Consider the following 56,904-nt stretch of genomic DNA (forward strand, 5'->3'; position numbering starts at 1 on the left):
CTCTGTCAGCTGGGCTAGTCTTAAACCTCCTGATGGAGGAGGTCCCACCCGTCTTCCCCAGGAGGCAGGGATGGGACGGTGAGCCATGGCTGGTGAGATTCTGGGAGCTGCCATGGCCAGGATGAGAGAGAGGCCCATGGTAGTGGGACAGGGTTGCAGCTGTGACTGTTCACTACCCCCAAAAATGCCAACCCATTCTCCCTTCCCTCCATCCTCTCACTGCCTTAGCCAAAGGCCCTCACCCCGACTGGCGCGGTAATCTCCTGGGATGAGACCAGAACAGGCGGTGTCATTTCATCTGCTGGGAAAGGAATTCCTCCAATACAGAGACCCATATTTGTGGGCAGGGGCATGGCTTCGAGTATTAACAAACTTGCTACACTTGGTGTCTTCTAGACCTGGGGTACCGTGGTGAGTAAGACAGATGCACAGTTTCTGTCCACAGACAATTCATAGTCCTGGGGGTGGCAGCGGGCAGGGGGGAAGGCAGATAACAAACTATTTTAATCTGCTCTGTGTGGGTCTGAAGGAAGTAGACAGAGTTATGTGACAGGCCGAAGGGGTCAAGGGCTTCCCTGGTGGCTCAGATGGTATAGAATCTGCCTGCAATGCAGGAGATGTGGGTTTGATCCCTGGTTTGGGAATATTCCCTGGATGAAGGGAATGGCAACCCACTCCAGTATTCCTACCTGGAGAATTCCATGGACAGAGGAGCCTGGTGGGCTACAGTCATGGGGTCGCAAAGAGTCAGATATGACTGAGTGACTAACACTTTCAACTGAGGGGGTCCAGGAGGCCTCTCTGAGACTCAGAGGAGAAGAGCAGTGGCTGTACATACAGGTCGGGGAAGGGCTTACCAGGCAGTGGGAATAGCATGTGCAAAGGCCCTGGGGCAGCAGGACGTGGGGCTGGTTCACTGAGGACCAGCAGGGACTAGTCGGTCTGGAGTGGAGACACTGAGGTGGAGGGTGGCCCCTGGGGTTCCTCTGGGGGCATTGTCAGGATCGGGGGTTTTATCTTGGGTGCAGTCCTGAGTTTTACCCAGAGCCCCAGCTGCTGGAGGACTAAAGCTGTGAGTGGAGCAGCAGGCAGGGGACCAACAGGACTTCTTATTGGCTTGGTCCAGAGGAACCCAGGAGGTCCCCCTGGTAGTGGTGGTGGTGGTAGCCTGGGCAGCTGGGTGAACAGCAGGGCTGTGGATGGAGATGCAGAGGGGGAGGGGTGTGTGGGCAAGGCTGCCCTGCGTGAATGGATGGTGTCCTCTGTGCCTGATCTGTGACCACGGCCAAGACCTGCTGAGGGGCTGCTCTGTCTCCTGGCCTTGTTGGGATGCCACTCCCCCAGGAAGGGCCTGGAAGCGGAGGCGAGCAGCCTACCCTCCTGGGGAGGTCGAATGGTCAGGCACCAGCTGGCCACTTCCTGTTTCTGGTAGATATCGCTCCAGCTAGAACCAGACTCAGCTCTGTTCACACCAGAGGGCTGATGCTCCCTTGGCCCAGCTCTGAGCAGGAAGTACTGGCTGTCTCCCTGCCCGGGTCTGTGCCCACGGGCATGTGCTACTGCCACCAGGGGCCATGCAACCTTGCCCACCTCCTACCCCCTTGAAGCTGTCAGGGGCTCAGCTGTAACGGGTCTCCTTATCTGGACCCCCTCCTGCTGCCCCCTGAGGTTTGCAATGAGGACTTGGGGAAACAGCAGGGGAGCTCTTGGTAGGGGGCCTGTAGGCAGGGAGCCACCCCTCCCAACTCAGCTTGGTTGCCCCCTCTTGCAGGAAGCCTTCTGGGTCCCACCTCCCGCTGACAGCCTGCTGATAAGAGTATCTCCTGGACCAGGCCAGGCTGGCTTCCTGGAGTGGCTGTGGATGTGTGTGAGATGAGTGCTGTGGGTGTTGGATCCCTGGTGTTGGGGTGGGGGTCTGCAGAGCCTTGGGGAGATGTCCTGGCGGCTCAGGGTCCTGCCTGGAGCCCAGCAGGGTCACTGCGTCCTGAGGAAGGACTGTGTGGGCCACACCAAGACACAAGCACACCTCGTTTACTCCCCACCTGCCAAGCTTCCAGGCGGTTCTACGAAGACACTAGATGTGAAGCTGCACACAGGCTGTCCCTCAAACACAGAGGTGAACTGGAAACAGTCGGGTGAGCAGGAGAGATGGTGTCCGCCCAAAGACGGACATGTCCCCTTCAGCACCACTGGGCAGCCAGGCGAGAGGAGAAGTAGCAAAGAGGGAAGTGTGGACAGATGGGGGCAGGGACTGGGTGGGGGTGCTTCCAGGCCCACCTGCCCGGGTCGGGGGGCGCCTGGTCCTATGCCCCACCCCAGGCAGAGCCCCCAGACCCTGCCTCCGAGGGGCAGGCCCCGGACCCATGTTGGCTGCACCTATGCGAGGAGGACGGGAGAAAGACAGAGGCAAACCAGCCCTGAATGAGGCGCACAGAGCGGCTCCCCACAGTGCAGAAGGCACGCAGCGGCACAGCATGCGGAACAGGGGGGTCACTCATGTTCCCGGGGTCAGGGGCCCGCCCAGCCTGCACCCTCACCACCCAGGGGCTCTGTGGCCCCCTCCATGGCGGGCCAGGGCGAGCCCAGCTCAGACCCTGCAAACCTCTGGCCAAGCCTCCAGGCTGGGCAGCTGTCACAGGTGGTGTGTTTGGAACCAGCTGGGCTTGGGCACGGGGGACCCCAGCCTGGGCACACTCCCAGGCTTGGCCAACACCCCCTTCCAACCTGCTTCCAGGGCAGGCTTCCTGATGTGGGGCCCTCAGTGGGCTTGCCCATGTTATGTCAAATCCACGTGTGCTGGGCGCAGCCACACGAAGTCATTAAAAACCCACAGGCCACAGGGTGACTTTAAAGCTAGCAAGAAATGCCAGGGTTTACGGTTGTGCTGCCCCTTCTTGCCCCAGGGTGAAGGCAGGCCTTGGGTCCTGCTCCCAAACCCCACAGCTCAAATTGCCAGATGAAGAGAGTTCACTAATGGTTTAAGCACAGGTGTGTTTAAAGAAATCTACAGAACGTTACTGCAAAGGGAAACGTGGACTGTCGGTGTCAGGGGTGAAGTGGCCACTCAGCGGCAGTGTGTCAGGTCCCATTGGGGAGGCGAGGCCGCTTCCTCTGGTCGCTGCCCCCCTTGGCCTCCAGCTCGCTTGCCTCCCGTGGCCTCTTCCGGAAGCGTGCCCCCAGCCTGATTCTGGGGGGAGGCAGCGGGTCGATGCCCAGGATCTTGTGGATCTGCCGGAACGCCAACATGCGCAGGGCGTGCTGGGGGCAGACCAGCTGTCAGGACCGGCCTGCCCGCGCCCGCTGGCCCACCTCACACAGCCTGTGTGAACTCAGGCATTCTCACACCCTCCCAGCAATGGCAAAGCTCAAAGCACCTCTGGGCATGAGGAACTGTGCTGGGAGCTGTTCACACCCGCTGGTGCCGAGGACGCTGCCTGGAAGCCCGGGAACCTCAGCTCCTCCTCATCTGCTAAGGGGACCCTGGATCCTGCTTCTCCCAGTTGGGCTCTGATTAACAGCAATTTGACTCTTTCCACTTAAGACCCTTCATGATGTCAAGCCCAATGTGAAGTCTGCTGAAGAGACTTCCTCATTAATAGAATTTGCAAATGAAAGGGAAGCCAGAGACGGGGCGGTGGGGGTGGGGGTGGGGGTGGGCAATGCTTTGGTTCTTGAAGCTGTTGAGGCGCAGCAGGAGGCCTGGCTGGGTGTGTGCAGACCTGGGGCCTTGGGGTACCCCCAGGACGATGAGGCCCCAAGTTTGCACCTCATCATGGCCTCGGTTCTGGGCTGGGCTGGCCCTGCCCCTGGAAGCAGTCCTGTCACCCACAGGCCACCTGATTCTGCAGGGAAGAGGATGGGAAGCGGGCCCAGACCGCTTCCTGGGATGCAGCAGAGATGTGCACAGGGGCTGGGAGCCCGGCTGCCTGCAGCCGGCTCACGTGGGCCCAAGTCGGGCTGGCCTCCTACCTGGGCGCTGGCCGTGATGTCTTCTCGTTCCTGGAGGGTCATGGAGCCAAGGGCATCCATCTGGTCTCTCTCACAGGGATCCTGGAGCCCGGGCCCATCTGGATGAGGGGGGGTCAGTGGGAGCGGCAGAGAAGCAGATGCACCCTTGTGAAGGCTGCCACCACGGCTCTGCCATGTTGGAAGTCTGCGCCTGGATCCCCAGGGGCCCACGGACCACAACTGGGCCTCTCCCCGCCAGTCCCCCTCCGGCCCCACACGCATTCAGCAGAGCTCCTCGCAGCCTGTGTGTGTGTGTGGCACGTGTGCACACGCGTGGGCGAGTGTGCAGTTACATAAAAGGCTCACACCACAGGCCCATGTATCACACTCTTCTTCCATGAAACACGCTATCATCCAAGTCACCAAAACAACTGGAGAACACCGACTGCATCTACCACGTCACGTGGGCTGCCCGCCTGGTCTCTTCCTGCCGCTACCGCTCAGGACACCGTGAACACTTCCGTGCCCGGACCACCATGGACCTCCTGTCGTTTCCTTCGGAAGCAGCCCCCGGGCTATCCCTGGCTCCCCAGGAAGGATGGATGTGGCATCAGAGGATCCGGTGGAACCCCCTCCAGCCTGTACCCGCCTCTCCTTCCACCCGTCCACGCCTCCTCAGGGCTCCCTTGGGTGAGTGACACGCACATGCGTGTCTGTGTCCGCTGTCCTGCCTAGGCTGGATGGGGTGCTCGAGTGTTCCTAAGAGGCTCCTCTGTCCACCTGCCCCGCTCCCCCATGGCCCTTGGTGTCTGCCAAGTGCTCTAGGGTCTGAGCTGTTGGCCAACGGGGACTGACCTGTGAGGAGTGTCCCCGAGGCCACGCACTCCAGGACTCGGCGCACAGCATCCCCGGGGCTCAGGGGCCCCTTGGTGCTGCTCAGGGCCTTCTCCACCAGCAGCTCCATGGCCTGGGCCGGGACAGAAAAGGAGACCCGGGCCTTTGAGGGGACAGTGGTTGTGCGGGCAGCCAGGTCTCCAGGGGATACGGGACCGGAGGCTCCCGCCCAGTGCCCCCTCAGGCCCACCCAGCCACCTACCCAGGGGGTCACCGGATCTCACTGCCCTGGCGTGGCCATGGGCGGGTTTCATCACCCTCCCTTTTCAGCTTCCTCATTAGCAAAAGCTCATCAATGGTAATGTGGCAAAGTAGTGTCACGTGGGTTCAGAGATTCGTTCTCTGTGACCTGAGGGCCTCTGAGGGTCACAGGATCCTGGGGCCTAGTTCAGGCAGTTTCTTCCTCCAGGAGCCACCTGCCTGGAGGGCCCTGGGACAGGGTTGGGGGTGTGAGCTGTCGTGGGGGCGTGTCTACACTTAAAGGGAAACCGGCTCCAAGAAATGCACGACCCGCTCTCCCCGCCCCCCTCCGCAAACATCTGAGTGAACCTCTCTGGTCACTCAGCACGGGACAGCTGCTGTGCCACCCACCTGGGGTGGAGCTGAGAGTGGACGTCTCCTCAGACCACAGGCAGGAAGCCAAGGTCTGGGGGGCACCAGAGCCCCTGGTTTTGGAGATGGCCCCCCTGAGTAAGGCCAAGGGCAGCCTGTGTTGGGGTGTGGGGAATGTCCAGGAGCCTGCCTATGGGCATGGGAGCTGATGGACTGGCTACAGATGGCTGCAAAGAAGAGGCATGCGTTCCTCCAAGTTCAGGGCCAAACTCCCAGGGATAAGGTCAAAGGTGAAAACCTTAAAAACCTACAAGTTGTCTCGGTCACTGGGGAGGTCAGTGGGCGTGTGATGGGAGAGGGACACTCAGAGATGAGACTCTGAAAGTCGAGGCGGGGGGGCCCCAGTGGGGGGTCTGCGGGGGTCTCACGCGGCAACTTTGGGGGTTTGAGGTACCCAGGGTCCCTTGCATCCTCTCTCCTCTCCCCCTGGAAGGGCTCCAGGGCCAGCTGAAGGGCCATGTCAGGACCACTGGATTCTCTCCTTCAGAGGAGGTAGGTCTGCCCCAGGCCTAGAGGTCAAAGTGGAGCCAGGACAGGCACCGGATTCTTGCCCTCACCAGGGCCTCTGCACCAGTGCCTGCAGGTCTAGGCAAACAGCCCAGCTTTTGCTGGGGTGCCCTTGAATTTACATGCTTCCTGGTTCTGCCTGCAAGGTTGTGGGTATAAGATAATACAGTTAAATGAGGCCGTGTCCTGTGGCAAGCCTCCCCCTGGGACTCAGACCAACACCAGCCTTTTCTCAGAAAGCTGGACACTGGACAAGGATACAAGGCTCAGCCTAACAGGGCTGTGGCCTGGCAGGGTTTGGGGGCTTCCTAAAGCAAGGCTGGCCCCTTGGTGCTGTCTTACCCAGTCCGGCAGGGCCCCCCAGGTGGGCACGCGCTGGCAGAGGTCCCGGAAGACCCTGATGACGATCACACAGGGCTGCAGGCCGCTGGCTCTTGCCTTTGGGTGAAGAAGCACATGGGAAGCCCCAGGAAGCTCTGAGCACATGGCTTGGGTGGGACAGGGAGCTATGCATGGGGCTAAGGGAGTGAGACTGAGCCATGGCAGTGAGCCTGGCTGGCGGTCCCATGCTGGCAGTGGAGGCATTGAGGGACCCCAGTGGGATCAGGCCAGCCTCCTGGGCTGTGGGAGGCAACCGGAAGCAGATTCCACTCCCAAATGGCCCAGTCTAAGCCCTAGTGCCAGCCAACGGAGCCAGAGCGGTGGTCACCCCTCTCAAGCTCCCAACCCAGTTGGCCAAGAAGTGACCTCCATTATGATGGTGAGCGTGGTGCGAGGACACAGAGCCACCCCACCCATGTCAGCCCCTGGCCTCTCCTGGGAGCCAGCCTGCTGCTAACCTGGAACCACTTGGCGTGGCGGAGAGCAGCCAGTGCCTGCAGGCACTTCTCTGGGCTCAGGACATCTCCTGGGTCCTGCGGAGGTACCTCGGTTCCTTCTGGAAGAGAAGGGCAGGTAGGCCGGCCACCCCTTCCTGGGCCCTCAGGTCCCTGGGCCTCACTGCGTTCATCCGTTCATCATGAAGACGTGCAGCTCAGCTCGCTGGCCCTGCCTCCAGACACTGCCACTGGGACACAGAGCTCCCCTCTTGAAATCCCATCCCTCTCCGAGGCTCTGTGGTCCCTTTCCCCCAAGAGGTCCACGTTCAGGTGGAAAACTAGGAATGAAGCTGGATTTCCAGAAACTTCCATGTGCGTGTGTGATTAGGGTCAAGTTTGAGCACATGCCATCACAGATGACCAGGGCCCCATGTTGGGGGAAATATCCATTTTTTCTTCCTTCTGCTTGCTTTAGGAAGATTCTCCTCCCCTCATCCCATGAGGCCCTGGTGTTCAGGTCTCAGGAGGGAGCACTGCTCTCCCCCCAGCCCCCCAGGCCTGGATCAGATCCTGGGGGCTGAGAGCCAGCACAGAAACAGCTGAACGCCAGCCCCTCCCACCCAGCAGCAGCTGGCAGGGTGCGGACCCCAGTGAGGAGCAGCTTTGGGGGTCCAGGGTGCCTGCAGAGGGGCTTCCTGCTCTCTGGACCCCTCCAGCCCGCCCCTCCCCAACATTCCCAGTCCCCCCTTGTTGGCAGGGGAGCGAGCTGAAGCAGGCCTGAAGCTGGGGTCGACGGGCAGGCATCACTGTTTCTTCCCACTGCGTCTACTTTCAGATGACACGTGGCACTCCCCTTATGACAACTGATAATGGCTTTCCACTCACAGTTCAAAGGCTCTCTTCTTTAAAAATGGAAGAGCCAAAAAGGAGTTGAATCAGAGAAAGCAGCAGTGGTTCGTGGCCCTTAGTCAAGGCGACGATCAGGAAGGGGGTCTGAGAAAAGCTGGAGTTTGGGAAAGGGTCCCAGGGGCTGTCCCAGGGGCTGTCCCAGGGGCTGTCCCAGGGGCTGTCCCAGGGGTTCCCCACGCCTGGGCATGAGACTCGGGGTGCCCTCCGGCCTGGCCCACGCCCTCCGTGTTGGCTGCCCTCTGGCCTTGGCCTGCACTCCTCCCACTTGCCCAGGCAGCAGTGCCCGTGTGTCTCAGGTCCCCAGGGCCCCTGCTTGGCTGGGGGACCCGGCACACTGGGTCTCCTTGGGGCGGGGAACAGGTGCCCACATAGCCTGAAGGCTCAGGGGGAAGGGCCCCGAGCACGCCTGCCACAGCCAGTTCTGAGCCACTTGATACTTGTCCCAGCTCTCCTCCTGCCTTCCTCCGCTACCCCAAAGCCTGGCCCTTATCTGACCAGGGCATCGAGGCTTGACAGAAGCACGGGAAGGCGGTGGTGGCGCCCCTTCCCCTAAACCAGAGCAGAAGTGGGTGCTGCCCTAGGCTGCCAGGTATGTGGGAAGAGGGGGCTGAATGAACAGAAGGGCCCGGCCGACCTCGGTCTGCGGAGGGGTCCTCCCGCATTAGGGGCGAGGTGATGGACACAGCGACCTGTATCCGGGGCTCCTCGCAGGAGGAGATGACAATGCTGGCGTCTGGGTCAGAAGAGACCTCGTACTTGTCGTCTGTTACCACCTGCAAGGCGCACATACAACACGAGGCCTCAGGACTCCACCTGAGAGGTGGGACACGGCTGCGTGCCCAGCCCCACGCCTTTTGGAACCTCCTAGGGACCGAGACACGGCCTTGCCCTCCAGAAGTGCAGATGTAGAAATACCAAGGTGCCTTCATATGTAAAAAACACCTGGAGCTCAGTAACAACCAGATCAGCAACCCAACAACAAAACTGGCAGTGATGTTTGCAGAGAAAGAAACCAAAGTGACCCTTTTCACACAATGACAAAAAAAAGAGCCCCACGGTAAGGAAGACTCACATTAAAACTAGAATGGCATGCCATGGCCACCTGTAAGAAGGGCAAAATTTGAGGAGTCTGAGGAGCAGCTGGGCTGGCGTGTGCGTGCTTAGTCACTTCAGTCGTGTCCAACTCTTTGTAACCCCACGGACTGTAGCTCGCCAGGCTCCACTGTCCATGGGATTCCCCAGGCAAGAATACTGGAGTGGGTTGCCATGTCCTTCTCCAGGGGATCTTCTGGACCCAGGGATCGAACCTGAGTCTCCTGCATTGCAGGCAGATTCTTTACCACCTGAGCCACCAGGGAAGCCCCCGGCCGGCAGATCCGTGCATCTCTAAACTGCTGGTGGAGGCTGACCTGGCGACACTCACCAGGAGCATCCAGGCTCGTGCCTTGGACCCAGAGACTCTGCCCCAGGAGGTGCTCCCACGCGTGTGGAGCAGTGTGTGTACAAGCTTATTCACTCTCTGCAGCTTCGCTGGTGACCCGGAACCCTGGACAAAACCTAAATGTCCAACTACACGGGAGGACCCAGCCAGCTATGGACATGTGGCAACAGGACGCCCTCCAGCCACAAGAAAGAGCGAGGCTCCCTACACTTGAGTGTGGGGTGCGGCCTGACAGATCCACAATTATTCCGTGAGAACCACACAGTCCTTCAGCTGGCCTACCAGGCCGCCCTTGGGAGGATGAGGGCAGACGATGGTCTCTCGGAATGCAGGACGGGGGGTGCCTCCAGGCAAGGTCTGAGGCCCCTCGGCTCTGGTCCCTACCCCACACCTGCCGCGGGGCCCAGGGTTTAGTCTCGCCCCAACACAGGCACCCTTATGACCCCGCCAGCCCCAGCCCCCTCACCCGGGGCTGCCCAGAGGGTCAGTCCTCTGCAAGCAGAGGCTCTAGGCAGCCCCGCCCTCTCAGCTGGCCCCCTCCTTTCCAGACCTCGTTCCAGTCAGTCTCTCACAGGGGGAGCTTCGGGAGCAGGGACCCTCGCTCATGGCCGTTAGAACTCCGACTGCTGCCCCCAGGGAGACGGCACAATGAAGGTGGGTTTGGTGCAGTGACCCGGTGCCTGGAGACAGTTTACTGTGTCCCTCATGTTGCTCTGGAGTTCCTGAGTCACTTGGCCAGGTGACAGCTAAGAGGTCTGTCTACATCTCTGGGGGCCAGGCACCACCAGCTCTCCCATGGCCTCTGCTATCTTCCCTCCGGCCTCATCCATTTTCATGGCCCTGGGCTGCCAGATTCTGGAGGACAGGGCCTGCATCTGAGCCATCTTTGTATTTAGCAAAAAACTGCTATGTCGTGGGGTGTTCAGGAAAAATGAGTGATTAAACTGGTGAAGTTGGAATATGTTACTCCCCTGCTTAAAGTCCTCCAGTCTCCACATTTCCCTGAGGAGGCAGTCATACTTCCCCACACGGCCTTCCCAGGTGGCACTAGTGGTAAAGAATCTGCCTGCCAGCGCAGGAGACAAGAGACACGGATTTGATCCCTGGGTCAGGAAGATCTTCTGGAGGAGGGCGTGGCAACCCACTCCAGTATTCTTGCTTGGAGAATTCCATGGACAGAGGAGCCTGGTGGGCTATATAGTTGATAGGGTTGCACAGAGTCGGAGACAACTAGTAACTTAGCACTCACATGGCCTTCAGGCCTGGCTTGATCTAGGCCCTCATCCACTCAGGCTCTCCTCTCCGTGGGCCTCCTGCCTCTTGGCCTCTGCAGGTTCCCGTTCCTCTATGGGGAACTTTGCCCGCCCCCATCTGTCAAGGCTTCTCCTCATCTCTCAGCTCACCTACTCCGTCTTTTGTTGAGACTCACACCTCCCATGGTCCTGTCTGCAGTGGACCCTGCTCTCCCTGAGTGCTCCCTACCTGGCACCAGGCTTGAATTGCTCTACAGAAGATACATCAGAACTCAGCCTTCTCTGTACCAGACTGGGAGCCCTAGAGAAGGACCTAGGAGGGACGAAGCTGAGTCCCCTTGGGAAGGGTGGCAGACAGGAAGGAGAAAGCACCCTGGGAAGTGATCATTTGAACTGAAGATGATCAATTAACATCATGACGTGCTCTCGCTCTTCTCTAAGTTATTATCTCGGGTGAGAAAAGCTCTATGACAACAATGGGAACCATGCTGGAAGAGAAAGTCCAGCCAAGCCTCCAGTCCTGCGCCTCCCTAGTGCTTTCCCTGCAGATCGTTCTCATGCCAGCTGGCTGGGCTCTGTGTGGGTGTGACAGAAGTGACCGTCCTCATGAGCCAGATCTTAGACTGTTTCAAGCCCTACTGTGAACCCCCCTGATAAAGAAACCCTCAAGTTCCACCAGTGGATCCCTGTGCCTGTTTCTAAAAGCAGACCGGACAGTGTCTCACCCAGGCAGACCCCAGACAGCGCGGCCGGGCACCTCACCGGGAGCTGAAGGGGCAGCTGCTCGGCGACTCTGCGCTGCAGGGCGTGGGTGGGCTTCTGGGAGCAGAGCAGGATCAGCTGTACCGCCCGGTCTCCCCGCAGGAGTAGCCCCTTCGCCAGGAGGCCGACCCGCATCACGCCTTTCAGGATCCGGGCTGAGGGGCTGGGGCGGCTGCTGAGACAAACCCACGGACCAGTGAGCAGGGGGAAGGGAGGAAGGACCCCCACTCCTGACCCAGGGGCATGGGTTTCCTTGCCAGGTGCCTGCGCCTCCATGTCTTCATCTGTGAAGTGGGAGCATGGCCCTTCCCAGAGGCGCCTGATCCAAGAGACACTGGGAGAACTGGGAGAACAGGGAGCGTTCTGGGACCTGAGGATGGGAACCTATGCTGCTCAGCGGGGCTGGCAGCTGGCACCCTCTGCTGGTAAACTGCATGCTGGGGGTGGGGGCAGGGAGGTTGCTTGACCCCAGCCAGCCTCGTCGGCCCCCGGCTTCTGAGCTGTCTCTGTGGCCACGTCACCCCAACCTGGACTCCTTTGAGGAGGCCAGGCCGGCAGCTCCCTGCCTGTCCTCCCCTCCAGCCTGCACATCTAGTCCCACCTCCCCTGCCCCCAAGTCTGCCCTCGCCCGCCCACCACTGTCCTGGCCACTTTCTGCAGGTGACCCCCATGGCCGCAGTGGCCTGGCAGTCACCCTCCTACTGCTGCCCTGCTGCAGGCTGGGGACACCCCAGCTTCTTCCTGGGGCACCCACCCTGACCCCTGGCTGCTACACCACCACCCTGTCCTTCCACTCCCTCCCCACGAGGCTCGCCCACCCGGACCATTGCCTGGGGTGCCCCCACGCCGTGGTGGACCTCTCCACGCTGTCTCTCTCTCTCTCACACACACACACACACGGTCACCTCCTCAGAAGCTGCCACCCGCTCCGACCACTTCCCGACTACCACTTTGCTTTGCGTCATGTCTCAGGACATGCGATAACCTTGCTCTGCGATGCCTGTGGGTGTCGTTGTGATCTGTCTCCAGACCACCAGTGCTGGAGCCTGGGATGGTCTGGGGGGACCCAGCCATGCCTGGAATGTCTACAGGACAAGGAGCAGACCCTTTGGGGGAAGGCAGAGCAGAAAGGTGGGAACCCGCTTGTCAATTAATCGGGACCCTGATTCAACACAAACTGCAAAACAAAAAAACCTCCTAAAAGGCTGAATTATTGTTATCTATGGGACAACTGGACGCTGCAGCACTGACTGGATATTTGGTGTTGCTAAAGAATTATTGTTCATTTTTCTTTGAGGATGATCATGGCATTCTGGTTTTGTTAAATGGAAAAGTCTTGTTTAGAGATGTGCACTGATGCTCTGACATACTCCAGCTGTGGGCTGGTGCCCAGTAGGGTGTCGGACAGGATTTCCTTTAACCACTGTGGGCAAGGCGGGAGATGGGGAGAGAGCAAGTGAGTCACCCTCGGTTTAGGTATGGTCATCTTTTGTGTGTGTTAGAGAATTTCCATAATAAAAGTGAAAAAGAAAAACCAACACTAATGCGCTCTTTATGACAGTTAAGTAAATAATGCAACATCCATAGGACAGTTTACCATGTTCCTATTACAAACACACACACACACATTTCCACAGAGAAAAAAGCCACAAACAAGAGTGAGAAAGGGAATTCCCTGGCAGTCCAGTGGTTAGGACTCCACGCTCTCACTACCGAGGGCTCTGGGTTCAATCCCTGGTCAGGGAACAAACATCCCACAAAGCTCAGTGCGACGAAGGAAAAAAAAAGTTGTGAGGACAAAAAGCCACCAACACTTCTATGTTTTTGAAAAATAATGTAAAAAAAATGAAAAAGACAAAAAATAAAAATAAACAAACAACAAAGAAAGAAAAATAATTTAAGGACAGAACATGTAACATGACATCAATGTTATATGAAGGCTTTAAAAAAGTGCAATCGGTTTCGCTTTCAAGCTGGGTTTGGGGGGTTATGGAAGTGTGGGGGCAGTGGGGCTCCTGTGCTGGTGGAGGCCCCGTGTCCTCACTGCAGTGGGGCATCTACTCAGGGGACAAGTGGTCCAGCACCGGGGAGGCCTGGGCGGGGCCTGGGCCTCCCTGAGGTGCCTGTGTGGACGCCCGGCCTTGACACCTGTGCGTCCACGCTGTGGAAGCTGGGGGAGGGGGGAGGGTCCTCTCCTTACTATGTTTGTGTTGAGTCCATAATCATTTCAAAATGAAAAGTTAGACTATCAAAAACAAAACCTGAGAATGGGGAGAAAACGGGGAGGGAAGCCACGAAGCACTAAGTGAGGGCCCTTCTCCTTCAGGAGACACGGGGGCGGAGGTTGAGGGAAGGCTGCCCTGTCTGGGGCCGTGCCTGCTTCCACTTCCAGGCAGTGAGCTTCCTCACCGGAGTTGGGGGGGAGCGGGCGGTGCCCGTGTTCACACTGAGGGACGAGTGCATTCGGCTATGACACCTGGTGACTCACGCATGGCTCTCATGTTCTTCTTCTCGGAGAGCAAACACTCAGGCACAAAGAAGCTACTGACTGGAATCAGCCTGACACAAATGCTGCACGATTCCATGGACAGGAAATGTCCAGAACAGGCCACGCCATGGACATGGGGCGTGGAAAGGTGGGTGCCGGGAGCTGGGGAATTTTACGGCATGGATTTCTGTTTCAGATGATTAAAAAGTTCTGGAAACAGACAGCGGTGATGGCCGTACAACCTTGCGAATATGCCCGCAATGGCCAATTTCCTGTTACGAGTATTTTACCATCAAAAAAAACATCTTAAAATAGTAAATGAGGGAGGTCCAGTGGTTAGAACTGTGTGTGCTCACTGCTGAAGGTCCAGGTTCAATCCCTGGTCGGGGAACTAAGATTTTGCAAGCCATGTGGCACAACCAGAAAAAAAAAAAAAAAAAAAAAAAAGGTAAATGAAAAGGAAGCCACCCAGAGATGAGGGACCTGGAAAAGCTAAGTCCTCTGGGATTCTCTAAACTGTGCAATGATTCACTACGAGGTGCCGGGACTTTCCGTCTTCTGACAGTCGGGCAGCTGGAAAGATGATTCACACGCATGCTCAGTGCTTGGCGGCACCTCTCGCGCTGGTCTCTGTGTCACAGGTGAGCACACAGAGGCGCTAATCCTCTGCAAACCACATTTCTAGACACACCTTCTACAGGAAGTGTGAGAACAATCACTCTCCTTGGCTGGGGGTACTATAACCCCCTTTGATCTCCCAGCCTCCTGGCTAGCTCCTAGCTCCTAGCCTCCTGGGGAGATATCTGAAGGGGGCTGGAAAGCCCAGGCCCCAAAGACTCCAAGCCTCCTGGCACTGGAGCTGCCACTTCCTGTCCGGACCCTGACCCCTGCCCACCCAGCCAGGGGTCAGCAGCCTCTGGGCCCCTGGACAGGAGGGCGCCGTCCATCACCTGTGGTCCCCGCCCTCGGGCTCCGGGCTGGCAGAGTCCTCCTCAGCCAGCGTGTCAGACACCAGCTTGAGGGCACGCTCTGCATGGGAGACGGCCTTCTGGACGGCCAGGAGCTCCTCCTCTGTCGGGTAGATGGCCGCGTGCTTACACATGACATGCCGGTCGTCGCTGGACTCCGGCCGCCTTGTGGGCTGTGGAGAGAGGTGCGTGTGTCTTGTCACAGGCAGGCTGAGAGGTCCCGGTCACTCGGGAGCCGTGGGGGCCCTTGGAGCCTGGCTGGTGTGACAGGCAAGTGGTGGCTGGAGAGCCAGGCAGAGGAGTGACAGGGCCCAGGGAGAGGTGGAACAAGGAGGACCTCAGCCCCATAGCTGTGGGGAGCTTGGGCCGAGTGGGAGGCCACTGGGCTCCCTGGAGAATACTCTTGAATTTCAGAGCCAGAGGCTCCGGAGGCAGCTGGGGCCGCTCCTTCAGCAGGGCGCCCTCCTTGGTTTCCCCCCAACCCGCCCAATCCCTATGGATGGACAGTCAGACGCCTCAGTGCTTCCAAGGGATGTGACCACTGGGGCCTCAGGAAGCTCTGAGGGACACCTGTGGCTGGCAGTGAGGCCCTCAGGTCCCTTCAGCCTCCCCCACTCCGAGGCATTCGACCACCACCCACCAGAGGCTTGGCTGTGGGTGCCCCTGGACGACTCCTGAGGGCAGGCAGGTGCTGGTCAGGCAGCGGGCGTCCTGAGTGTGCGTCCGGGACGGGTGGCCCCTCTTCCAGCCGCCTCCTGCACAAGTCGTAGCGCCTGTGGGACGAGAGGGACTCGGGGCCCTGAGGGGCGGCTGGACTGTGAGGTGGTCCCCTTGGAGCCCTGGGGAGCCTGTAGGGAGCCCTCCCACCGCGCAGGGCCCTGAGGCTGCACCTCGTCTCGTTGTGCCAGCGCCGCAGCTCCCCCAGCCGCCTCTTGGTCAGCTGCCGCTGCCTCCGCAGTGTCTCCTCCACGAGCTTGCGCACCCGTGTGCTGGGCTTGTCTGCGATCGGGAGGTCGGGGTTCACTTTTTTCTGCAAAGTTCGGGGAACTTCATTCAGATGAGAATGCTGGGAGGGGGGGAACTCAGGGCCCAGGGGACACCCGTCTGACAACACCCTTCCACTGGATTTAGACAACAGTGAGCTTCAGTCCCGAAGTCTCAACACTCCTCGTCCCCCAAAGGCCACGGCAGAAAACCATGAGGACAAAACCATGGCTGACTCAAAGAGCTGCAGACGTGACACTGAGCGAACCATCCGGATGTCTAACGGAGGAGCCAGAGGAAGAAGGTGCTAAGACACCTTGAGGCAACTGCCACCAGTGGTCATGCTGTTCTCAGAGGACTGACCATGCTCGTCCCAAACAGAGTAATTCAGAAAATATCGTTTGTGTGAGATCCAATGTGTACTGTAAATAGAATTGTTAACTCACTCGCTGGGCTTCACTTTTAGCACTTAATTTCCTCACTCAGACAGCGTGGTGTTGTCTAAGGATTAATCACCGGTGGAAACAACACAAGTGTGATTCAGTGGCGAAACACACCCAATGTGGTCCCTCCACACACGGAGCATCGCTCAACCACAGAAAGGAGAGAAGACCTGGCACTCGCTACCACGTGGACGGATCCTGAGAACATGACACTCAGTGAGAGAAGCAAACACAGAAAGACACACAGGGTGTGGTTCCACTGACGGGAAATGTGCGGAGCAGGCCGATCCACAGACACAGAGAGTGGGTTCCTGTTGTCAAGGGCTGGGGAGAGGGTGGGGGAATGACTGACAATAGGGACTGGGGCTCCTGATGGACTGTTCCGGAATCAGATGGAGCTGCTGGCTGAATGTACACATTTGTGAATGCAGTTAAAGCCACTTCACATGTGCCAGCTGCTTGGTGTGTGAGTGATATCTCAACAGGCTGCTTAAAAGAGAAAAATGCCCAGAAGCCACTGTCTCTCATGAGGGTCATAGCCTGTGCTGTGCACACACGCACTCAGGGTCACGTGTGTCTAAACACACTTGTGTGCACGCATGCCCTGGCAAACCAGGGGCAGGGAGGCCTCGTCATGGCAACTGAGGGCCCCTCTGGTTGAGCCCGTGGTGCTGAAGGGCCCAGGGACTCAGGCTCACAGAGGCACAGGGTGAGTTCTGAGACGTGGGCCAGGGTGTCCAGAGCACAGATGCCCCCCTGGCCCTTCAGGGCGCACCTTGTACTGCAGCCGGTGCCGCCGTCCCCGCACGTGCATGTCCCTGGCGTTGGGGTCATTGAAGCTGCACTCACACAGCTTGCAGTGGAAGCGGATCACCCGGCCCTCCTCGTTGCACACCTGAGACACAAGGCTCCGCTGAGCACCACCTGCAACCCCCACGCCCCCCCACGCTGCGGGTCTGGGCTCTAACAGGAGCCTCCTCCCCCAGGGCCTTCCAGGCCAGGCACTGGCTTCCTGTCTGCCCTGTGGTTAATGCTTTCAGAGGAGTGACCTTCAGCAGCGCACCCTGCCAACCTGGCCCTTCTTGCCACCACCTCTGCCACCGTCAACCCATCCTCCTTCCCTGCCCCAACCCCACCCCTTCCTGGGGCTGCCACCAGGAAGCCTGCCTGGTGTGGCTGTTTTTCAGGGCACAAAACTGAAATGCTGAGTGGATTCAACAAGAGCCTGAACTCCAGCACAGAAAAAGTGCCAACATGCACGTGCCGAGAGGCAGGGACTGTGGGCATGGGGGCAGAGGGCTCAGAACCCGAGCTCCACAAGGAACTGGGTGTCCGGGCAAGTACCTGGGGGGCACGTGGGCTCCAGTGCCCAAGGGTCACATGCCTGTGGGTTTCCAGAGCACAGATCCCTCCTGCCACCTTCCTTCCTGTAGGAACTGGGGCTGCCCGGGAGCAGGAGACACCTCCGCCTATCTCAGACCTCCTTCCAGGATCTGAAGCCCCACACCCAGGGCTCCCAGTGAGGTCCCAGTGATGCTAGCTCACGGGGTTATTTGCCCAGGCGGGTGTGCGAGTCTCGAGACATGGCCCCACCAGGCCTGGCCAGGCGCGCGATGGTCGTCCAGGTCTTACCTTCTCCACGTAGCCTGGGCCCACCGGCTGCCCCTCACAGCTGCTTCCAGAAGCTTCTGTAGAGCCTCCACGGGCGGACGGCTCCCCAGGCCGCTCTGATCTGGGGGTTGCTGGTTTCCCGTGGGGGGCTCTGCAGTCAGTTGCTGGCAGCGCAGGAGGCCCTGGAGGGAAGAACTTCATGACTTGTAGCTTGCTCCAGCCAGAAACCATGGCCAGCTCCTGGCCCACCAGCTGGAAGGGTACAACACAAGGCCACCAGGTCCCCCGCCGTCCCTCTCATCCCCTCGTGACGTCAGCCTGTGGGGTCTGTGGTCCTGTGAGAACCTCACCCACCAGCTCGGGTCACAGCTGGAGAGCGGGGCCCTCATGGCGTTTTGTGCCCAGGCGGACGGGTCCACAGGGAGGCCCGGGTTGTAGGCCTCTCACTGAGGACACCCCCCTCAACTGTGCAGTCTGCAGCCCTTAGCCAACAGTGGACACCAGGTGGACCAGGGTCACATTCACTGACCTTGGTTCACTGAGCGCCAGAAGAGAGACTTTTTTTTAATAATGTGTTTTTTAAAATAATTAATTTATTTATGGCTGCACTGGGTCTTTGTTGCTGCCAATGCTTTTCTTTAGTTGCAGAGAGTCGGGGCTACTCTGCTGTGGTGCGTGGGTTTTTCACTGTGGTGTCCTCTCCTGTTGCAGAGTACAGGCTCTGGAGCGCTGGCTCAGTAGTTGTGGCTCACAGGCTTAGTTGTCCTGTGGCAGGTGGGATCTTCCTGGACCAGGGATTGAACCCATGTCTCCAGCATTGTAAAGTGGCAGGTTATTTACCACTGAGCTACTAGGGAAGTCCAGGGAGACATTTCTTTGTCACCAAAACTGCTTTATATCTTCACTATCACATGACTGTTCAAACCTCAGTCCTGCTGAGGCTCAAAATAAAATAGCCCCCCATCCCTCAATGTGGTGGTAGAGAGCAGAGACTGTCCCACACTGGGGTAGAACCCCACCTCCACTGCTCACCAGGCGGCCCGGGGCCAAATGCTTTGCCACACCTCAGTTCTTCCATCTGTAAAGTGGGACTGATGAGAAATCTAAGGCCTCATAGAGGGAGAGTCAGGCCCTGCACATGACGCCATCAGTGGAGCTCCTGACACGGAAGCCTATGTACCCACGCCACACAGGGCCTCGGTCACAGCGACAGATGCGGGGGATGCACACCTGAGGGGAGGTGGGGTTGCGAGGAGCCCGCCTTAACCTCCCGGTGCCCACCTAAGTGATCAGAGCACCTGGGGGGAGGGGGCTGCATCCAGCACATGGACCAGGGCCATCGAGGGGCTGCTCCAGGCCCAGGGCGGGGCTCGCGAGTGTGAGCAGCACTCGCTGGGTCCCAAGCTCCAGGAGAGGAAATGGAAGCTGCCATCTCACTGCCCACACTTCCCCAGGTGGACCAAAGGCGCCAGGAGGCACCGCCCAGCCGGAATCCGGCAGAGAACCATCAGAGGTCCTGCCTCCCCAGAAGCTATGGCACACAGTGAACCGGAAGGCCAGTCTCTGAAGCTCAGGCTCGCCTGGGGTGGCTGTGAGGCGCAGAGCCGTACCCACACGCGAGGCCTTCGAGGTGGCCGGTCTCCTGGGCGGTGGTGGCCTGCTCGGGGCACACACGCTGGGGCTGGCAGGGGCCGCGGGCTTGGCTGAGGCTGCAGGGGCGCTCTCTGCGGTGACGGTGACGGGGATGGAGGCCGGCTGGCTGGTGCTGGGGGCCTGGGCCAAGCCGGGGTCGGCCGGCGCAGGGTCTATGGTGGGGATGGGCTTCCCCAGTTTGGTATGCAGCTTGAAGACCTGGAACAGACCAGCCCCATCAGGGCCCCTCCCGCCCGACCAACCTCCTCAGGGGCGGGCAGAGCAGCTCGCGGTGGTGGGGAGCTGGCAGCCTGTGCAAGTGAGGGGGGTCTATCCTGGTCTCCCTGGGACATCGCCTCCTCCCCAGCACCCCTTAAATGTCCCAGGGAGGGCCTTCCCAAGCTGTCTCCTGCTAGGAGGTACCCACCAGTCATACACAGGTGGGACCTCAACACAACCCCAAACTCCACACTCCACACCTGTGCTGGTTTCTGCACTCCCAGCACCAGCCCAGGGCCAGCCCCACAGCACGTGTGGGTGAATGCGCTGAGGGGGTTGGGTGCTCCGAGGTATGCGTGTGCATGCCCACAGCACAGGTCCACGCTCTGGGGGAACTCATACACACATCCAGAGATACAGATCACCAAGGACACAGTCATAGCCCCTCCTTGGCCTGACCTCCTCCAAGGCATTTAAGTGCTGAAGCTCCACTTGGCAAGGACAATCTGCACTGACGACCGTCTCAGACATATTCACTGGCTCCAAGTCTCTGACGCTCACAGCTCAAACCTGCCTCCCCACCCCCATACCCCGGGGCTTCCTGCAGGGCTTCCTGTCCCCAGAAGCAAGTCCCAGCCTGCAAACCGAGCTGTGACACCCGCAGCCCACCCCACCTGGGCCCCAGCTCTCCCCTTGCACACCTGTGACCATCAGACCAGGGCCCCTTCTCCACACTCCCCTGCTCCTTCCTCTGTGGGGTTTGTGGTTTCACTCAGGCATTTGAGAGCCTGTCCCAGCTGGGCTGGGGGACAAGGCCCATGGTGAGCTGGGGCAGAGGACAGGACGGGCGCTCGGGGTGGCCCGACCTGCAGAGGGGGCTGGGGAAGGGCTGGCAAGGCCGCGGTGTGGGGGGGCGGGTGGTGGTTAGAGGAAAGGCCCTGGGGCAGGAGGGAGCCCGGCAGGTGGGCTGGGGCGACTGGAGGGGATTCTGTGGACAGGGCAGGGGCCTTCCCAACCCTCTCACTCTAAACCACATAGGGAAGCACCAAGCAGGCCTCCTGCCAGGAATCGCCCCCTCCTGCCCTCAACACACACCCGGAAGGCGAGCATCACCTACCAGGTTCATGACACTGTCTGGGGGGATTTGCTGATTTCCAAAAACCACCTCTGGGCCAAAAAAAGAGGGCCCAGGGAGGGGGACCCTACCTCCTCTCAGGTGGGGGACCCTGTTCACTTCCCCATAAGATGACATACTACAAGCATTTCTAAGGCCATAAGAAAACGCTGCTACTAAAATAGTAATAAATACGACAAATGCTGATACTAAATAGCGTCAGTTAAGTCTCGGATGTTCAAATATGAAAACTTACTACTTTAATTTGATTTTTAAATAAATAAGGACCCCCAAATGGACTATACCATTGGATCTTATCAACATACAGACTCTGGTCCGCATAAACACATAAGACACCCCGAGAGCCCAGAGCAGTCTCCTCTTGGGCCGGGCATGGGGTCCAGCTCAATGCCTCTGTCCAGGGGCAGGTGTGACTCTTGTAACTGGGAGGAGGGGCTGCTTTCTGAGGAAGGAGGACACGTGGGCTTGAGGGGAGAGCTGCCTTTCGTGGATTGCTGTCTCCGCGCCCCCCATGTCAGCAGACGCCCCTCTGGGTCCCGAGTGGGCCTGGCTCCATGCAGGGTCCTACCTTCTGGTGCTTGGCCCCCCGGATGTGGGCAGCGTAGGCCTCTGCCCCGGTGCAGGACACGGCACAGAGGTCACAGCGCAGCTGCGCCTGCACCCCCCGTGGGCTGCCGTTGGGCTGGACGCCCATCTTCTGGGCTGCCTCTTTCTTCTTGTGCTTCTGCCCTTCCAGGTGCTCGCGGTACGTCTGCTGGCAGAGAGCGAGGGTGGCCTGATGGGGGTGTGCCCACCCAGCATCATCTCCCCACAGTTCCCAGGGGTCTGATGTCCCCACCCCTCTGTTCATGGGCCTCCCAGAGGTTTGTGTACCACCTTTTAAAGCCCAGTCAGGACTTCCCTGGTGGTCCAGTGGTTAAGAATGTGCCTGCCAATGCAGGGGTCGCAGGTTCAATCGCTGATCCGGGAAGACCCCACATGGGGCAGAGCAACTAAGCCCGTGCGCCACAACTACTGAAGTCCACGTGTCCCAGAGCCTGTGGTCTGCATCAAGAGAAGCCACTGCAATGAGTAGCCCTCACACCGCAACTAGAGGGTAGCCCCCACTTGCCACAACTGGAGGAAAGCCTGCGTAGCAACGAAGCCCCAGCATAGACAAAATAAATAAAATCTTAAAAAAATAATGAAGTCCAGGCAACAGACCTAGAAGCTCAGACTGAAAAACATAAAGTTTCCTTCTTCTAAAAATCACTGAGTTTCTGAAGCAAGCATCCTCAAAGGACGACACATTTAGTTTCAAAGGCTGCTTGAAAAAATATTCCAGCTTTTCAGAATCTGACCTTGGAAGCCAAGCAAGGATGTGTGTTACCAGAAAGACATGGGACACACTTCTTATTAGGGCGCTGCTTCCAAACTGTGAGTCCACACAGGAGGGGACTTTGTGAATCACAGACCCACGGCCCCTGCCCCAGGGCACCTGAGACACCAGACACGTGACCGAGTGTTCACAGGGCAGCCTTGACTCGTCTCCTGGAAGGGGGCCTGCTGACCCGATGTCCTCTATCCACACCAAGAGCCAATAGCCCTCAGAGCAGAAAGGCCTTTGGGAAATACCGAAGGCACTGGTGATCTTGGCTGGTTCTGGGGGTGGATAAGGAGGCAAGGACAGGAGTGGGGCAGTGCTCTCGGAACGTAGGCATCTGTCTTTACCTAAGCCACAGGACACGCATTCACACACACATACATGCACACATATACACGTGCACACAGGCATACACATGCACACACACATACATATAACACATGCACATATACACAGATGCGTGTATGTGCACATACAAACACATACATGACATAAGAGCCTATGGACAGAGAGCAGCCTAGAAAGAGATACACCAAGGTGCCAATGGTAAACCACTTCAGAACACACCTCATAGAAAGAGCATGTGTTCACAGCTTATGCCATCCCGATGCCCGACTTGGTGGTGGTGGTGGTGACGGTGGCAGATGCGTGAGCCTGCCCAAGTGATGAGCTTGCACAGAGCAAACCACATGCACACACACACTCACATGCAAAGGCACACACGGGTGCAACTGAGACTAGTACCAGGGGCATCTGACTAAGCAGACGGGTTCAAGGCCAACAAATGTCAGCACTGGAGGCTCTGGAGAAAGGCTGGTGGGCCTCCCTGCAGTTTTTCTTACAACCACATGTGAACCCACCGCTATCTCAATAAAAATGCCAATGAAAAAGTGCTGTTAACATTAGCAAAAAGCTGGGAATAACAGGAGCTGACATTTCTACGTGCCAGATGCTATGCCGAGTGGTGATGCGCTCGGGCAAACCCAGTCCCATGGGAGACAAGGCTCAGAGAGACCTTGACACTGCTCAGGTGATGCTCACATGCCCACACCACGTCCCATCCCGTATCTGTGGGGAGCGTCCCACACTTGCTCAGTGTGATGCTGTGAAGGGTCTAGAATCACAGAGCAGACCTTGTGTTTGGTGACAATACCTAAGAATCCTTACGATGCAAATTTAAAGTCACGCAGAGAAATAAAGAAGGGAACAGGGAAAGCCAATGTCTCACTAAAGGAGAGTGTCATGCAGTGGAAAGAAGCACAAGGAGTGGGGGTGCCCTGCACTCTGAGGAGGGAAGGACCATGGACAGCTGGGGGTCTTGGCGTCGAGGCCCTGAGTGTGGGGGACCTGGCCCTTGACCCTCAGCCAGGAATTCAGGCTGGAAGAGACAGGCGTGGGTGCCTCCCAAGTCTCTGCAGTCCACAATGGGGAGTCTCTACAGGCCTCCAGGGGCAGGTTGATGAGCCCTAGTTTCTGATGACCTCTGCAGGGAGCAAGCTGGGTTACCTGCGATCGTGGCTTGGGAGGTCCTTTGCTTACAGAGCAGTACAGGCCCACTCACATGCACACACACGTGCTGCTCCTACCTGGCCGCAGGCCTGTCTCCATGGCCCTTCCTACACAACCCTGCCTGTCCGGCCCTGCAGCAAAGTTCCACTGTGACCAGCCACATCCACTGGGCCTCATGTCCAGGAGGGGGCATGAGTGCCTCCCTGCTGCAGACAGCCTCAGAGTGCAAGACTATGCTGCTGTGGCCCACACCCAGAGCTGGGCTGGCTCTCATGTCTTCCACAAGTCATTCATCAGGCAGTTTTAAGGCCATGCTGATGCCCACTTGATGATGCAAATTACTAACAAGCCTCTTCTGGGCAGGTAACAACCCTGCCCTCTGGCCGGCTGCAAGGACAAGGAAGGGCTCCCCTACTATGGGGGCAGGGGGCTCCCCTGGGCCTCCCAACAGGGGCCAGAGTGGGGGCCTGACCTGGGGGCCGGCACAGCTGATCTTGCAGATGTCACAGTAGTGAAGCGGGAGCGGCTGGGGGCCGGTCCGGGGTCTGGGCAGCTTGCTGGGAACTGGAAGCTTCTTGGCAACGCTGTTGGTGCAGCTGGCACTGGGACTGCCTCCTGGGCCACCCCACTGGGATGAGTCCACAGGCTTTGGGGGTGGAGGTGGCGGCGGCGGCGGCTGCATCTGTGGGGTGAGTAGCGGTGGGTAGTAAGGACCCGCCACGGAGTAGGAGGATGCGTCATAACTCGGGTAGCTTGGTCCTAAGAAGGAAGAGAAGAGCGAGAGGGTGAGATGGTTGGTTTTTAGAGAAGGACCACATGTATTTCAGCAGCAAGCAGTGGAGTGGCCTGTGCCCATTGCCGGCTCACCTGTGTACGGGGCGGAGGCTGCACTGAAGGATGATGAGGCTGGCAGGGTGGGGATGGAGGAAGCCATGGGCTGGGCGCTGCTCGCTGGGGCATAGGTGTAGCTGGAGCAGGCGACGCTGGCTGGTGGCCCTGCTTCGGCGGTGGGCATCTGTGGCAGGGGCTGTGCCTGGCTGTACCCACTGCCCCCGTAGGCTCCTTGGGTCCCTGGAGAGCAAGCATAGCCTCTGCAGAGTCAGCCCTTAGCAGCCCTAGGTCCCATGAGTGGACAGCAAGAGCCACATGGGCAATGGTGTGGCTAGCTGGCCGTGAAGCCCGGGTGTCTGAGAGGTGCTGGAGGCCAGAGCCCCCGGTTCTTCCATCTCTAAGTCCTCCATGAAACCCACCTTCTTCCATCCTGGGAAAGCCTGGGAAACCACTCCCAGCTCCACTTCAGTCTCTCTGCTGCCCCTCCCCACCCTCCCTTCACACCCTCTGGCCCACTGACCTGTGAAGACCTGGGGGTGTATCAAGACAACCCACCTGACTCCCGCACTATGAATCTGGAGTTTGAAATGGGACTTTCCCAGGGTCCCTCCTGTATAAGCAAGGACACTGGCCCCCACCCTGACCCACCTGGTGGGCAGAGAGTGGCCGTGGCTGGGAGCTGATGGCCGGCAGCAGGCGGAGGGTACTGTTTGCTCTCGTAGCCACTGGTGGCTGTCGACAGTCCGTAGCTGTAACTGTCCTGAGCGGGTTTCCACAGGGAACACAGGGCAGGGAGAATGGTGCTCAGGGCGGGGTGAGGCACCCTCCCTCAGTCCCCGCCCCAGGCCCGCATCCATAGCATTCCTGAACTCCGGCCCTGTACCAAAGCTCTGTTTTGGGACCTGGGGATGAGGGACCAGGGAGAGGGCCGTGGCCTGCTCCCTCAGAACTTCATATCTGAGAGCAAAAGTCCCACAGGACATGGGCTGCTGGGGACGGCTCCTCAGAAGGGCGGTGACAAGGAGGCTGGTATGCAGAGACTCCAGGACAGAGCTCCCGGTCAGATCAGTAGAGTCCAGAGGCCTTGGTGGGGGTCAGTGTGTAGGCTTGCAGGAGACCCAGAAGGTGGTCAGAGCAGAGGCCCAAGAGGGCCAGGAGAGGGCCTGGGCGGGCAAGTGGGCAGGGGCTGTGGGAAGGATCTGGGGTGGCGGGGAGCAGGGCTGGATTTTGGTTCACAGGGGGATTCCACCTGCGGGGTGGACCAGGGATGATGTGGAGGCGAGGACAGAAGCCCAGAGGCCGTAGGAGGCCCTAGGAACAGGGCAGGAGCTCGGGATGGTGGGTTTGGAGAAGTCCCAGGAACAGGGCAGGAGCTCAGGATGGTGGGTTTGGAGAAGTCCCAGGGCTCTGGGGGAAGCAAAGGGGAGATAAGGAGGAAGGAGATGGAGCCAGATGGGTACAAGCTTGGCTGAGCGAGTCAGGAACCAGCTGTGGGTGACAGAGGCTGGGGGGTGGGGGGTGGGCCACATGGAGCGTGGGAACACAACTGCTGGATCTGCAGGCCTGGGGCTCAGGGTCAGCACCGGAAGGGCCCAGCCAGGAGGAGCCCATTCTCCATGCCCTCTATGGGCAGGGACGGGAGCATTAGGAGTGGGGACCTGTCCCCGACTGTGTTCTCAAGGAAGGGCCGTGCTGGGCAGAGACAAGTGGCTGATACCTGGTAGGAGGGTGCTGTGGTGGCAGCTGGCATAGGCTCCTGGGGCTGGGTGCTATAACCGAGGTCCTGACCGGAATGGGGCTGGTACCCACTGTATCCTGGCCCGGGGGGCGGGGCGGTCTCAGGAAATGGGATCAGGGCCGGGCCCAGTCCAGGAGCAGGCTGTGTGGACAAGCTGGCTCCAGCAGTGGGGAGGGGGAAAGCCGACGGAGGCGGGACGCTGGAACCACAGATGAACACAGCGTTAGATCCCGGCCCAGTCCGTAAGGGCCTGCACTGAGCAAAAAAATGCCGTTGACACTAGGCACCGGTTCTCCGGGTGCTCCGGGTCCGAGACCTTCCTGGGAGCGCGGGCACCACTGGAAGCGCTCTTCCGGAGTTCACACAATCTCACAGCAAGCCTGCTAAGTTGGAGCCAGCCTGGTCCCCGTTTCCAGGAAAATCATGGACGGTCCATGAACACTAAACTAAGAATTCTTTACCTATGAGAACCAGCTCTCGTTCACGGTTTGCTCTGCAGGAAGCCGTGTGTGTGTGTGTGTTTGTGTGTGTGTGTCCGTTTAGTTGTGTCTGACTCCTTGTGACCCCATGGACTGTAACCCGTCAGGCTCCTCTGTCCATGGGATTTCCCGGGCAAGAATACCGGAGTGGATAGCCATTCCCTTCTCCAGGGGATTTTCCCGACCCAAGGATCGAACCCACGTCTCCTGCATTGCAGGCAGATTCTTTACCATCTGAGCCACCAGGGAAGCCCGTTGGAAGCCCAGAACCTAGGCCTCTTATCTACCTCACCTCATCCCACCTTCTGGCCCTTAGAGAAGGCACTGGCTGGCTGGCTGTCAGTCCACCTGTTGGTCTGTCGCCACTGTCTAGATGAGGAACTCTGAGGACAGGTGATGAGTGAGGTACTCTATTCGGACCCAGATCGGTCTGATCCCCACACCCCTTACTCTGCTAAATATCAGCCAACCCGTAAAGAGTGCTTGAATTTAAAAGCCCACGTATCAGGGAAGGGTATCAGCAAAGATTTTAGCCCAATTCCAATAAGAATCATATAAGAGAGTTCCCGTGACCCTCCTGCATGGTTGGTGGGAATGTACACTGGTGCAGTCACTATGGAAAACAGCATGGACATTCCCTAAAAAATAAAAACAGAAGGAATCTCCTGGCAGCTCAGTGGCTAGAACTCCACACTCTCACTGCCAAAGGCCTGGGTTCAATCCTTGTGTGTGTGTGTGTGTGTTAGTCACTCAATCGTGTCCAACTCTTTGCAACTCATTGGGCCATAGCCCAGCAGGCTCCTCTGTCCGTGGAATTCTCCAGGTAAGAATACCAGAGTGTGTTGCCATTCCCTTCTCCAGGGGATCTTCCTGACCCAGGGATTGAACCCAGGTCTCCCACATTGCAGGCAGATTCTTTACCATCTGAGCCACCAGGGAAGCCCTGGGTTCAATCCTCAGTCGGGAACTAAAATCCCACAATCTGTGCAATTCAGCCCCAAAATACAAACATAAAAACAATAAACTTTTAAAAATAGAGCTACCATATGATCCAGAAACCCCACTCCTGGATATATATATATATATATATATATATATCCAGAAAAAACACTCTAATTCAAAAAGATACATGCACCGCAGTGTTCTCAGCAGCACTGATACAGTTGCCAAGACATGGGAGCAACCTAAGTGTCCATTCACAGATTAATACATAAAGATGTGGTGTGTATATATATGTATATATACACACACACAGTGGAATATTACTCAGTCGTAAAAAAGAATGAAATATTGCCATTTGCAACAACATGGATGGACCTAGAGATTATCATACTAAGTGAAGTGAGTCAGACAGAGAAAGACAAATAGCATATGATATCACTTATACATGGAATCTAAAAATAATAAATGAATTTATTCACAAAATAGAACCAGACACATAGACACAGAAAACTTTACATTTACCAAAGGGGAGGGGAGTGAGGGATAAACTGGGAGCATGGGGTTAACAGATATATACTATTATGTATTAAAGTAGATAGCATGGGGGACTACGTTCAACATCTTATTATATTATAATCTATAATGATAGAGAATCTGAAAATACTGAATCACTTTGCTGTACACCTGAAACTAACACAATATTGCAGGTCAACTATGCTTCAGTTTTTGAAAGAAGAAAGTTCCCGCAAACCCTGTAGGGGATGAGGCAAGGTGTGTGCCCAGCCCAGGGCCAGGCAGACCCAGGGCGCAGAGGGATGATGGCTGGCAGCACCGGCCCACAAGTGCCTTCACACACGTTCTGGGCCGACATCAGACTCACACGTGGCACCCACAGTGCCATCCCTGCCCAGTGGGAGACCCATGGGGAAGTGGGGGCCACACTGGGGGTGTGTTATCCCGGCCATGCTGGGGGCGCTGAGGGCCAAACAGAGCCCACTGCATTGCCCTGCCAGGACCGCGCCCAGCTCGTGGCCAGCAGCTCCTCATTCCTCCTGGCAGCCAAAGAGGTCCTCTTCAAGCACAGACCTGACCGGGTCACCCACCTTCTCAGAGCCTCCCAAGGCCCTCGGCCCCATCCCCACCCACATCCACTCACTTGCCTCCTCCTCCAGCCCTCCCAGAGCCCTGGCAGGAGAGCAGCGGTATCCTGGAATTCACCACCCTGCCCCCCATTACCAGCTTCATTTTTCCGCCCAGCATTGCCTGATGCAATCCTTCCACCACCACTTCTACCTCCGGGAAGCCTCAGAAACTGCAGTGGGTCTCAGGCCATTTCCCGGCACTACAGGGGCACCTGGCACGTGGCAGGCACTCAGCAAATATTAGCACAGGGAATGGTGGATGGAAGCGACTGGATAGGCAGTGTCCTGGCTCCCAGGGTGCTGGTCTCCTTCTCCCCATGTCCTGATATGCTCTCCCTTTATGTGTATGTGTCTGTGTCCTAATCGCTCTCTTTTGACTTATTTATTTGGCTGTGCTAGGTCTTAGTTGCAGCACATGGGATCTTCGACCTTCACTGTGGCATGCAGGTTATCTTTTAGTCTCAGCATGTGGGATCTAGTTCCCTGACCAGGGATCAAACCTGGGCCCCCTGCGTTGGGAGTATGGAGTCTTAGCCATTGGAACAGCAGGGAGGTCCCCTAATCTCCTCCCCTTATAAGGATACCAGGCATATTGGATCAGGGCCATCCTAATGGCTCATTTATAGCTTCCCTGGTGGTTCTGGGTGACTGAACTGAACTGAACTGGTGGTTCAGTGGTAAAGAACACACCTACTCATGCAGGAGACATGTGTTTGATCCCTGGATCAAAAGATCCAGGGAAGATCCCCTGGAGAAGGAAATGGCAACCCGCTCCAGTATTCTTGCCTGGGAAATCCCACGGACAGAGGAGCCTGCAGGGCTACAGTCCATAAGGTCACAGAGTTGGACACGACTACACACACACACACACACACACACAATACCTCATTTTACTGTAATTATCTCTTCAAAAACCCTACCTTCTACAGTCACATTCTTGAGTTAGGACTGAAGCCCTGACGTCCCAAACCTAACGGCCGAATATAAATTTCATGTGACACGAGTCAGCCCACACCGGCTGCTTCAGGTCATTGTTGTAGCAAAACTCAAATGATATGAAAATGTTGATTACACAAACATCATTCATACTGAAAAGAAAGCACCTAACATAAGGTTTACAGAATATATAATCATTTACGAATTAGTATGTTTTTATTTCAGACACCCAAACATCACCAGCCCATCACCAGACACACTCAGTAGTAACCTATGATGATTTGACAACTATAAACCAATGTCACTTTTTTTTTTCTTGCTCATTAGAAAGGTATATTTGTTGAGGTAGGTGGGACAGGACATATGATATCTAATTTTTGCCAGCTTGGGCTATAATGTCGAAATGTTGGGACATGGCATGTCAGCTTCCATTTGTACTTTTGCCCTGGGCCTCTCAAACCGTAAAGGCTATTCATTTGTTTGAGTCTATCACAGTTCATTTGCCTATTTTACTATTGGATGGTATCTATATTATGTATAAGTTAGCTACTGAAGAGTTAAAAATTACCCCCAATAAATGTCAATTGGTGCAGCCACTATGGAAAACAGTTTGAAGGCTCCTCAAAAAACTAAAAATAGAACTAAGATATGATCCAACAATTTCATTCCTGGGTAATCTTCTGAAGTGAAAAGATTATACACCTCAATGTTCACTGCAGCATTATTTACAATAACCAAGATATGGAATTGACCTAAGTGTCCATGGATAGATGAATAGATAAAGCAGATAGATAAAGAAGATGTATGTATCTTTATCCACTAACGACAGACACTTAAGTACACACACAGACATGTGTGTGCACAACAGAATATTATTCAGCCATAAAAAAGAATGAAATCTTGCTATTTGTGACAACAGAGTATTATGCTGAGTGAAATTAGAGGAGGACAAACAACATGTGATCCCACCTACATGAAGAATCTATAAAACAGATGAATAAACATGACAAAACAGAAGCAGACTCATAGATACAGAGAACATACTGGTGATAGCCAGAAGGGAGGCGGGACAGGAAGATGAGTGAAATAGGCAAGGGAGATGAAGAGGAAGAAACTACCAGTCCTTAAATAAGCCACAGGAATGTAATATGCAGCATGGGGAATATACTCAATAATACTGCAATAAAGATACATTTAATGTTATTTATTAATAAATATTCAATACTATATTTAACATTATTTATTAATATAGATGTATTTATAAATAAATACAGTTGATACATTTGCATGGTGGCAGATGATAACTAGACTTTATCCTGGTGACCATTCTGTAACACATAAAAATATATAAAATTTCCATGTTACATACCTGAAATTAACAGATTATTATAAGTGACTGTACTTCAATTTAGAGAACTACCCCCAGTGATGTGGCTCCAAACAATAGTTATCATACATCTTCACAGTTTCTGTGGGTCAGAATTTGGGGGTTGCGTGGGTGGGCTCTGACTCAGGGTCTTCATGAAGTTGCTAGTAAGAAGCTGGCTGGGGCAGCATCGTCTGAAGGCTCGACTGGGGTAATGGGACCTGCTTCCAGGATGGCTCCTTTACATGGTGGGCAAGTTGCTGATTTCCCAGTGCTGCTTGGGTGTTCTTACAACAGGGCCACCTGCTTCCCCCAGAATGAGAGAGAGAGGGAAGGACCAGTGGAAGCTATCCTTGTTATGACCCAGCTTTAGACATTGCATGGCATGACTTCCGCCACATTCTGTGTTAGAAGTGATCCACTGAGGGACTTCCCTGGTGGTCCAGAGGTTAAGACTCTGGGCTTCCAATGCAGGAGACGTGGGTTTGATCCCTGGTCAGAGAACTAGAGGGGCTTCTCAGGTGGTGCTCATGGTAAAGAACCTGCCTGCCAACGCAGGAGACACAAGACATGGGTTTCATCCCTGATTTGGGAAGATCCCCTGGAGGAGGGCATAGCAACCCACTCCAGCATTCTTGCCTGGAGAATCCCATGGACAGAGGAGCCCGGAAGGCCACAGTTCTGCCTCCCTTCTGGCTACCACCAGGTTGTTCTCTGTATCTATGAGTCTGCTTCTGTTTTGTCATGTTTATTCATCTGTTTTATAGATTCTTCATGTAAGTGGGATCACACAAAGAGCTGGACATGACTGAAGCAATGTAGCATGCATGTGCACAATGAACTAGACCCCACATGCCAGGTGGCATGGCCAAGAAATTAAAAAAAAGAAGTGAACCACTGAATCCACCCCACCCTCAAGGGGAGAGATTAGGCCCCAACTTCTGAAGGAAGGAGTGAGCTTATTTATATGTTGAATATGAGAAATTATGGAAAAATTTTTATTATCTTTTTAAAGATCCGTATTATATTTTTTAATTTTTGGCCACATCGTGAGACATGCCGGATCTTAGTTACCCGACCAGGGATTGATCCTGCTCCCCCTGCACCCCCTGCAGTGGAGTGTTTAACCACTGGACCCCCCAGGTAAGTCCCTATGGCTATGTTTTTAAACCACCACATGCTATTTGTAATTTTCTACCGTCACCTGTGTTCTGTGCATGTTCTATGCATGTCTTATTGTGCCAGCTTCCCCTCAGGGCTTGTTGTTGCGCTGCCTGGGTCCCATACCACCAGCTCCAACCAGGGCACGGTTGAGGGCAATGGGGCAAGGGCACCTGCTTCAGCTCCACCAGGATTTGTTGGGGAGCTGGGGCCACCTTCTCCTGACTCAGTCACATGGGACAGTCCATGGGACAGAGGTGGTCCCAGCCCAAACCGGCAAGGAAAACGGAAGGCATAGACTTTGGGAGGATGATAAAAGGCTATGCTGTTGAAACCACCCAGAAGGCTCACCAAGGCGGTCTGAGCTGTCCAAGCTGCAAGGACAGAACTGGAGCTCTATGGGCTGAGCTCTGCTGCCTCTGCTGGGGAAGAGGCCATCAGCACCGCACACTGACACTTCCTTCTTCTTTTTAAAAGATTTTTTTTTTTTTTTTAGCTGCACTAGGTCTTAGCGGTAGCGCAAGGGCTTTCTCTTGTTGCAGCGCACAGGCTCAGTAGTTACATCATGCGGGCTTAGTTGCCCTGAGGCAGATGGGATCTTTGTTCCCCGACCAGGGATGGAGCCCACGTCCCCTGCAAGGGAAGGCGGATTCTCAATCCCTGGACCGCCAGGGGAGTCCCAAGCTTCCCAGCATGCCAAGGGCCCCCACCTCCATCCAGTGGGGTCTCCCCTCCCAGCCCTGAAGCCCAGCACACCGAGTGGTGCCAGCTAAGGAGGCAGAGGCAAGTGTCTCCAGGGTGGAAGGGTGAGTCTCGTCATCCTTTAGCTGAGGGCCCCAATGAGGAAGCCGAGACAACTTTGGGGTGCCCTTCACCGGCTGCTGCAGTGACCCAGCTCAGGTTAAAAGCTGTGTCTCAGCCCAGTGGGGGCCCCATGCAGGGAACCACTGAGGTGGGCAGTTGTTGACCTTGTTCATGCCAGGAGATTCAATGGCCTGCTCCATTTAGGGCAGGGTTTATCGCTCCTGGTCCTGTTGACACTGTGACCCCCATCTCTCTCCATAGGGGACTGTCCTGGGCACTTCAGGCTTTGGAACAGCATCCTTGGCCTCCACCCACTCAGTGCCGGGAGCGCCCACAGTTGTGACAACCAGAGATACTCCCAAACACTGATTGAGAGCTACTGGTCTAGGACATGCCCAATCCCAAGGTACCAGCTTTAAGACCCAGGCCACGATGGGTGGTGTCATGTGCCAATTATGCCTGGTCCAGACCCTGCTCCGGAAGGACCCCTGGGACACTGCAGGCTGCTGTCTGACTGGGGATCAGGCTTGAGACAGCATGTCTGCGGGCGTAAACTGAGAACTCAAGACACGTTTTGGTTGTGTACGACACCGAGTAGTGATGATTACACACCCTGAGGTTTGAAGACTGCTTCCCAGGTGGTGCTAATGGTAAAGAACTCGCATGCCAATGCAGGAGACATAAAAGACATGGGTTTGATCCCTGGATCGGGAAGAACCCTTGGAGAAGGAAATGGCAACCCACTGCAGCATTGTTGCCTGGAGAATCCCAGGGACAGAGAAGACTGGTGGGCTACAGTCCGTAGGTTCAAAAAAGAGTTGGACATGACTGAAACGACTTAGCACAGGCTAAACCAAAGTCAAGGACAAGAGGAGCGTCTGCCCACAGATGGCCTTGATGTAACTCAGTGCTGGGAGACCTCAGGTGTTCCTGTGCCCTGCAGGGTGCACCCATCAGGTTTATTATGAAGGCAGGCAAAGGTCACAGCTGTGAGGCCAGTTGGCTGTGAGATGCACAGGGCTGAGTATACATCAACTTTGAGGTTTGTTTTTTGGCTGTGCTGGGGCTTAGTTGCAGCACTTGGAATCTTCAGTTGCAGCATGTGGGATCTAGTTCCCTAACCAGGGATCGAACCCGGGCCCCTTGCATTGGGAGCGAAGAGTCTTAGCCACTGGACCACCACGGAGTCCCAGCTCTGAGTTTTATTTGGGATGGTGAAACACCCTTGACCTTACCAGAGGTCACTCTCCCATCTGCTCAGATGACAGGAGGAAGCATCTCCGGAGGGAACAGCTGGGATGCTGGGGGAGGGGCAGGGGAGATGGATGGGTGTGCTGACAGCCGGGCGGGTGGCAGGAGCCTCCCCCTCCAGCCTTGGACCCGAAAGGCCTGATTATGGAGATTTCTGGGGTTCCAGAGAGGGGTTCAGATGCAGCCCCCAGGCTGAGAGCAGGGCCTGGCACACATGTGGGGATGGGAGATGAGCACGGAGGTTGGCAGGAGAATAGCATGGAGGAGCTGTGGGTGACAGGAGGCTGGGCGGTGGGCTCGGGGATGCCAGGCAGAATATGGGAGTCACTGAGGTTTCTTAGGACGAGATCTGTCCTGTTTCAGGGCACTAATGGGGTGCTATGCTCTGAATCGTGCCCTCCTCTAAGTTCACATGAAGCCCTAACCCCAATGTGACTTGTTTGGAGATACAGTAATTACACAATTAAATGAAGCTGTAAGGGTGGGGTCCTCATCCTGCGAGGCTGGGGTTCTTATGAGAAGACACACTGGGGATGCCTGCGCAGAGGGAAGACCACACGAGCACGTGAGAAGAAGGCAGCCATCTGTGGGCCGAGAGGCCTTGGGAGAAACCAACCCTGCTGGCACCTTGGTCTTGAACATGCAGCTTCCAGACTGTGAGAAATAGATGCGTTGTTTAGGCTGCCCAGTCTGTGGTGCTGTTATGATGGCCCGAGCGGACTAGACGGGCAGTGAGGGCTGTGGACGGGAGAAGCTGAGGGTCCTTAGAGGGCATGACACACATGGGCCTCAACCAGCCTGGTGGAAGTGGGGAGAAGATGCACGAGACTTTAGGCCTCCTGCACAAAGTCCGGCCATGCTGGCGGCTGGTAGTCGAGAGCTTTGCAAACACCCTTGCCAAGCAGTCAAGTAAATAAATGTTTGATGACGATGACAAGAGCAGTAGCTATGACCCCAAAGGAAACACTGGGTCCACCATATGCTGAGTCACTGCTCACAACGGCTCAAAGGTATCCATGGTCTGGGAGGATCATGGGTGACCTGGCATTTATTTAGCAGAGCAAGCTCTGTGAGGAAGCAGAGCACGATGCCCTGGAGCTGTGGGGCGGGGGTGGTGGGGGATGTGCAGGTCCTATGATCTCACACTCTTCTCAGGAGTGGCATGGTAGAGCCCCAACTAGACCATTAAAGAGAGAAACGGAAGGGATTTAAAGCAGGGCTTGGACAACGTGGCCACACCTGCCCACTGCCTGTTTTTGCACAGCCCATTAACAGAGAATGGATTTTGCATTTTTGAGTGGTTGGAGAGGGTTAAGAGAGTACGATTTCATGACACGTGAAAAGTATATGAATTTACATCAGTGTCAATATATAAGTTTTGATGGCCCACAGCCTCATCCACTTGTTTACATCTCATCTTCAGCTGCTTCCACCCTACGGCGGCAGAGCTCTGTTGTGGCGACATGTATAGTACAGTCTGCTGCTGTGGGCTGAATGTCCGTGTCTCCGCAAAATTGTTATGCTGAACCCCCTTCCCCTGAATATTATGTTAGAAGGTGGGGCCTTTGGGAGTTAATTTAGCATTAAATGAGGTCATGAGGGTGGGGCCCCTGAGATGGGATCAGTGCCCTTATAAAAGTCATAGGACGGAAGTGAATCAGACAGAGGAGAAATATCGAATGACACCCCTTATATGTGGAATCTCAAAAGAAATAATACAAATGAACTTACTTACAAAACAGAAAAAGACTCACAGACTGAGAGAATGAATTTATGGGAATTTATGGTTGGTGAGGGGAAGGAGGGGGAAAAAGGGTAGTTAGGGAATTTGGGATGGGCACGTACACACTGCTATGTTTAAAATGGATAACCAACAAGGACCTATGTATAGCACAGGGAACTCTGCTCAATATTATGTGGCAGCCTGGATGGGAGGGGAGTTTGGGGGAGAATGAATACATGTATATGTATGGCTGAGTCCCTTATCTGTTCAACTGAAACTATTACAACAATGTTAATCAGCTACACCCCAATACAAAATAAAAAGTTAAAAAGTCACAGGAGGGCTTCCTCCACCCTCTGCACTCCTCTATGTAAGGACAAACAGAAGTCAGTGTCTGCAACCCGGAGAGGGTTCTCAGCAGAGCCCAGCCCTGTCTGTACCCTGATGGCAGACCTCCAGCCATGGGAACTCAGAGGAATAAACTGTTACTTACAAGTCATCTAGTCTGTGGTGTTTGGTCACAGCAGGCTGAACTAAGACACCCACAGAGTGGAAAATATTTACCCTCTGACCCTTTACAGACAAGGTTTGCTGATCCCTGGCTTAAAATAGCCATCATTGGGACCTCCCTGGTGGTCCAGTGGTTAAAAGACTTCAAGCTTCCAAAGAATGGGGTGCGGGTTCAATCCCTGGTTGGGGAACTAAGATCTCACATGCCATGTGGCTCAGCCAAAACCAAACAAACAAATCAGCTACCCATTTCTTTGCTCTTCACTCTGTGGGCTGCGCTGGGCTGGGCTGCAACTGAGGTCAGTGGCAGGCAGCGCTGCTCCTGGAGAGCAGGGCCTGCACCAAGGCCCTCCTCCCTGTGGCATCTCCTCTTCCAGTGGGCTAGTCTGGGGTCCCCCATGTTGTAGCAGGGTACCCCCGAGAATGGATGGGATGTAGGCAAAGGCTCTGGAGGTCTAGGCTTAGGATCAGATTAGCAGCTCAAACAGATGCTTCAACATGACACCACAGAGTGGGAACTTATAAACAGAAATTGCTCAGTTCTGGATACTGGGGAGTCTGAGACCAAGGCACTAGCAGATCCAGTGTCTGCTGAGAGCCCAAGTCCTGGTTCAGAGATGGCTACCTTCTTGCAGTGTCTTCACATGGCACTTCACAAGGGGTGAGAGGGCTCTCTAGGGTCCCTTTAAAAGGGCACTAATCCCATTCATGAGGCACTGTCCTCATGACCTTATCACCCCTCAAAAGGCACCACTTCCTAACACCATCAACTTAGGGGTTAGGTTTCAATATATAAATTTGAGGGGGGACATAAACCTTCTACATATGCACATATGGTGGTATCACTTCCACTGCAATCTATGGGCCAAGGAGGGGCATGAGGAAGCCTGGCTCCAGGGCCAGGGAAATAGATGTCCTTTCCCAATGGGAAGAGTGCAAGGTCCCAGTGGAAAGGATGTAAGAAGGAATTCCTTCCTGGTGGCTCAGTGGTAAAGAATCTACCTGCCAATGCAGGAGACTCAAGTTTTATCCCTGAGTCAGTAAGATCCCCTGGAGAAGGAGATGCCAATCTACTCCAGTATTCTTGCCTGGGAAATCCCATGGACAGAGGAGACTGGCAGGCTACCGTTTATGGGGTCACAGAGGCAGACACGACTTAGCAACTAAACCAATACCATAAGAAGGAAAGACATAAATAACAGGGGTGTTTTGGCCACGGATCTACCACATGGAGGTTTTAGGAGCCAGGAGTGCCAAAAGACAGCTCATGGGAAAGCCTCCACAGGCTTTGCCCGTATGGTTGTCAAAACCTAGGTAATCCAGATCGGGGTTCTCATCTGGGGTGATCCTGCCCCCAGGGGACACAGGGTGATTGTGGGGACATTTTTGGTTATTGGGGGGGCTCCTGGCATTGATAAGTGGGGGCCAGGGATGCTGCTCAACACCCCACAGTGCCCAGGATGGCCCCACAGGGAACAATCTGACCTGGACATCAGCAGGGCTGCTGCTGAAGAGATTCAGGCCTGCAAGGTCAGGGTGCCCAGGAGTGGGGGACTAGAGCCTAACGTATGTGGGGAAGAGGCAGGTAAGTCAGCAGCAGAGGCTGTCACTCCCGCCCAAGCTCCCTGCCCCAAGTCTGATGGGGTAATCCCCACACCTCTTCTCTAGCTCCCCTTGGTGAGAGGTCAATTTCTAATTTTTTTTGGCCATGATACGTGGGATGCAGGATCTGAGTTCCCCAACCAGACATCAAACCCACACCCCCTGCAGTGGATGTGTGGAGTCTTAACTGCTTGGCCAGACAAGGGAAGTCCTGAGAGGTCAGTTTCTAATAGCCTTTTTCTGGATCCTTTTAAGAATGAGATGAAAGCTGTGACTTCCTGCCCTCTCAGATGCCCTGGACATGGCAGTTTTGCCTGTAATTACCTGGGGCTTCACAGGCCCAGGTAATTTGGAAGGACATTGCTCTCCCACGTGGAAGAGGGTAAAAGGCATGTCATGCCCTGCGTGACATGGCATATTCCCTTCTCTCGGAGTTGGGTTGGGGAGAGGAATGTAATCAATCTTCTTTCAAGGGCAAGACTGCCCCCTGTTGTCAGTCACCTCAAGATGAAAATTGCACAGGAACAAATGAGATGTGCCCTGAGAACAAGGTGGAAGAAGTGGCTGAGGACCCAAGGGCTCTGCATGAGGACTGAGGGCCGGGGACCAGGGAAAAGCTGACAGGGTTTCAAGCTTAGGAACTGGGAGCGCTGCAACCTAGGGTCTGGGACAGGAGCCACACCGCCTGGTTTCCAACCCTGTCTCTGCTCATCATGGGGCCTTGAGCGAGTCAGTCTTTCCTGACCTCAGTTTACTCACGTGTAGAATGGAACGCCTACCTTTTGGGAGGTGTGATAAACAAAAACTCATGTGCTACAGGGCCTGTACCAGAGCTCACAAGGCCTACCAGGGTGGCCAGCTCTTCCCATTTTAAGCAATACTAGAAATTTCTGAAAAGTCTCCCAACTTTACAGTACTGGCTCCAAATTTAAATATTTTGTTTGTGCTCAGTCATGTCTGACTCTTTGCGACAACACAGACTGTAGCCTGCCAGGCTCCTCTGTCCACAGAATTTTCCAGGCAAGAATAATAATGGAGTGGGTTGCCATTTCCTACTCCAATTCAAATATAGCAAACAAAAAAACCCCACTGCACAGGCCTAAGAGAGCAGGTGTGAGAATCCAGCATGGTCTGCACAAGATTCCTAAGCAAGAGCAGGGCGCTGGGAGTTGAGTGCTGAGGAATGAAGAGTCATGAACTGACCCCAGGTGAGGCTTCCCTAAGCCAGGGGCCCCGGCTGCTGCTGCCGCCGCTGTGTGCTCATCTGCTGCTCACAGGGAGGGTGTGCCACTGCGACACAGCACTCGGGACACAGTCCTTGTGACGAGGACCCAGCGGCTGCCATCTGCCCTGCCCTGCCTGGGAGTGGGGAGCTGAGGCAGGAAGCTGGGGGAATGCACCGGCATCTGTGGGCTCAGGAAGAGCAAGGCTGAAGCACGTCTGAGTGACACAGACTCAAAGTCCTAGCTGGCGTCCTCGTCTATGGGTCCCAGGTAAGTATCCTCTGACGGCTTTCTGGTCTGAATTCTGTTTCAGGGAGTCAGGCTTTTTTGGGTGACTAAACATCTAGATAAGATTTTTAAAACTTGTTTTATTATTCTTATTGTATTTATTTGTAATTTTTGTCTGTGTCATATGGCATGTGGCGATCTTAATTCCTGGACCAGGGATCAAACTGGAGCCCCCTGCACTGGAAGCGCGGAGTCATAAGACTTTAGAATGGAGAGACCCATGGATGTCATTTTGTTCAGTGAGTCGCTGAGCTGATGGGGACATGGAGGGGATACATCTGGGGAGGCTACGTTTCCCGACCCGGGGGTCTCCCCCATGGGACACACTCTGGTTGCTCCTCTAAGGCCAACCATGAAGGACATGTCGGATCTTGAGCACAGACCTCACTTCAGAAGGGCACACACCTGAGGGAGCTACAGGCAGGTGGTGAAATGTGCCAGGGACTGTCAGGAGGAGCGACAGGTCATTCTAGGTTTGCCGTAACGACTATCTCCCCTGCAGACTCTTTCTTTCACGGAATCATTCTCACTGAGAACACACACAGGATCAAAAACATGCAGAGTTTGGGGCAGAAAAAAATCAAGTGGAAAAAAGATTTTCCTGGAATCACAGTGGTGAGAAACCTCACACAATGATTTCTTTTAAAATCACAGACTTCCCACCTATCGTATAGCACACTGAACTTCTGCTCAATGTTATGTGCCAGACTGGATGGAAGGGGAGCTGGGGGAGAAAGGATATACATGTATACGTATGGTTGAGTCCCTTCGCTATTCACCTTAAACCACCACCACGTCGTTAATCAGCTATATTCCAGTATGTACTGTTTTAGGTGTTAAAATAAATAAATAAATAAAATCACAGGCTTCTCTGGTGGCCCCGTGGTTAAGAGTCCACCTTCTAATGCAGGGGCTGCAGGTTTGATCCCTGGTCAGGGAGCTCAGATCCTGCACAACTCATGCCCAAAAAATCAAAACATAAAACAGAAGTTAACAGTTAACTATTATAACAGTATTTGTTACAATACTGTAAAAAATTCAATAAAGACTTTACAAAATGGTTCACATCAAAAAAAAAAACAAAAAAAACAAATCATGGACTCTTCTCTCCAGGGCAGAGCTCTTCACTCACTCACTTATTAGCCCTGCTCCTAACACTCCCCCTGCCCACCCTGTGGCTTAAACTAAACCAGACGGAGGGGTTAAACCTGAGTGCAGGACAGTCTGACATCTCAGCCTAGATGATCATGAACTCTGCAGGGCTGTGGGGAGAAAACCCTGGCTTCTGCATCCTGACCCCGGTCAGCTCCCCAGGTGTGTCTGTGACTCCTACATGGCTGAGGAACATTCAGGGGTTAGGGTTAGGGTAAGGCTAACATGCTCACTCAAGACATTCATCAGGGAGGTGTTCAGATGTTTTATTGGCAATGAGATCACACCTGTTACTTTGTGTGTACACGCATACATACACACCCAGAGAGATGACCTCGTTTGGCACTTTGGTTGACAAGGGTTTTATGTCAAACATATGACATACCGTACATTTATACCCGTAACAATTCTGATTTTTTTTCTAACGGATTTTTTTTTTTTACCATGAAAGCTATATGCATTCTCCATATGAAATGCCCATTTCAGATCCAGGGATACCCAGAAAGCGCCCTGGAAAGCTTTAGATCTGATGCACTAAATCCTTGGGCTCTTAGGAAGAGGATGGAGAATTTCATTCCTCTGCCCCCGTCTGCAACCTTCTTTGAAATGTAGTCAGGAGACCCCAGCTCCCCAGTCAGGGCCAGCCTGAGCCTCCACACAGTCACAAGATGGCTGGACATTCCCGAAGCAGGGGTTTGAGACCGCTGATGGGAGCTTCCTAAGCCTCAAGGGTGAGCCACGTTGTTTGGCAGTGAAACTCCAAGAATCCTCTTCTGTTCTTCTGAAAAGGAATGTAGTTTTCACGTGGAGGGTGGCTGCATGGTTAGCGCTGTGGGTCAGATGCTTAAGAACGCCGTCTTGTTGATACATGCTGGTTAAGCTAAACAGAAAGCGTTATGTACACACACACACCGTCTCCCGCCAAAGCAGTGCAGGTCAACCAGGATCAGTGTGGCTGCACCTCTTTACTGCAATGAACCAAACCCTTAAAAGGCTACTCTGGGCACAGCGAGGGCTCATTCGTGGTCCAGCCCTCTCCTGCTGTTTCAAGGGGCAGAAGAACCTCCACAGCCATGTTGGTGCTGGTCTAGCGCATGTGCCTCTTGCGTCAACACAGGAAGCAGCCACTAGACAGCCAATCTGAGTTCCTCATGAGCAAATACAACATATGTTGAACCACCAACCCCGGATCCAACCAAGGACATTCAAAATTTAAAAGAAGCCACTGGCTTTTTAAAACATTCATTCCAAGAGTCTGAGAAGTTATAGTTCATTCTGCTCCCCATCAAGGAGATAATCTCAGTCTATGGAACTGATTTTCCAAACTACAAAGTGCTGCAGAACCAAAGCAAGGGATTTCTCAAATCTTGTTTAGTCTCTGAGTCATGTCTGACTCTTCTGCAATCCCATGGACTGTACCCCGCCAGGCTCCTCTGTCCATGGGATTTCCTAGGCGAGAATACTGGAGTGGGTTGCCATTTCCTTCTCCAGGGGATGTTCCCGACCCAGGGATTGAACCTGCGCCTCCCGCACTGGCAGGCAGATTCTTTACCACTGAGCCACCATGGAAGCCTTCTCAATTCTTAGTCAACAGTTAATTGTGAAAGGCAAGTGAAGAGTGATGTGCCATAAATGCAACTTACCTCTGGGGGGAGAAAACTGCCCAAAGCAGCAAAATATCTACCAAAAAAAAAAAAAAAAGTCCCATCCCTCAAAATATTTACAAATGAAGTTTCTAATTTAAAAAGGTCTAGCAACCTTACACAAATCCAAAGAAAGGACAGGCAGAGATCAGTTCCCAGCTGATGGCAGATGCCTCAGTACAAGGCACAGAAGAAGAAACAATCAGTCAAACAGTGAAACCCTGGGTGGTACCAAAGCTTTTACTACCAAGATTCTACCATACGCTATGACCAAAGAGCACCCTTCAGATTTAAGGTGTCACAGACATGCAAAAAACAAAAGAAACAAGAAAAAAATCTCTGTGCTTTGTCAAAGCTTCCTAATTCTGTTTTGAATTAGACAGCGTTCCTCACCTTAGATGAATAAGCTATCTAAAGAGCTCAGAGTCGTGATGAAAACAAAAACTGATGTTAATTTTTAATACACAGACACACACACAAACCCAGAACTTTCTTAAATAACTAAAACCAGTTGATATGGAGGGCTCCTCCTCCTAGTTGAAATAGGTACTGTTCCTTTCAACTATTCACTGTAAACTATAATGTCTTCCTTTCCTCCTGTCTTATTAAACATTAAGTTTAATTATCTTCCTGTACATTCTTGTATCCTCAAGAACATAAAGGAAGGTCACAGAATGGAAGCAGATGTCATCTGTCTCACAGTCTGAATTTGGTCCTGGTATTTAAAACTTGGGGGATTTCACACAGAACAGGGATCTCGGGTTCTCTGGGAAAGCAGGAAGACTCCAGGCTCAGTCCCACGAGTCAATGACCAGCGGGGGTGGGGTGCGCAGGCCCTGCTGTGATCCTCCCCCGGTATACCCTCTGTCCTCTTAGACCACTCATACATATACGTGTCTGCCCCTCACAAGGCTGTCTGCAATCCCTGATCTGAAGTTTCAGACTTTCAATCTATTCATATAAAATAGTAAATACAAAGTCTACGAATACCTTTCTACCTGTCTGCCTTACTTTTTAGGGCTCTTTGGTTATTCATCCAGGTCAATGGTCTTGGTCCTTACCTTCCACAGCCACGTAGAACACCACCAATTACACTCAATGTGAAAACACAATTTTAAAGGATCACTTGAAAATGCTTTTAAATTTGATGTAGCTGTTTTGGTCATTCTAAATATATACACTGGTGCTGCTGCTAAGTCGCTTCAGTCGTGTCCGACTCTGTGCGACCCCATAGACGGCAGCCCAACAGGCTCCTCTGTCCATGGGATTCTCCAGGCAAGAACACTGGAGTGGGTTGCCATTTCCTCCTCCATATATACACTGGTAGATCCAGACAAAAGACAAAACAAAACTAAAAAACATTCAGAAACAGAATATGTTGAGAAAAAAAAATCTAAATTAGGAATTAACTTATACTCTGAGGTTGATGAGCTGACTTCTGGTTCTAGAATGTATCAAATGAAAATTCAAAATCCACACTTCAAAAACTTTCAATGTACCTCATGTACTTGCGTTAGAAACACAGATAACACAGTTCTATCATTTGAAAGGTTTTCCTTAAAATACCCTGAAATCAGGTTTTGTCTGCAGTTGAGAGCTGCCACTCAAAACTGCCTTCCAAAGGGCCCTCTCACTCAACCCCTAGCAGGTATCTCAGCCTGATAGAGATGGGCCTTTAAAAAAACGACAGGAGTTACACTCTAACAGGAGAACTCCTGTGCCCTGTGTTCCCAGGGTCCACTTCAGCTAATCCCATCAGGAGTGAAAGGAGGTACTGCTGAGGAGCAGTCAGGTCATGTTCCCACCAGCCCCATCCCAGTCCCCGGGGCAATGACATCAGATTCTCCCTGGCAGCTTGCGCTCCTGGGACCTAAGTTCAGGGGACAGACAGGCCTTGGAGGGGAAGGTTTATTCTGGAACAGCCTGGAGACCGGAGTGGGGGCATGCTGGGGGGTGGGTACAGGCAACAGAGGCTGGCAATGGTACAACTTGGATGCTGCGCCCGCCTTGACAGGGCAAGGCTCCCACCTGGGTGTGTTAATGGGTGGTCTTCCTGTGCCGCTCCTTATGGCTGGCGTGGGCCCCGGTGCCTTTCCCAAGCTACCTGTTTTGACTGGGAGAGATTACAGAGATACGGCTTGGCTTACCATTACCATCCCCACCACCCTGGACTAGATGCTTCCTCGGCTTTCCTGCTCCAGAGAAGGTCATTGCTCAAGGTCGGAAGAACATGTCCCTAAACCACAATCTGACTAGGACCCAAACTTAAGGGGCAGGATCCAGGCAACAACCTACAGAATGACGAAACCCAGTCTCCACCAGCAGGCCCCACTGCTAAGCGGCTGTGTCAGGCTTGGTCTGCTACCACCAGCACCTCAAAGACTCAGGTAAGCCCCACCAAGGGGCAGAGGCATGGCAGCCCGCATGCCTAGCCAGACCCCACTGCTTGTCACCCTGGGGATCCTACACCAGTTACTGTACCCCAAGCCTCATTCCCTTATCAGCAAAACAGGCATCAGAATACCCTGCTCACAGGATTAACTGGGAGGACTGGACGAGATGTCAAGTGCCTGGGACTTATTCAACACAGAGAGTTGGTAACCAGCACTCCTCAGTGTTAGTACCACTAATGGAGTTTGATGGGGTTTCACTCAGGCTTCCAACTTTCTGACACTCGCCAGGTAAAGGAATCCAGCCATTAACATAAACGCCAAAAGCTTATCAAGCTCCTGATGGGAAATCAACTATTACACCAAAATCCAGCAGCCATCTTAGCTTTAACAAGAATGCAAAGGTAGAGGCCACCAACTACACTAGATGGGTGATGTTTTGACAAAACTGCCTGGGTTCAAGCCCTGGTCAGGGAGGAGGATCCCACATGCCACAGCTACAGATTCCGAGGGCTGCAGCTAAGACCTGGCGCAGCCAAACAAAGAAATACTTTTTTAAAAAACTGCAAGAAGAGGGAAATGTTCACAGTAGATCTGGCCTGCCTGTCATGTTCCAGCAGTGTGAACATCCACCGGACAGCTCTGAGCTCTCAATGTTTTCATTACCAACATGACTTAACTCACACAGGGCCCTGCTGGATTTCTTGAGCATCTCTCAGCCTCACAACTGAAACCTACATTCAGTGCAAATTAAATGCACTCAATTTTCCAAGTGGGATTAATCCTTCTGAAAACTTACAGCGCTAACTCTAAAAAAGCCTTAAGAGATCTAAAAGACCACATAAGGTGAAATAAATTAAAATCACCATTATTAACAAGGAATTACAAACTTTTCTTATAGTTCAAGAGTGAATGTGCATTTGATCCTTTTCTTTTTTTTTAAGTTTTTACTTTTTGGCTGCATCACGCAGCATGTGGGCTATTAGCGCCCCGACCAGGGATTGACTCTGCACCCCTACACTGGAGGCACGCAGTATTAATCACTGGACTGCCAGAGAAGCCCCTGTAGTTACCAGTTTTAAAAGCCAAGAAAATCTACACAAAATTCCTCTAAGAAATAAACTGCTGTCTTTGCTTTGGTAGTTCATGAAATGGGCTTTGTCAATACTGCTGTCCAAATGCTACCACAAAGCTGGTACTCACAAAATCTATTATCTGATCAGTTTTTCCATGGCACATTACACAAGAAATATATACTTTAAAAGCAGCTGAAGGTTTCAAGCAGAAGTCGTTTTCCCCAAAAGGGAATGTCTGGTTAACTTAAAACTGTTCAGATAATGCAGATTATCTCGTTTCAAGGTTTTGTGAGACTGAAATTTACTTTGCTATAATTCCTACGCTTCTGTTTTAGTTAAATCTACTTCTTAAGGAATAACACACCTTCTTGGGGACAATTTTAAAGACACAGACAAATCTGACATTTAGTTCATGACAGTTTCACATCCTTAGTTACATGAATGTTTACTGTATGACTTAAGTTATCAGAATCCAGACAATAGCTGCATCAAAATGTTTAAGTACCTTAATTCAAATAAATGACAAGACCATCTGAAGTCCTGAGATTACCTATTTTACCAGTGTCAATTCTCAAATTTCTCTTGGAAGATAATCTTAATAGAAAGCACAACATTCAAGTGATTTTCCACATCTGACTGAAGAAAGCACTGGAGAAAGAAAAAGAAAGGGAAACAGAAAAAGAGAGAGAAAGAAGAGAAAGAAGCGGCAGCAAGCAGGCAGAGGGACACAGCATTTCCAAAAAAGGCCTTGGTCTCTGACAGCCTAGCCAAGTCCTGCTGCTGTAACTAAGCACTGGCCATAAGAATACTGCCAAGGATGCCGGAAACAGGGAAAGAGGACATAAAAATGCAACACTCTTGTTTCAGGAAACAGCAGGCTAGACATCCTTTCCCCGACAGAAAATCTATATCTAGTCAATGCTACACCTAGAGAACACTCTGGGTGCAGCAAACAGGAAGAACTCTGCAAGCTGCACAAGCCTTGGATCCAAGCCCTGACCTCATTCCTTCTGACCCCATGGGAGCGAACATGGCAGCATCACAACTGGGTAGACAGGTGGGCACTAACTTCCCACCAGCCTGACCTGTGTTCAACGTGCTGAAACAGAGCATGAAACAAACATGAGGCGCAGGCCCATCCTGCAAGCAGACACCAGTCTCTCAGTTACCTAAGGGGCAGTTCGAATCCAGTCTGTAAGCAACTGGCCCGGAAGGTTCTGCCAGGCTACCAGCTGGAAACTGACCCCAGGGTGACACATGAAAATGATGTGAGGAGGGGGACACTTTTCCCCAGGGACACCAGCTCTGTCTGCATCCCTGCTGGGGACCTGGTCTTGCATGCCCAGCTGAAAAACTGAGACCTAACAGAGGCTCCAAGGAGAAGCCGTGGAAAGCGGTGTTTGTGTGTACATTTGGAGTCCATACGCACTCCATGTGTCTCTACCCCTAGATATTTCCTTCCCCTGGCTGCTTCCTGTCCCTGCCCACCTCCACGCCCCCCGCCCCCCACCTCCCACCAGCTCTTCTCTCAGCTCCTTTCTCTCCCCTCCCAATGCTTGGGTCCCTGTCTGTTGCACTGCATTGCATTTTAGTCGTGTCTGACTCAGCTTCCCCAGGGACTGTAGCCCGCCAGGCTCCTCTGTCCATGGGATTTCCCAGGCAAGAAAACTGGGGTAGGTTGTCATTTCCTTCTCCAGGGGATTTTCCCGACCCAGAGATCGAACCTGTGTCTCCTGCATTGGCGGGCGGATTCTTTACCACAGGCAAGCCCTCCCAGTCTGTTAATCACTCAGTCGCGTCCAAGTCTTTGCGACCCCATGGACTGTGGCCGCCAGGCTCCTCTGTCCATGGGATCCTCCAGGCAAGAATTCCCTTCTCCGAGTCTGTTAAAACTCAAGTACCCAATGGCCTCCTCCACTGACTTTCAGGATTCCAGGTCCCTCTACCCTTCCTTATGGTTCCCGTCCCCCGGAGCCCCAGGTGCCTGCTCTCCTATTGGATCTCAGGACATCCCTCAGGTTCAGACTGCTACTCCCTTGAGTCTCGGCCCGCCCCTCCAGTCAGGCCTCTATCCCCCTCCCCCAGGCCTCTGTCTCTCCCTCCCGGGTCTCTGTGTTCTGTAGCACTCCCTGACCCCCGCCCCCGCTAGGGTCCATCCCTCCAAACTTAAAATCCCCCTGCCCGGTCAGGAACCCCTCCGAGGCTGTCTGGCCTCCCAATTAGGGGTCAAGTTCCCACCTCCGCTCCCCTGCTCCCCGCCAAGGTCTCTCTGCTCCACCCCCTGCCCCGCCAGGTGCCCTCACAGGTCTCGGTCTTCTCCCTACTCGCCCTGCCCCCGCCCTCTGTCCTTGGCCCTTGCCCCGCCCCTAACCCAGTCAGGTACCGTCCCACGCCGGTCTTCTCTCCCCCACCTCAGGTGCTGCATCCTCCTAGGGCAGCCCCTTCCGTGGTCAGACCTCGGTGCCCGCTGAGGTACAATTCCTCCTCGGGCACATCCCCGCAACAGGCCGAGAGCCCCCTCCCACGTCAGGAGCCCCTCCGGCTCTCCCCGACAGAAACAACTCGGGGCTGTGGCCTCCCCGGGGCCGGGGTTAGGGTCGAACGGCGCGGGCGGCGCGGGCGGCGCGGGGGCCGTTACCTGTACTGCGAGCCGACGCCTTGCGCAAAGCCATAATAGTTACTCGCCGCCATCTTGGCGTCTCCACTAAGCGCCCGCCGACCCGGAGGCGCGAAGGGGCGGGGCCGTCAGCGCATGACGTCATCTGGCCGGCGCCTGGGCCGCGTGCCTCTCGCGCCCCGCCACGCGCCTCAGGCCCCGCCCCCACTCGCGAAGCTCGCGCTTTCTCGCTTATTAGTCTGCTTCCGAGGGCGTATCTTTGCCTCGAACCCCTCCCCTCGCTGCAAGCCCCTCCCCTTACTCGGAGTCCCCACTTTCCCTCTACTCAGCATCAGGGTCTTTGGCTCGACCCTCTTCCGGTGGAGTCCCAGACCCGACCCTCTTTGATTTGGTTCAAGCTCCGCCCCTCGCCTCAAGCCCCGCCCCATATTGGACTTCCCTTTAACCTCTCAGCTTGGGGATTTCGAGGCTGCATTGGAGAAGGAAATAGCAACCCACTCCAGTACTTTTGCCTGGAAAATCCCATGGATGGAGGAGCCTGGTAGGCTGCAGTCCATGGGGTCGCCAGGAGTCGGACACGACTGAGCGACTTCACTTTCACTATTCACTTTTATACATTGGAGAAGGAAATGGAAACCCATTTCAGTGTTCTTGGCTGGAGAATCCCAGGGTCGGGGGAGCCTGGTGGGCTGCCGTCTATGGGGTCGCACAGAGAATCGGACACGACTGAAGCGACTTAGCAGCAGCAGCAGCCAGTACTCTTGCCTGGAAAATCCCATGGACGGAGGAGCCTGGTGGGCTGCAGTCCATGGGGTCGCTAAGAGTCAGACACGACTGAGCAACTTCACTTTCACTTTTCACTTTCACGCATTGGAGAAGGAAATGGCAACCCACTCCAGTCAGTGTTCTTGCCTGGAGGATCCCAGGGACCGGGGAGCCTGGTGGGCTGCCGTCTATGGGGTCGCACAGGGTCGGACACGACTGAAGCGACTTAGCAGCAGCAGCAGTGGTTTTTCCTTTTTGAGCGGGGTTTCGTTGCCCCGCTGACCGTTTCTGGCTAGGTGAATATGGCCCTGCTGATACAACCAAATCCTGCTGATTCAGTGGCTCTAAATTCGCGGTTCTCAACTGGAGTATTTTGCCCCCAGAGGACAGTGGACAGTGTCTGGGGACATCTGTGGCTGTCATGACTGGAGTGCTCCTGGCATCAAGTAGGTGGGGACCAGGGATGCTGCACAAGACCCAGCAGTGTGCAGGTAGGTGCCCCATGACAGAGAAGAGCCCGTCTCCAATATCGGCAGTGCCAAGGTGGAGAAACCCTGTTCTAAGGGTAATTCATTTTGAGAGATAGTTCTTTACCCACTTATTACACGCAGGGCCTTCTTGGTGGGTAACAGTGAGCTGCCCGACACCAGTCCTCAAGAACTTGGATTCAGGGAAGCAGTTCATAACCAAACTGTACTCTTTGGTTAAGAACAGATTTATTGAGATATACTTCACATACCATACAATTCACCCACCTAAGGTGTGCAATTCAGTTTTTTTTTAGCATATCCATAAAGTTGTGGATGGCGGTTACAAACATTAATTCCAGAACATTTTCATCACTCCAAGAAGAAACCTTGTACCCCTTCACAGTTACTTGCCCACACCTCCCCCAGCCCCTGGCCACCACTAGTTTGCATTCTGTCTCTATGGATTTGCCAGTTCTGGACATTTCATATAAATGGAATGTTACTCTGCAGTAAGGAGGAATAAACTCTTGATACACACAACAACTTGGATAAAGCTCTAGAGAATTATGCTGAGCAGGAAAAGCTGATGTCAAGAGGTCACATATGATTCTATTTACATAAAATTCTTGAAAGATCAAAAATTATAGAAACGGAGAATGTATTTGTGATTTCCACCAGTTAAGGGCATGGGGGTGGGGGAACGGGGAGTGGGAGTAGCTATAAAAGGGCAACATGAGAGCTCCTAAGGTGATTGAAATGTGTATCTTGACTGTATCATTAGCAATTGTGCTATTGTATTATAATTTTCCAAGATGTTATTAATACCATTGGGTAACATGGTGGAAAAGGGTACATGGGATCTTTCTGTGTTACTTTTTACAACTGTGTGTGAGTCTACAAGTATTTAAATTTTTTAAATTAATTTTTTGGAACTTCCCTGGTGGTCCAGTGGCTAAGACTCCACACTCTCAATGCAGGAGGCCAGGATTGTATCCCTGGTCAGGGAACTGGATCCCACATGCTGCAGCTAAGAGTCTTCAGTCTGCAGTGAAGGTCAAAGATTCCAAAGACACTAAACTAAGTGTCTTGCAACTAAGACACCAAAGATAAATATTTAATTTTTAAAAAATTTTAAGCCCCCCCCTAAAAGTGTCCATTTACTGATCATGCTGGACTGGTGTTCTTTTGCCCCCCTTTTAAGCAGGCACAGGGCTAGTCAACCCTTGGACAGAAACCATGGCAAGCCCAGGGTGCCAAGGAAAGCCGTATGGGTGATTTAGTGGATGGCATTCTTCCATTTGTGTCTTAATGGCCATGTGTGGTCATTAAGGAACAATCCAGTGCGTCTGGCAAATGCAGCTCCCCCGCCATGCCCTGGCTGAAGGCCAGTGTGGTAATTACCCAGGACCTCATTCTGATTCCCTGAGGCTCTAACTAGCTAATCCATGCTGCATACCTTTTACAAAAGCAGGTCTGTTTTCTCTGGAATGCATAGTATCTTTTTTTCCTATTATTTGCTGTGTTAGTCACTCAGTTGTATCTGGCTCTTTGCAACCTGATGGACTGTAACCCACCAGGCTCTTCTGCCCGTGGAATTCTCCAGGCAAGAATACTGGAGTGGGTTGCCACTCCTTTCTCCAGGGGAATCTTTCTTACTCAGGGATTTAACCCAGGTCTTCTGCATTGCAGGTGGATTCTTTACCATCTGAGCCACCAGGAAAGCCCCTATTTGCTGTGAGCAGTGTGTAAAATGCTTTACATGCACAACGTTATCTAGTCCACACAATAGCCCTCAGAAGTAGATACAGTTGATTCTCGTTATTGGCAGCAGTTCTGCTCTATAATGTTGCAGCAAACACTGAAATGGCAAATACTGACCCATTGCTCCCAGGGGAAATACAGACTTAGGTTCTTGCAAGCCTCAGATCACATTTTCATTAGTCGATCAATACATAAATGTGTGTGTGTGTGTGTGTGTGTGTGTTTTGTTTTGTTTAAGGGCATCTTGTTTAATATACATTGTAGATTGCTTTACATTGAACTCACAGTCTACAACACTATAACTCACACTTGAATGAAGCTTATCTAACATGCTTTTTTTCTCCATAAGGCACATCTTGATAGCTTATGGTGAACAATGTTGGATTCGTGATTTCCGAAGAAGATTTAGCTTTGGGACCAGGCTTGATCACTCAAGAGTTTTTGTGTAGCAGAGTTTTATTAAAGTTTAAAATGGACAGAGAAAGCTTCTGACATAGACATCAGAAGGGGGAAGGAGAGTGCTTCCTCACTATTCTTTTCAAGGCCTTATATACTTTTACTAGACTCACTCCTACAGCATATATCTTAAATTAACAAGATTAGAACTAACAATAGAAAGGTCTTACCAGATTCTACTCCCACATAAGATGGCAAGATTAGTCAGAAGGTTCTTGTTAAGAAGGAGAAACAAGTCCTAGAGCAAGATACATTGTTGTTCTATAATCCTTAGTACAGGGTTTACGTTGAGTGTTGTGTAATCATTAGCTCTGGGTTTAAAGACAAGGCAATGTAGAAAAAAAAGTTTTGTCCTTTTCTCCTCTTTGAGAACCACAGACCCTTTTCGCCATCTCCAGGGCCCTTGACCCCTTCCCAAAGCAAGAATATTGAAGTGGCAACCACTTCAGTATTCTTACCTTGAGAACCCCATGAACAGTATGACAAGGCAAAAAGATATGACACTGAAAGATGAACTCCCCAGGTAGGTAGGTGGCCAATATGCTGCTGGAGAAGAGTGGAGAAATAACTCCAGAAACAACAAAGAGACAGAGCCAAAGTGAAAACTACACCCAGTTGTGGATGTGATTGGTGATGGAAGTAAAGTCCAATGCTCTAAAGAACAATATTGCATAGGAACCTGGAATGTTGGGTCCACAAATCAAGGTAAATTGGAAGTGGTCAATCAGGTGATGGCAAGAGTGAACATAGACATTTTAGGAATCAGTGAACTGAAATGGACTGGAATGGGTGAATTTAACTCAGATGACCATTATATCTACTACTGTGGGCAAGAAGAAATGGAGTAGCCCTCATAGTCAACAAAAGAGTCTGAAATGCAGTACTTGGGTGTAATCTCAAAAATGACAGAATGATCTCTGTTCATTTCCAGGGCAAACCTTTCAACATCACAGTAATCCAAGTCTATGCCCCAGCCACTAATGCTGAAGAAACTTAACATTTCTTTTAGGACCTACAAGACCTTCTAGAACAAACACCAAAAAAGATGTCCTTTTTATCATAGGGGACTGGAATGCAAAAATAGGAAGTCAAGAGATACCTGGAGTAACAGGCAAGTTTGGCCTTGAAGTACAAAATGAAGCAGGGCAAAGGCTAACAGAGTTTTGCTAAGAGAACGCACTGATCATAGCAAACACCTTCTTCCAACAACACAAGAGTTGACTCTACACTTGGACATCACCAGATGGTCAATACCGAAATCAGATTGATCATATTCTTTGCCGTCAAAGAGGGAGAAGCTCTATACAGTCAGCAAAAACAAGACCAGGAGCTGACTGTGGCTCAGATCATGAACTCCTTATTGCAAAATTCCAGCTTAAATTGAAGAAAGTAGGGAAAACCACTAGACCATTCAGGTATGACCTAAATCAAATCCCTTACAATTATACAGTGGAAGTGACAAATAGACTCAAGGGATTAGATCTGATAGAGTGCCTGAGGAACTATGGACTGAGGTTCATGACATTGTACAGGAGGCAGGGATCAAGACCATCCCCAAGAAAAAGAAATGCAAAAAGGCAAAATGGTTGTCTGAGGATGCCTTACAAATAGTTGAGAAAAGAAGAGAAGCTAAAGGCAAAGGAGAAAAGGAAAGATATACCCATCTGAATACAGGGTTCCAAAGAATAGCAAGGAGAGATAAGAAAGCCTTCCTCAGTGATCAATGCAAAGAAATAGAGGAAAACAATAGAATGGGAAAGACTAAAGATCTCTTCAAGAAAATTAGAGATACCAAAGGAACATTTCATGCAAAGATGGGTGCAATAAAGGACAGAAACAGTATGGACCTAACAGAAGCAGAAGATATTAAGAAAAGGTGACAAGGCAAGAATACACAGAAGAACTATACCAAAAAAATCTTAATGACCCAGATAACCATGATAGTGTGATTGCTCACCTAGAGCCAGACATCCTGGAGTGTGAAGTCAAGTGGGCCTTAGGAAGAATCACTACGAAAAAAGTTAGTGGAGGTGATGAAATTACAGTTGAGCTATTTCAAATCCTAAAAGATGATGCTGTGAAAGAGCTGCACTCAATATGCCAGCAAATATGGGAAACTCAGCAGTGCCCACAGGACTGGAAAAGGTCAGTTTTCATTGCAATCCCTAAGAGAGGCAATGCCCAAGAATGTTCAAACTACTGCACAATTGCACTCATCTCACACACTAGCAAAGTAATGTTCAAAATTCTCCAAGAATGTTCAAATTCTCCAAAATGTTCAAAATTCTTCAACAGTACATGAACTGAGAACTTCCAGATGTTCAAACTGAAGATAGAAAAGGCAGAGGAACCAGAGAACTAATAGCCAACATCCACTGGATCATAGAAAAAGCAAGAGAGTTCCAGAAAAATATCTACTTCTGATTTATTGACTATGCCAAAATCTTTGACTGTGTGGATCACAATAAACTGTGGAAAATTCTTAAAGATATGGGAATACCAGACCACCTTATCTGCCTCCTGAGAAATCTGTATGCATGTCAAGAAGCAACAGTTAGAACTAGACATGGAACAACGGATTGGTTCCAAATTGGGGAAGGAGTATGTCAAGGCTGTATATTGTCACCTACTGATTTAACTTATATGCAGAGTACATCATGCGAAATGCTGGGCTGGATGAAGCACAAGCTGGAGTCAAGATTGCCAGGAGAAATATCAATAACCTCAGATATGCAGATGACACCCCCGCCCCATGGCAGAAAGCGAAGAAGAACTAAAGAGCCTCTTGATGAAAGTGAAAGAGGAGAGTGAAAAGGCTGGCTTAAAACTCAACATTCAGAAAACTAAGATCATGGCATCCAGTCCCATCATTTCATGACAAATAGATGGGAAAACAATGGAAACAGGGACAGACTATTTTGGGGGGCTCTAAAATCACTGCAGATGGTGACTGCAGCCATGAAATTAAAAGACACTTACTCCTTGGAAGAAAAGCTATGATCAACCTAGACAGCATATTAGAAAGCAGAGACATTACTTTGCCGACAAAGTTCCAACTAGTCCAAGGTATGGTTTTACCAGTAGTCATGTATGGATGTGAGAGTTGGACCATAAAGAAATCTGAGCACCAAAGAATTGATGCTTTTGAACTGTGGTGTTGGAGAAGACTCTTGAGAGTCCCTTGGACTGCAAGGAGATCAAACCAGTCTATCCTAAAGGAAATCAGTCCTGAATATTTCTTAGAAGGACAGATGCTGTAGCTGAAACTCCATGGCCACCTGATGCAAAGAACTGACTCATCTGAAAAGACCTTGATGCTGGGAAGTATTGAAGGCAGGAGGAGAAGGGGTCGACAAAGGATGAAATGGTCGGATGGCATCACTGACTCGATGGACATGAGTTTGAGCAATCTCCGGGAGTTGGTGTTGGATAGGGAAGCCTGGCACCCTGCAGTCCATGGGGTCACAAAGAATCGGACACGACTGAGTGACTGAACTGAACTGGACCCCTTCCTCCTTGAGGGCTCCAGACTCCTTATCAGCCTACCTAAATTAACTCTCTCAGTCGCAGCCTTCTTGTGCTAACAAAAACTAGACAGCACTTCAGCACCATGCGTGGAGGCCATTATAAATAGCAAAGTCACCAACAAACCCCCAAATGTTAAAAGTATGGCACTAAATAGACCCCAAAAAGGACAGTTGTTTACAGTCAAGGCTTGAATGAGCATCACCTGGTTCAGCCTCAGCTGGGAACACAGGCACAGCCAGTACTCATTTTTTTTCACTTCTCTGTGTTGTCTACAAATGATCCTGAAAGCACCGTGAGTATTGATTTTGGGGGTTACAAATAAAGTTCAACAGGCAAATTTACAAATACAGAAACTGCAAATAATGAGAATCAAATGTATTTGTATGAATCACCTTTGCAAATGAAGAGAAGATGATTCAAGGAGGTTTAGCCATTTCATTGCCTCAACAAATTTTATTGAGAACTAACTTTGTTTCAAGCCAAAGAATTGATGCTTTTGAACTGTGGTGTTGGAAAAGATTCTTGAGAGTCCCTTGGACTGCAAGGAGATCAAACCAGTCAATCCTAAAAGAAATCAATCCTGAATATTCATTGGAAGGACTCATGCTGAAGCTGAAGCTCCAATACTTTGGCCACCTGATATGAAGGGCTGACTCATTGGAAAAGAGCCTGATGCTGGGAAACATTGAAAGCAGAAGGAGAAGGGGGCAACAGAGGAAGAGATGGTTGACAGAGGATGAGATGTTTAGATGGCATCACCAACTCAGTGAACATGAGTTTGAGCAAGCTCCAGGAGATGGTGAAGGACAGAGAAACCTGGTGTGCTTCAGTCCATGGTTTGCAGTCAGACACGACTGAACAACACCAGTTATCTTGGGAGGGGGGCTGTCCTGGGCATTGTAGAGTGTTGGGCAGTGTTGTTGGTCTTTACCTGCTCTATGCCAGTATCAACTCCATCCCCTCCAGTCATGATAATCAAAAATATCCCTGACATCATCAAATGGCCCATGATGGGTAAAATTGCCCACAGGTTCTCAACCACTGATCTAAGGATTAAAAATACAGCAATGACAAAATGAAACATCTCTCACCTCAAGAAACTTAGGGGAATGGGAATGGGACATCAGTGTTCCATGGGGACAGAGTTTCAGTTTGGGAAGATGAGAAAGTTCTAGAGATGGATGGTATGGGGAGTATCCAACAATACGAAGCCACTAAACTTTACATTTAACAATTATTAGAATGGGGACTTCTCCGGTGGTTAAGACTTTGCCTTCCAATGCAAGGGGTGTGGTCAGGAAACTAAGATCCCACATGGCCAAAGAACCAAAACATAAAACAGAAACAATATTGTAAACAAATTCAATAAAGACTTTTAAAAAGGTCCACATCCAAAACAAACAAACAAAAAAAAAAATCCTTAGGGACTTCCCTGGTGGTGCAGTGGGTAGGAATCCTCCTGCCAACGCAGGGGACACAGGTTCAATCCCTGGTCCGGGAGGATCCTACATGCCACAGAGCAGCTGGGCCCGTGCACCACAACTACAGAAGCCT

General features: G+C 52.8%; 1 protein-coding gene and 1 long non-coding RNA gene across 5 annotated transcripts; both read right to left on the bottom strand.

The window, feature by feature from the left end:
• Positions 1-2,971: 2,971 nt before the first annotated feature.
• On the bottom strand, positions 2,972-48,569 carry ZFR2 (zinc finger RNA binding protein 2). 4 transcript variants are annotated; one of them, XM_044947940.2, is made up of 19 exons: positions 48,392-48,568; positions 26,045-26,264; positions 24,976-25,087; positions 24,364-24,567; positions 23,969-24,255; positions 21,193-21,375; positions 19,249-19,489; positions 17,660-17,820; positions 16,803-16,922; positions 15,491-15,630; positions 15,241-15,373; positions 14,583-14,773; positions 11,145-11,319; positions 8,323-8,461; positions 6,801-6,898; positions 6,304-6,399; positions 4,804-4,915; positions 3,970-4,067; positions 2,972-3,228 (listed from the first exon to the last, which is right to left on the bottom strand). In XM_044947940.2, the coding sequence occupies exons 1-19, from the start codon at positions 48,442-48,444 to the stop codon at positions 3,079-3,081; spliced, it is 2,913 nt and encodes a 970-aa protein (XP_044803875.2). In that variant the 5' UTR covers positions 48,445-48,568; the 3' UTR covers positions 2,972-3,078. The 4 variants fall into 4 exon arrangements, with proteins under 4 accessions (XP_044803875.2, XP_025148988.3, XP_044803874.2 ...); XM_025293203.3 differs by having other exon boundaries at positions 2,972-3,258; positions 48,392-48,566; XM_044947939.2 differs by having other exon boundaries at positions 2,972-3,258; positions 11,145-11,316; positions 48,392-48,565.
• LOC112586958 lies at positions 40,890-47,463 on the bottom strand. The gene is made up of 2 exons (XR_006553490.2): positions 42,288-47,463; positions 40,890-41,524 (listed from the first exon to the last, which is right to left on the bottom strand). It is a non-coding gene; the product is annotated as an uncharacterized LOC112586958 (long non-coding RNA).
• Positions 48,570-56,904: the final 8,335 nt, after the last annotated feature.

This window comes from Bubalus bubalis, chromosome 9, assembly GCF_019923935.1.
Source record: "Bubalus bubalis isolate 160015118507 breed Murrah chromosome 9, NDDB_SH_1, whole genome shotgun sequence".
Taxonomy (NCBI): domain Eukaryota; kingdom Metazoa; phylum Chordata; class Mammalia; order Artiodactyla; family Bovidae; genus Bubalus; species Bubalus bubalis.

Coding starts and splice junctions, on each gene's coding strand:
- ZFR2 (XM_025293203.3), bottom strand. CDS start 48,444: ATGGCGGCGAGTAACTATTATGGCTTTGCGCAAGGCGTCGGCTCGCAG. Junction 15,631..16,802: donor GGCACCGGCTGCAGTACAAG/GTGCGCCCTGAA, acceptor CGAACTTTGCAG/AAAAAAGTGAACCCCGACCT. Junction 14,774..15,240: donor CACCCACAGCCAAGCCTCTG/GTGGGTGGTGGT, acceptor CTCTCTCCACAG/CCCACAAGGCGGCCGGAGTC.